Source organism: Euprymna scolopes, chromosome 16 (genome assembly GCF_053919585.1).
Source record: "Euprymna scolopes isolate OS-2025 chromosome 16, ASM5391958v1, whole genome shotgun sequence".
Lineage (NCBI taxonomy): Eukaryota > Metazoa > Mollusca > Cephalopoda > Sepiida > Sepiolidae > Euprymna > Euprymna scolopes.
Window position 1 is genome coordinate 21,443,271 of NC_136497.1, and position 72,089 is coordinate 21,515,359.

General features: G+C 35.2%; 3 protein-coding genes across 3 annotated transcripts; all 3 read left to right on the plus strand.

Moving 5' to 3' along the window:
• The first annotated feature begins 21,674 nt into the window (after positions 1–21,674).
• On the plus strand, positions 21,675–22,256 carry LOC145296310 (uncharacterized). The gene has a single exon (XM_080142510.1). The coding sequence runs from the start codon at positions 21,675–21,677 to the stop codon at positions 22,254–22,256; it is 582 nt and encodes a 193-aa protein (XP_079998636.1).
• Positions 22,257–42,217: 19,961 nt separating this feature from the next.
• Positions 42,218–48,327, plus strand: LOC145296311 (uncharacterized). The gene is made up of 3 exons (XM_080142511.1): positions 42,218–42,247; positions 45,234–45,461; positions 47,743–48,327. Exons 1-3 carry the CDS (start codon positions 42,218–42,220, stop codon positions 48,325–48,327), a joined length of 843 nt encoding a protein of 280 aa, XP_079998637.1.
• A 16,418-nt stretch (positions 48,328–64,745) lies between these two features.
• Positions 64,746–70,266, plus strand: LOC145296250 (uncharacterized). The gene is made up of 2 exons (XM_080142462.1): positions 64,746–64,914; positions 69,610–70,266. Exon 2 carries the CDS (start codon positions 69,628–69,630, stop codon positions 70,192–70,194), a length of 567 nt encoding a protein of 188 aa, XP_079998588.1. The 5' UTR covers positions 64,746–64,914; positions 69,610–69,627; the 3' UTR covers positions 70,195–70,266.
• Positions 70,267–72,089: the final 1,823 nt, after the last annotated feature.

The following is a 72,089-nucleotide window of genomic DNA, read 5'->3' on the forward strand; positions in this document are numbered from 1 at the left end:
CGATTTTTGTCCATCTACCACTACTCTTATGAGCCTATCGGGGAGAAATGATTTAATGATTGAGAAAACATTTCCAGTTATACCGTAGCTGGAAATCTTGTGAAGTAGACCCTTATGCCATACCTTGTCGAAGGCCTTTGATATGTCAAGAGCAATTGCCCTAGAAAGGAAGCCTTTGTCAAGAGATTCACTAATCCTGTGGGATATAACCGTCAGCACATCTGCGGTAGATCTTGCAGAGCGGAAACCATATTGTGTGTCACTAAGAAGGTTATCCCTGCTGAGGTGGTTGACTATTTCTCTATTTAATATGGATTCCAGCAACTTACTCATAACACACAGGAGACTTATAGGTCTGTATTGAGAGGGAGATGACTTATCACCTGAATTCTTAAATACAGGGCAAACTGATGAGGTCTTCCAGGGAGTCGGAAAGCACTTCTCCTTAAGGCAGCGCTTAAATAGTTTCGTAAGTATGGGAGCAAGTTCTGGTTGAAGCTTTTTTAACACTATAATTGGGATGCCATCAGGGCCAGTTGCTTTACTGGAATCTATGTTCTTGATTAGCTTGGCGACCTCATGCACGGATATTTGTATGTTACCTAGCTTGTTCTGTGTTATAGGAGGAAATATGAGGAGTTGATGGCCTTCGTCGCATAGGGTAGAATTAGCTGCAAGGTTCTTTGCAAATAGTTTGGCCTTGTCTGACGCTGATGAGATGACCTCTGGTCCATTGATAATGGTTGGGATAGAATGCACACTTCTGTTCAGGATCCTATTTGTTATTTGCCAAAACTGGTGGGATCCAAGCCGCTGATCAGCTACCTTAGATTTAACAGACTGGGCATATAGCTATCTTGCATTTTTATTACTCTTTTACAGTGGTTGCTGGCAGTCCTGAAAGCAGCTATAGTCTCAGTGCATCTATTACGTTGGTAGCTATGGAAAAAGTGATTTCTGTGCGCGATAGCAACAGCACATTCTGGAGAGAACCATGGCTGGCTGTTAGGTTTTTGTTGGAATTTTTTAGATGGTATGAATTGGTCTATGCCTACAATTAACCATTCGGTCGGATCTGATACTATAGAGGACACTTCCTTTTTAAACATGGAGTGCAGAGGTAAATCAGATATGAATGTACGGAAGCTATCCCAGTCAGCCATAGAGTATCAGTATACAGTACGGTGGAGGGGTACGTCTGGGGGCTTCTTACATTTCGTTTTTATCTTAATTGATACGACGGAGTGGTCGGAGGATCCTAGAGGAGAATGAACGGAACATGAACATAGCTCAGGGGAAGTTGAGAGAAAAAGGTTTAAGAGGCTTGCATATTGACCGGGTGTATCGGGCACACGGGTGGGTTCGCGAACAATCTGAGTGAGGTCATAAGCAATGGCAAAATCATGACAAAACCTCCCCTCATCATCTGTCTTATTTGAATGGGTCAGCCATTGCACGTTATGGACGTTGAAGTCACCACAGATGTGGATGTTAGCCGAGGGATGTGAAGACAATATGTGGTCTATTTTCTCAGATATGCTCTTAAAGATAGTAACTCCGCTGTTGTGGGGGCTATAGGGGGCAAATATAAATGCAGTGGTGTTAGTGCAATCCTGAAGCACATATAGGGTAAATTAGGATCTTCTCTAGAGATATCCCTGCCACATGGGAAGCCATCCTTAATGTAGGCACATATTCCATGCCCATGGCGATCTTGGGTGTCAGATTTAGCTGTTAAATTAGAGTATCCGTTGATTATGAACTGATCTAGGGAAGTGGTCGGCCCTATTCCAGTTTCACTTAGAAATAATATGTCCGGTTTCGTCTCCTGTAATTGGGTTTCAACCTCTGGAAGGTTGGAACGTAGACCCCTGATGTTGGAAAAGGAGACCTGGTAGTTGGAATATGGGGTTCTAGGTTAATCGAGTTTTTATTCTGGAGATATTTCATGTTGAGGTTTTGGGATTTGTGGAATAGGTCGGCATACTTGGTTAGAGCAGTACAGAGAGGGAAAGTAAGAGAGAAAAAGACAGGAATTTTTTTTTTTTGTAGCACACGAAAAGGTAAAGCCGTAACAATTACCCACTAGTATGGCATCGAGAGGCCCCACCAGAGACTGATGCATGGTCCAGATACACTCACCAAATGGCAATACAGCAGTCCCAGTACTTTGCGCCTGCTGATAGGACAGCCTCCTTAGTGGTTAATCCAAGGTTCGGGTCCCTGACTATCAGGCGGATAACGTCAGCCCAGACAAAACGTTTACCTCCAGCACCCTTACTACTGACATGGCCACAAGGACAGACAGAGACAGAAAAATTTCCGACATCTCAGACTACTGGTCACCAAGTGCTATCGACCTTTAAGCAGCTTTTTCTTAACCCTTTGTCAGAAAAATCACTCATTGAATGAGGACTGAATGACAAAATAGGAGAAGCGAAAGTTACTGGAGCTGCTGATAACACATCCACTGTATTATCTACTCTCCATTTAAAAAAAAATAATAAACAAATAAATAAATTTAAAAAAAGAGGGGGGGAATGGGTACAAGTGACTTATTTGCATCTAAGTAGTAAGTCCGGTGCTAAGTTAACAATTCAGGACACTTGATGATAATCTCCCCTCCCATATTAACACATCCACTGCATTATTTACTCTCCATGTACTTTCATGGTACTAATAAAGAAGTTTGTATAATTTTAATTTTTCCGACTACACTTCTTATCTTGAATATTGTTCTCACAATGTTTCGACCTATGTACTCTCCGACCTTCTTAATGTGCGTCTTGTAGAACTCTGTAATCTGTATGGAATTTCGAATTTTATTTAACCCACGGAGGGGGCTTGTTCTCGTTCTTTCAGTCATGACTGAGTGGAGTCTTAAGTAATTCTTAAATATATTCTTACTGTTGTCTGTACTGAGGATCGAACCATTGACGATCACTTAGAACTGATTGTGATTTAGCATTCCATCTACTGAATCGCAGATTCTTATATGGACAATTCTAGCATGAACGAACATCCAAGATGAGAACAGTAGTCTGAATAATTAAATCAATACGTCCTTATTATTATCAATCCTCATCTCAAAAGTTCCGAACTATGTTAGGAATTGTAAATTATTTGTGACAACAATCGCATTACTTTAAGTTACTGAAAATTTCCAAAACTATTTTTTTTTCTATTTAACATAACTATGTTCTTCCAAGGGAGATCCAAAGAAATATACCAGCTTTGCCTTATCTAAAACAATTATAAAGAGGAAGTTTATTCTTATATATAATGAGTTTTTTAGGATCGGATACATTGAAAGGATTCTTATGTATGAATGGCATCAACATAGATATCGGCAGATCGAAAGTACTTGAAATTTTAAACATTGTAAAACAAAGACTGATATCAGGAAAATTGATCGGATTTCTACCAAGAATTGTCCACATTACTTAATAATATATGCATAGACTAAGAAATGTTAATATAGATGCATACACACACGCACACACATACACACACGTATATATACATATATATATGTGTGTGTGTGTGTGTGTGTGTGTGTGTGTGTGTGTGTGTGTGTGTGTGTGTGTGTGTTTATAGATTAAGTTCAAGTGTGTTCTAACATTAACTAAACCAATATTTTCAAGGGTGCTCAATACTTGCAACAAGATTATAATAAAATTATATAATTTTAAATATATATTATAATTATAAATAAATAAAAGTACATAATTATATAGACAATGTTTATATAATTTGCACAGAGATTACGGATAAATAAATTATATGATTATAAATATAAATTAAAATTATATATAAATAAAATTATATTATCGTACAGAAAATGTTTATATAATTGTATTTATTTATTTAATTATATATATGTATGTGTACGTATGTTTATATCTATATTGATCTCATGATAAAATAAAGTTAGATGTAACTTTTATTTCTTATCTTTTATTTAATGTATTTAATTGCTCCTCTTAATGATGTTGAGCTTTCTCTCCCATTATAAACTCGCGCTATACAGATATATTCTCATAACTTCATTGTAATATATATAAATGTGTGTGTGTGTGTGTGTGTGTGTGTGGAATAACTTCATTGTAATATATATATATATATATATATATATATATATCAAAATATAATATTTTCATTGCACAAATTCCTCTCTGGACAAAAGTATCGTAGGTTTGAAATAACAGATGCCGCATACAAATTCAATACATCTACCCTGATAGTCACTATTTTATGTAGCTTAACGACAACCATTTCTGCCACATTCACTTGTGATAATAAATGCTACATTATATCCGCCACATCTGCAGAAGAAAAAGTTCCTATTTATCTCTACCAATGTTTAGTGTTCTCACCGATACCAATTGCCACCGGGTCTAATTCTAATTTTCAGCTATAGTGTGATTACACCCTCATTGACTGGCTAAGACATACATAGAGATAACATATTCTTTCCGATTTTGGAATCCTAGATAATAACGGCTCCCTAGTCATTTTCCACTCTTTCTGATTGGCTGAAATCTGCCATTCTCATATTCCATAATGAAACTAATTCCTAAATAAACGACCAATTCTAAAAGTTCACAAAAATTGCGTCTCCCAATGAGACACTAGCTTAAAAATAGAAATACAAACATATTAACCGCACATAAACAGGCAGTTAAATACTGCTAACCTTATTTGCTGGAAAAAAACGTGAACAAATGAAAAACTTTATAAACACAACGTCTTCTTAGTCTTTGTTTGCATATCCGGAACACCTAAAAAATGTAAACACAGCCATCATTTGGTACTTTAACATGTACAAAATATCAACACAGCACTATCCCCCCAAATAAAATCGCTCTGAAAAAAAAAACATGTTTTTCTTGCTTTTTTCCTTTTTTTTTTTATTACTCCGCTTGACGATCAGATTTTTTACACCAATTACCTACGCTACAGATTTAACGTAAATTTCACTGCATACGGAAACACTTATTTGTTATATACTTATGTTTTCACCAATTTTGAATTATGAGGAGTATTTTATGTATTTTACTTTTCCGGACTCGAGATTGCACACACGTTAACTTGGGGAGGTAAATTTGTACATTAGGTCCACCTCCACACTTTTTGTTTAGAATGACGACTTTAACAGATCTTCGACTATGCTGATTAAGAAAGTCTCATTCAAATTTTGCGGAGACAAGTGCTTATAGAGATATAAAGACCTGCATTATGCGCTGTAATTCATTGGCCGCCAGGTTTGTACGCACGCACGATAAAAAAATCTACTTCTCTTCCACACCCAATGTCTTTAGCATTTGCGGGATGGAATGCTGACAACGATTATCACGGTTAAATTTGAAAGAATCCTTCCACCACCACTCCCAAAAAGGGAGTTGTCTACTCTGAAAGTCGTTCTTTACATGGGGGATGTTAGGGGGTGTCTATTTCGAACGCTGTTCTTAAGATGGGGAGGTTGGTAGTGTCTATTCCGAAAGTCGTTTTTAACATGGGGAGTTTGGGGTATCTATTCCAAACGTTGTTCTTCTTAACATGACACTACTCAAAGAAGTGAAGTGAAAAAAATCGTAATTTTTTTATTTTACACGTTAAAAAGACGACATAAAACTGGAATTTGATTTAATATTATTGTTTGAAGAGTTAAAAAGAAGAGGAAATCTTGAATAACAAACGGAAACCGGTAGGACTGCTTCCACTGATTTGTCCATATACAGTGAGAATCCCTAACTTCGTGATTTTTATTAAATTATACTGACTTATGCATTCCCTTAATTGCTTTTTTTAGATTCAAACAATACATGCAGAGTATCGCCCCAAACCAGCACTAATCGCCAGTAAAATCCAGATTATTTAATTTGAGCCAAATCAAACTGGTTGACTCTGGCTTGAAACTGGAATAACTTGGACAAAGACGAGTGTTGAGTGCATAATGGCATGTTAATGACGTAGGAACCCATATCCCTCGTCTACCCCTAAATATATAGAAACGCATATGGGAAATTTTTAGTCGGTCAGTTAGAGTTAGAATTTAGTTCGAGTCCGACAGACACACTCGTCAGAAAATGAAGATTTCCTGTCGAAGCTACGAGAGGTAGCGATGTATGGTAGATGAATCGATAGAGAAATTCCCACTCTCCTTCTAAGGATAGGCAGAGAACAATGAGTCGTCCTAATTGTCCAAAGAAATGAGACTTGCGTTATTGTTATGAGTTTTTGTTCCAGGGGATCAAACGCGGTCAAGAGATTCCGAAGCAATATATAAAAAGGTACGTTCTGCTTTTATTTTATAAAGTCTCCAAAAAGGGCTGATATTTTGTAATGTGTAGATTTGATTCAATATAAGCAAACACTATATCCCCCTACGCAACAAGGTGCCTTTACACTTTTACGTGATGATGTCAGAATGGTTAAGCATACATGCAAAAAAAAAACAATGATCTAGAAGCTCATTTCACAAAACGCCGCCTCCATACTGAAGTATGTTGGCTATCTCGGAGTAAGGTTCTTAACTGAGTTTTTACATTGAGAACATCTTTGTTTTTTTTAGGGGGGTTGTTTGCTTGTTTTTTTTATTGAGGAAGCAAACCTCATGACAGTAAATGTCAGGATGTGCTCTGTCTGGAAAAATCGTATTACATGACTTCAATCATCAATTATCTGAACATGCTAAACCTTAGACAACAAGGCAAATGTGAGGATATTTTTACAAGTATAAGAAAAATAAATACACTCAAAATGAAGGTGAAAATGAAAAAACTATGCAGAAAATTTTGAATTATTTAACTTAAGTGACTTGACTGAAGTGCAATATCTGAGTCACCCCGCATCACACCTCCACCGCCAACCACCATCAAATGAATTGTAAATAAAGTCGTATTATTTATGTTTCAATCGTTCTTTAGTTGTGGTTGTAAAAACCACGAAACAGTGTATATAATTTCGTATGCATTATGGAAAAGTGCAACCAGCGATTATATAAACATTTAACAATATAACCGACGCTGTTTTACACGAAATTAGACGATCACCCAAAACCAATGCACGATATTTCAGAGTACTAAGATCTAACTGAGCAGACAATATGCAAATTTGTACAAATGATTTCATGAGAAATGAGTAAAATGTAAATTGGTCCATGTTATGCAAGCAAGAGAAACAGACACAAGAGGTACATATGTCACACTTATCCATGAGACATCTTACTTTATAATGCAGGAAAACTTTTACTTCTATTTCTCAGACATTGAGAATAACCAGCTTCAACATATGTATACTAAATCCCTTCACAGATGAAAGAACTATTCGCAAGACATTTAGTCATCCCATGGATTTATGTTGGATAGGTGACGGGCGACACCGGAAAATATTAGATGTATGTGCATACACAATGACAGTGAACTGAACAATTCCAGATATCGCTTGCTAGGTCGATTATGTTAATCATAAACAAAAGAGTCGACCTACATTTTTGATCAAGTTTTAATTGCATAAAATGCAAAGCAAAATAAAGAATCGACATTCCGACCGAGAAATGGGGGTGTGCTGGAAAATTACCTAAAACGCAAACGATGGGACAATGAAACATTCCAATTCATGAAATCTAAATAAAAAAGACTGGTAAAAAATACATGAAAGAGTCGAAAGCTGGCGAGCAAGTGATTGACATATTTGAGTCGCCCCGCTCCACAACCCCATCGCCAACTGCCATCAAGTTGACTGAATTGTAAATAAATTCTAAATTATTTACGTTTAAATCGTTCTTCTGTTGAGATTTAAAAAACCACGAAAATTTCGCACGTATTTTGGAAAAGGGAAACCAATGATACATTCGACAATATGACGACATCGTTTTACACGAAACTAGACGATCACCGAAACCCAATAGAAAGACCTATAACAATTGTTATATGAACAACAATTTATGATATTCCAGAGTACAAGACAATGACCATATTTGTACAAATGCCTACATCATATTTGTGTGAGAAAGAGTTCTCTAATTTAATAAAAACAGAGAAATGCAATCTGAACGTGGACCCTCATGTGAATTGCGCTTAACACAAGGGACGTGCAGCGGGGGTGGGGCTAGGGATGCCCAAGCATCTGCTCCTTTTACTCCTGTTTTAAAAGTGCTCTTTTCAGAGAAATGTATCATAGGCACATGCCTCACTGAGACGGTGTTCATTACTATATTTTTGCCGGGATTTTTTTTCACTTGAGCACCTGCCACCTCGATTTAACTTAATATCAGGCAAAGTGAAACAGCAGCAACTGATTTTTTAAGGATAAGTTTTTTAATCATTTATTGATCTTGTCCGAAATATAGTATGCAGTTTTACTTTAGTGAAGGAAAATGCTTCTAAACGGCATGCTTAATGTTATCTGTATATTTTTAACCTCTTAGTTTGTGATATATATATATACATATATATATAATGTATACACATAACCTTTTTATAGCGAAACTAAAATTTCAAGGTTATCACTTTGTCACTGTAGCGAATAAGCTAAGTAGAATGATCATGCTAAGACGCTGAAAATAATTATACTTAAACCTAGAAAAGCTTAAATTACTTACGCATGCGCAGAATTTTTGAAACTTTATTTCGCAAACTGGATAGACGGTTTCATCGACCAAACAAGTAAATGTCATGTTTAATGTATATTTTTCACCTCTTAATTTGTGATTATGAATTTAAATAAATAAATAAATATGTATATATTATTATTATTATTATTATTATTATTATTATTATTATTATTATTATTATTATTATTATTATTATTATTATTATTATTATTATTTGTATTCACATAAAATTTTATGTATTTATTTTCAGTATTTCATTCGACCAGAGTTCGATACATAAGTAGAGCTAGGTACAGTGGAAAATATTACGAAAGGCAAGCGCATGTAGAAACTTAGGCGACCCGTGTAGATAATGTTTGAATGAGAAATTTGCTATCTTAAACATTAAAGAACTCCAAAATTTATTAAACTACACGTGAAATGACAAAAGGATGTATACACAAAATGAATTTTGTTTTAGGAACACGATAATAATTTTCATAATAATAATTAATTAACAAATACATAAAGAAATGCACTAGCATAAAATGAAATGTGAGTGAAAAACATCCAGATTAAAACTATGTTTGTTTCCAACACAGATAAAAGTGAAAGCGAATCCTTGCCAAAAAAGGCAAAGAAATAGATGAATTACAAGTCAGATTACTCTTGCCTGTAACGCCCGCGTCCATAAGCTACATAAATGGGTGTGGTGTGTATAATAAAGAATATGATTAGTTGACTAGCAACCCAGGTATCATGGGAATATATAAAAACACGTAGCAACGATTCTATGTTTTAGATTGACGAATACTCACGAGGATGAAACGCAGAAAATTCTGTGTAGCACAATTGCCATATATATTTTCAAAACTCAATATCTTTACCTATCTATCTATCTATCTATCTTTATATATATATATATATATATATATATATATATATATATATATATATATATATATATATATATATATATGCACGTGCAAATAAACTGTTTCAATCGCTTTATTGCAGATACGCAAAATATCATTATTTCATTAAATATGCGTCACAAGAAAATTAAAATTGTATTATCAAATGACTACTTTAAGGTTAGTACTTTCCCAAAATTTTATTTAAATTCATGCGATAATCACGAAATTATGGCATTTTATTTATTATCAAGAAATTTATACTATCCTTCGCTTATATATATACATATATATATATATATACATATATATATATATATATATATATATATATATATATATATATATATATATATATATAGATGGATAGATATATAGATAGATGCCTTATATATTTATATATACACTTTATATATATTTATATATATATTGTTTTTAAAATATATTTGTTTTTTTAATATCATTTTTAAAATTAGATATACAGTGATGATCATATTTATTGGCACGGTAAAATAAAAGTTAAATTTTGTCTAATAAATTCTAAAAAAGGGATTAAATTAAAGAAAATAACAAAGTATATTATGTATTTTTAACTGGCCTTTCCGATGCAGCAATCGGATTTTAGAAAAAATAAATAACAAAGGAACAACAAACATAATTGCAAAAAACCCTTGTTCAAAATTATTGGCACGATTTATTTAATAATCAATTGTATAGCCTTTGGCCTTGATTACCTTCCTCAGTCGCTTTTCATAGTTTACAACCAAGTTGTTGCACTCTTCAGTAGTAATTTTAGCCCACTCTTCCTGACAATAATCCTCCAATTGAATAAGATTCTTAGGCTTGCTTTGCATTACCCTCAATTTTAATGTTCTCCATAAATTTTCAATTGGATTAAGGTCTGGGCTTTGTGATGGCCACTCCAAAACATTAATATGATTGTCCTCAAGCCATTTCTTAGTCAGTTTAGCCGAATGCTTTGGGTCATTATCTTGCATGAACCACCAACGACGACCAAGTGAGAGCTGTTTAGCAGAGTCTTTCAGGTTTTCATCCAATATTTTAACATAATCTTCCTTTTTTATGCTACCTGTGACCTTAACAAGTCGCCCTGGTCCAGAGGCAGCAAAGGATCCCCAAAACATCAAACTGCCTCCACCGTGCTTCACTGTGGGTATGGTGTTCTTAGGCAGGAAAGCTTCGCCAGATTTTCTGTAAATATAAGACACTTTATTATGGCCAAATAACTCTATTTTCGTTTCGTCAGTCCATAGAACACGTTTCCAGAATGCAACATCTTTATCAATATGACGTTTTGCAAAGGCTAGCCTTGCTTTCAGGTTCATAGGCTTCAATAAGGGAGTCTTTCTCGGACGACATGCTTTTAAACCAGCTCTCTTCAAAACTCTATCAACTGTATGTCGAGATACATTCACTCCAGAGGTGCTCTGTTCATCAACAATCTCCCCAACAGAGATCCTTGGGTTTTGTTTTACTTGTCGAACAATTTTCCGTTCATCTCTTGGGGAAAGAATCCTTTTTCTCCCTCTACCCTCTAAACTCATAACGTGGCCTTGCGATTTGAACTTGTTTATTATGGCTCTAACAGTGGATTTGGGAAGGTTTAGCTTCTTTGAAATCTTATCATAGCCCTCCCCATTGGTATGGCATGCTACAACAAGCTTCCTGACGTCTTCGCTGTGTTCCTTAGTTTTAACCATGGCGATTGAAAATTATAATTTAGTCACTTATAATAGTTTAAATAAACCGCTATCTAAAAATTATCTGAAAAAAATTATTCACTGAATTAGCGTTAAACAAGCATAATATGGCTATAAAAACGTTCAGAAAGCACGTAAACCGGAAATTGATTGATATTATACTGATACTAAAAGAAAAACAAAGCCGTGCCAATAATTTTGAACAAGGGTTTTTTGCAATTATGTTTGTTGTTCCTTTGTTATTTATTTTTTCTAAAATCCGATTGCTGCATCGGAAAGGCCAGTTAAAAATACATAATATACTTTGTTATTTTCTTTAATTTAATCCCTTTTTTAGAATTTATTAGACAAAATTTAACTTTTATTTTACCGTGCCAATAAATATGATCATCACTGTATATATATTCTTGAAATAAAATTGAAATTTGAGAAATATTTCTCAATAAGCTTCTAATTATTATATTTTAATGAAAATTTGAAATATTTGAAATTTAAAATATTGAACTTATACTATGCCTCCTAAGACCTTTTAAAGTACCTTTAAAAAAAATTAAATTTGAGGAAGACCTATATCTATTGTTAAAATATCACAAATATTAGAGATATGGGAATTTTTACCCCTATTTCATTCAACTAAATATCGTCTACGCGTTGACCCTTCACGCCTAACAACTGTGTATAAAATTCATAATGATCAGTTTAAAAATGTAGGAATAAATTTTATAGAGAATAAATATATGAACATATAACGCTACCTAACTTCATAAAGATACTAGACTACCCGTGGCCTGATAATCAGTATATGTTATATCTATCAATGGAATAGTTAGTATTATTTTACTTTAAGGCCCGTCTTACGTTTGTAGAAAACAAAATATTTTTTCGTAGATTTCGGTGCGCTAAAAACGAATCTGCAAACCGTTTTTATCGCAAAAAAATAGTTTTCATGATATGAAGAAATTACTTTTTCGAAAAGTGGGTGATCATTTTTCCATCTAAATTTACCTTAAAAAGCATTCACTTTCTGGCCACCTGAGAGAGGGGGCGTTATTTTGTTCTATACAAACATGAGACGGGCCTTAAAGTAAAATTTTACCGAATAGTTAGGATATGGAATTATGTATAAGCATGATATTCGGGAAAAAATAGTTTTTAAATAACGTAAATCAAGCAAGTATTTTTTACGTAAGAAAAACATTTTTGCGAAAGGATATTTAAATGAATAAAATGTGTATTTTTTTATATAACTTATTGATAAGAACCAACAAAATGAACATATCCGTTTTTTATAGACTAGCGGGGGGGGCGCATAGTTTTGCCCGATTGTAAAAAAAAATGCTTAAAATATGATATTTTAGTTTGTCCAGATTCCGTGTAAATTATTTTAGAATCGTGGTTTCAAAAGTAAAACAAAGTATTTGAGTGCCATTAACTAGAACGGAAACTGAAAGCAAAACTGTAGCATTAAAAGATGGTGACGTTACCACTGTACCAACGTGACACGCATGTGAACTGATTAAAAATTAAAAATTAAAAATTAACTAAAATGAATGTACAAAATGTTTAACGATTTTTGAAATTTTTACCCATTTTTGACCCTTAAAAACTATTTAAACCTGCTAAAGACCCATAAAAAAACGATCCATAAAAAATCCAATCATTTGAGGCCCCTAGCGCCGCTCTGCGATTTTTAGTTTTGGAAGAGATAAATTTGGAAATTTGGAAAATATGAAGACAGACAGACAGACAGACACACACACATACACATATATAGCCTTTTATATATTAGAGTATAAATTGCTTTTAATAGTAACTTTTATATACTTTAATCTTATTGTTTTTATAGGAAAAAGATTACGAAAAGAATATTTCTAAATACCAGAAAATTTCTATATAAATAAACTTAACAGGACGTTATTTAATGAACTCTTTCAATATGGAATATATAGTTTTATGTTGCGTGTTCTTTCGAGACTTTTATTAATCGGTTATCATATCAGAACCGATAATTGTATCGGAATGTGTAAAAGTATCGGAATCGTCCCATCACTTATATATACATGTGAGAGAGATAGAGAGAAAGAGAGAGGGAATTGTGTAGGTCCAGCGAGAGAACAGTGCATATTTAAAGAAGTAGACCTATAAACAATTATTAATTATTATAATTTTTAATTATTTTATATTTTGCATATTTTTTTATTATTATTTTTTTAAATATACAGGGTGTTTCAAAAGTCTTCGGAACATAGCGATTTTTAATAACTCAAAAACTATTAGGAGTTGAAAAATGAAATTGGTACCGTTGGAAAGGTTAAAGTTTCAAGTTTTGTGGGGAATCTTCAAAGTTGCTCAATATGAGCACCATTCGTCACATGGCAGACATCTAGTCGATAGTCCATTTCCTGCCAAACGCGTTCCAGCATCTTGACGTCAATGGTTCCCACAACTGCCGTTACTCAAGCCTTTAGTTCGTCAATATCTCTTGGAAGGGGCGGCACATAGACTTGTTGCTTGACAAAACCCCAAAGGAAAAAGTCACACGGGGTAAGATCTGGAGACCTAGGAGGCCAGGGCATGAGAACGTCATCACCTCGCCCAGATCTCCCAATCCCTCTACCAGGCAGCCTTGTGTTAAGAAACTGCCTTACTCTAAGACTCCAGTGTGGTGGTGCACCATCTTGTTGAAAAATGAAGTCATCAGATTCTGCTTCTTCCAACTGAGCCATTAACCAGTCTTCCAGCATGTTGAGATAGGATTCACCAGTGATGTTCCCAAGACTTTTGAAACACCCTGTATAACTATTAGTATTAAAATTGTTATGACGTGTGTTTCGCAAAAGTTTAACTTTAAATATATTTTTGGAGAAAAATGTGGATTCAATTTTTTTAGCGTATTATTTGGTGAATATATATATATATATATATATATATATATAAGTAAAATTGTCTCTTTGTGTGTGTGTCTGTCTGTGTGCATTTTCCTACTAAATAACTCTGTCAATTTTCGGTCTACAGACACGAAATTTGACATAGAGGCTATTGAGATTTGGGAAAATCTTTTTACTCGGTCTTCGGCCAGAAGTTTTGCTGTCAATGGGTCAAAGTTCAACGATTTGACCTTTGAAAACTCTACCAAAGTCCTTCGCCAATTTTCGGTCTAAACACTTGAAATTCTAGATATAGGTTACTTGGACATGGATCTAACTTTACAATTTGAGTTGAATCCAAAACAATAAATGCTAAGAGGTCATAATTGCGGTCAAAATTAAACAAAAATTGACCTCTGCGGTCTCTACCAAATTACTCTGACAATTTCTGCTCTAAACATTTGAAATTTTACATAAAGTGTATTCAGATATAGGGCAAGCTTTTTTATCGTTTTTTGGCCGAAAATCTTGCTTCCAATTTCAAAAGAGTTGACCTTTGTGATCTCTAGCAAACTATTAACCCAATTTTAAATTTTACATAAAGGCTATTCAGACATGCATCAAGCTTTTTAATCAGTTTTTGGGCGAAATTTTCGCTGAAAGAGTTTACCTTTGCAGGCTCTACCAAATTCCTCTGCCAATTGTGGATCTAAACCCTTGAAATTTTAGATGTAGGTTACTTGGACATGTGTCAAAGATTTTAATTTGATTTGAGCCCAAAACAATAAATATTAAGGGATCAAAATTTGGGTCAAAGTTAAAAATAATTTGACCTCCATCTCTACCAACGTTTCTCAATTAAGGAAGTCTATTATATAGAAAGGCATTACTATACATACGAAGACTTTTTAATATATACATATGCATGTATATACATATAACTACTTCATTTAATCACATAAAATTAATATACGAAAGTATAGATTTATGCGTAAACTTTAAGTATTTACTTTAAAAGTGCTCAATACGTAGGTAGAGCTAGTTAGTAATTTATAAAATATATATGGCGATTAAGCTACACTGAATATTCGGCGTTTCATCCACTCTAGGATTCGTCAGGCTTATGCGCATAAGCCTGACGAATCCTAGAGTGGATGAAACGCCGAATATTCAGTGTAGCTTAATCGCCATATATATATATATATATATATATATATATATATATATATATATATATATATATATATATATACGTTTTATTTTTTATTACCGTATCTTTCTGTTAAGTTACATTATTGTTTCGGCTACACGGCCGTTTTTTTGGCCGTCTGTAGCGTCCTCAGACTTGGGATGAAAGAGTGGAAGAGTGCATTTGCACGCCAGGGCGGGCATGTATGTGTACCTGTGACCGTTTCTTTTAAGTATATATGTGTGTACGTGCGCATGTGTGTACCCGTGGCCGTGACCGCTAGCTGACCCTCTCCAAACAATTAACAACAAAATAAAAACTAAAAATAAATAAACCAAATCATAACCCCCCCGCCTCCAAACATAAGCGAACACCCAACAGCTCAAGACATACTTACCAAGAAATCACCTCACCAACGAGACGCTAAAAACTTTAACACTAAGACACGAATTTTAAAGTAACCCCCCTGATCCCACTTCCACATATTCCCCTCCCCCTCATGTATCCCTATGCCCTCAGCCACACCAGAAATTAACCTCCCAGACCCTCCCCCACAAGTTCCTTAAACCCCAAAACTAAAACATTATCAACATACCAAACGCCCCCACCTTCCCTCCTTGTTCCCTTCCTATCTTCCTCTTCCGCCCTCCTCGCAACCCCCCCCCCTGACCTCATTCACTCTTCCACTCTTTCATCCCAAAATAGCGAAAAGTCTGAGGACGCTACAGACGGCAAAAAAAAACGGCCGTGTAGCCGAAACAATAATGTAACTTAACAGAAAGATACGGTAATAAAAAATAAAACGCATATTTGCTCTACAACAGTATTGAGCACTTTCTTCAGTTTTTATTAATTACCACCTCCACTATATATATATATATATATATATATATATATATATATATATATATATATATATATATATATATATATAATGATGGAACGATTACAATATTTTTTCCGGATTACGATACAATTACAGACTCCGTACTAAATTCTCGATTCTGAGGCAATTACCGATTCTGATTGTTCATGAATCTCTAAATATTTAACAATAGAGTTATTATTTATTCCCGATCGCCATAAAAACACGTTAAATTTGCAGATATTTTATGAAAATACATTTGTGAGGTTTTAGTTTTAGCGTTGATTTAAACTCAATTAATATTTATTATTTTAATATCACTATCAATACTGAGAGATGTTACTTTAAAAAAATCGAATAAGAAAGACAATTAAAAGAATCGTGTTGGCATTGGAAAATAGGCACAAATTTTTCCGATTTCGATACCCTCAAAAGTTCCGATTTTTCCAATTCCGATTAATTGTCTCAACACTAGCATCATGGAAACCCGACGTTGCACGGGATTAAATAAGGATCAATGAATGTTTCGCACTTCCAATACTTTTATGATCATCGAATTCGGTGAAATTGCCCATTTGTTAATCAAATTGATTGATTGCGCTGGTCCAACTGGGAGGAAGCTGCACAATGCTTCCTGCAGTTAGTTAGTCTACAATACACTGTAGTCTACATTGCACCATTGCACTGTAGAGAACCTACTATTGATTTATAAAAATAGTGTTATATAATGGCTTGAATTAAAGTTTAATAGTCAAGTATCATGGTCCACTTGTGCTGTAAACAGAAACACTCATTTCGAACGCATCCCTGTCTTATCAAATAACTAACTGTTGATTTTATACTTTGGGCTCTTCTGCTTGTACGGTGATAAAACTTCTCAAATGCACTTGTGATGTTTGGTCGAAATCGGACTGTTTTTTTCTTTAATCGGATATATTCGATTGTTGATTTTCAATACTTATCAAAAGCATTCTGATACAAAATATATGCAAGAACATTTTTAAACACACGAAGTACATTTATGTGAAATTTCAAAAATATCGGGCCAGCTGTTTTGGAGTCCATGGGGAACGAACTTTTGCACACACAAACACACATACAGAAAAATTGCTTTTTATATATTAGTAGAAAGCGAGAGGGAGGGAGGGGGAGAGAGGGAGAAATACAATAAACGGAATTATCAATGTCATTACCGACCCAAAATGCATATAAACTCGTATGTATCTTTTATATGATTGTGCATATTCTGAAGAAAATTATAATGTCCAAAATGTGTGTTTTATATGTATGCATTTGTTTCTACGGTTAAGTATTCATTAACAAAATCGCTTTCACTGCAATAAATTCAGTAACCTGCACAGCTATCCATTCTCCAAATATTAAAGCAGTCTGAACGCTTGACATCGTGATACAATAAATAAAGGGTAGTCATTTTTATTTTGCAAAATCGACAATGTCTGCTGATTCTGAAGTGGCCCTACAAGCAAAGCGAAAAGTGAAAAACAACGCCTGCCTATACTTAATACCCGGCTATTTTTTCACTTTGACCTCTTGACATTCCTAATTACATCAGACCAAACTGAATGATCATGTGATCTCTAAATTTATGGACCCAGGCAAAAACCTACGTTTTTTCTTGTATTTACTTTTATTTATTTATTTAAAAAGCAAATGGTTAGGAAAAACCAGAGTCATCATGTTTTATTCTGTCATCTTCGTTGGTTGTTTTCTTTGTGTACAGAGCATTCGGCTTATAAATGGGAGCATCTTTTCAGATTGGCAGCAGACGCACCACAGTCCTTCATTAACCACATCTCGTTCTCAGGTCGACAGGTAAGAATTTCACTGACTTTTACGGCATTTCAAATTGTTGCCTCCTCTTACAGGTGACAACAGGTGAATTTTTTTTTTTTTTTTTTTTTTTACAAAGAAGTTACCATTTATAAAGTTCAGAAGATCACTCGAAGGTAAGGTTAATAAGTGTACGATAGTTAATAGGACAATATCGTAGTAATAATTAGTAGTGGAAATTTGGTAAATTGGATTACTTAAGGGGATGGCTTATAAAGAACTTGTTTACGTTGGACTTGAATACGACCATATTGTAGTCAGTAGGAAGCAGGCAAATGGAAAACAGTTCCATAGGTGTGCTGTTCTAAGAAAAAAGCTTTTTTCATGGAATCTACGATCAGGTTTTGGAGCAAATAAAGAGTGGGGGAAATTATTGTTAATGTTTTCAGCTAGACAAATGTTTTTGTGAAAGTTTGGCATGGGAGGCATAGATTGGAGCTAAGACGAGCACTTAACATAGAAATAACGGTAGATTAAATGATGGCTTTATTTTTAAACAATTAGATTTGTTACAAATAAATCAATATAAAACAGTAGATGTATGTATGTATGTTTCTGTCTGTGTGCAAATATTTAACCAATCACCTCTTAAACTACTGGTCACATAATTTAACAGGAAATAGTTATCATACACCGCGGATGGTTTATAACGAGTAAAATATTTGTTTGGGTGGATGAATAATGCTAACAGAAATATGTCGGCAAGTTAGAAATGTAAAATGCCCATTTCAACTTGCAGACATATTTCTATTTCTTTTGCGCATGCGCATATTCATTCATAGCTTTGAGCGGTTTAATTTTGAATCCTTCTGTTGATAGCTAAAACGACCACAAAGTATGGTTGCATAATGTAGCCAGACTTTGTGGACACCCTATATATATATATATATATAATTTTAGTGATTCAATGAATTTAAAAAAATTTTGAAGTGAAATGTTTGAGTTTATTTATTTTTCTAAGTAAGACAAAGAATAAATTAGAAATTTTATCTCCTTATCCTATAGGGTTTCAATATCTACCATCTCTTCAGAGGAGAAAATATTAGCAAATAGCTATAATGGTACACACCCTTTTTGCTAAATCAGTGAGACATGGAAAATCATAATATAAAATTGATTAATTACAAGTCATAGAGTAATGGAAGTTAAAGAAAAAAATATAAAAATTTACATCCAAAATGGACGGTAAAACCCGAAGTGACTGTCCTTGAAAGCAGTGTGGTAAAATGATCCAAACTGTATTTTGGGTAATTCACTTCACAGAGTAAATGTCCAAGTTGGCCATATTTCTGGAGTAATTCTTCTTTATGGGTGAGAAAGTTTTTTAATGGGTCTGGTGGAACTTTTTATTAATAAACCTATAGTATTACTGGAGTGAAGCGTTATGCATGAGGATAGACAGCAAAAAAGGAATAGTGAAGAGTTTGTATATCGATCAATTCTTATTTAGATGGGATAATACTTATAGAATATTACTGCCAGTAATATTTTGTAAATCTCATAATCACAGGTTTCCATACCAGCTGATTGTTGGATAATTTTATTCTCAAGTATATAAATATATATATATATATATACGCATTCAAATGGACACTAGTAAATCTATGTATAATTCATATAACTGTTCACAAGATTCTTTAACAAATAGTAAACAGATGAGCGTGAAACAGAAATTCAACCTATAGGGTCCTAATATACGGTATAAGTACAATATGATTTTAGTTTTTCAATCATAGTTGAAAAGAATTTTTTCATGTTAACAGTTTTTTGGAGAGGATTGAATATTTTGTAATAAACTGTCACGAAGTGTGTTATTATAGCACAGCAATATAAATTGCCTAGTTAGAATCAAAGGTTTATATGTCAACTTAAATGCTGTGTTGGTTTACCTTTTAAATTTTTACAATATGTTTACATATTAGATATCAACTTTATTATTAGAACACCTTATAAATGAACAAAACTAACAAATAACATGCATTTATTTAACCCTGAAAAGTTATAAATGAAGATCGCTTTTGCAAAGAAATGGCGATACTAACCCATTAAGTCCCTAAATTTTTCACTCCTGGCATAAAGGTTTTCTTGGTTTGTTAGCTATGATATGTCTGGAAATGTCCTTAATTTTTCTCTTGTTTGTTCATGGACAGAAGTCTGACGCATATCCTATAAACGCTTGCGTGCCTCAATAACCCATTCTGGACCCAATATTGTTCCTGATTTTCATCAATTCTTTTTCAAAGCACATCATCCGTCGACATTTATGGAGATGACACAGCCATCTATGGCAACACTTCGAATAGCATTTACGATCATGATATTTTCTAATCATCTCTCTCTCTTCCTGAAGCATATTGTGCAATGGGAAAGGGTGTTTCTTTCTTTTAATAAGTTTAAAACCAAGAAACGCTTTCTTACATCTAATATATATAATATTAAATCGATCATATTCTCAAAGTTACATCGATATAACAATAAATTGGACAATATTTTTTTCTGCTAAGCCAGACATTTATGTAGATTATCGCTCTGTGTTCTTTGGAAACAAAAATTAAAAATCGAATATATTTCATCAATTACATTATTGGATATGGAGCCGAGACGACGCCGATAAAAGCTGAGATGTGCACACACGCGCATTCCAGATAGATTTTTGCTCTACATTATGTCCCATAAAAATGACCAGAATTGTAATTATCACCGAAAACAAAGAAAGGTTTATATTCCAAACCGGAAGATTAGAATTGCGCAACGCAAAATACAAAAAAGTACAATGTAATATTTTAATATTACATTTCAGGAATGTGGGTTGATGTCCATGCAAGACAGTTGATATAAACAAAAGGGGAGAGAGAGATAGAAGACAGCATACTGACAGTATTGACATTTTCTCTGCCGTCGCCGTCACGCACACAAACCAACCTTACAGCTAAACATCTCTCTCTTTGTCGATGGGCAAAAATTTAATTGTAAATAAACTTATATGTTGATAAATTCATCCCTGTGTTGATTTTGAAATTTAACAAGCATTTGAAAAGTGCAATCTAGAAAATTATATATACATTCAATAACGCAACTACATGATATATCCTAACTGATATTTTCTTTAGTGAAACACATCTTTCGTTTCCGGCCTGAAGCATGTTATGAAATAGGGAAAGGGTTTCTAGTTACTTTCAATAAGTTTCAAGCCAAGAAATGCATTCTTGCATCTAATATATATATTAAATCAGTCATATTTTCAAAGTTAATCGATATTTAATTCTGCCTAGCCAGACATTTACGTAGATTATCAAAACAAAACTTAAAAATCAAATATATTTAATCAATTGCATGATATATTCTAATCGACATTTTCTTCAGTGAAACACACTTCCTAACTTACCCTGTTTATTTGCTAATAAAATTGTTGTGTTTGTTACAAATTTGAAAATGTTTAATGGAGTCAAAATGTGCTGTGTGTTTAAATATTTTTAATTTTTACTTACATTACTACTTAGATTTGAGATGATTCCTTCTTTCGTAATTATAGACATTATTCCTGACTATAAGTACTAATAATGTTTAAAACACATATTCTAAGCTAACACTACTGTTTGATAATCTATAAAAAATAAATGTAAATCTATGTAGACTTACGCACAATTTTTTTTATATTTCAGAAATTCAAAATGAAATCCTTCAGCTTTGCTATTTTCCTTGCCTTTGCGATGGTTGGGGTCCATAGTCAGTTTTATGGATCAGCTCCTTTCCACAATGCAGTTCATAGAGAAGTAGGTGGTGCGGCTGCCCATCACGACGCCTATGGAGCCCATGCCGAATCTGCTGCTCACGGTCTTCTCGATGCTCATCATGCTGAACACCATGACAGAGAACACGACCTCGCTGACGGTTATGGACTGCATGAACATGACGAGGAACATCACGGACTGGCCGATGGCCTACATCAAGAATATGCTGCCCACGCTGCGCACGGACAACACGCTGTGCATGACGGTGCCCGACATTATCATGCTGCTCTTGCTGCCTCTAATGCTGGTTATGGCTTAGCCGGACACGCTGGTTTTGGAAATGGTCTATACGGACATGGGTTCACTGGACATGGTTTCGCTGGACATGGTTTCGCTGGACATGGTTTTGCTGGACATGGTTTCGCTGGACATGGTTTTGCTGGACATGGTCTAGGAGCTCCTGGTTTCCATGGTGGTTTTGGTCATGGCCATTTGGGTCATGGATTTTATGGACATTTCTAATGATTCATTGATTAAATTACTCTAATTTTTTCGATTGTTCTGAGCTCAATAAATTCGATGATTTAAATATATTACTTTTATTTATCTCCTTTTTGTATATTTGTGCGTGTATATGTGTGAGGCACGGTTTTTTATATATTTGTATTAATGAATTAGCATTTGCCAAGGCTAAAAATCAAGCGAGAATAATGTTGTAACTGATTGTTTGATTGTTGACTCTATGACAAAAAATATTACGAGAAGATTGAAAATGATTATGTTAATGATCAAAGCTATTTGTTGATCTTGGATATCAAAATGATGCGGTATTCAGGAGAACAATCCCGTTGTAATTTGTTCTATAGGTGAGAGATTTTGGGATACTTTGCTGATAAATATAACTTGAAAGAAAAACTGAAATCGTTGAAGATTAACTCGATTTTAGTTTAATGATATTCCTCTGATTATTTATCATAAGAAAATTATGAATCACAATTTATTAGATTTATTTAAATATTTGCTATAAGGAATCGTGGTTATAAGTATAGATATATACATTATAAACAATAAGAATGCGTGCTTTATGCCAAATTGATGGTTGAATATAATTAAATTTATGCTAAATTTTGCATTAAATATTCATCCCTATTTATCCCTATTCTTAGTTCGCTGCACATTATCATAACAAAGACTAAATTTCAGTCAGATTGGTCAGGATATTTCAGAGAAAAGTGGAACAAACTAAGAGAAATAATATATATAAATATAACTACTTCGTTTAATCACATAAATTAATATACGAAAGTATAAATTTATGTGTAAACTAAGTATTTACTTCAACAGTGCTCAATACATAGGTAGAGCTAGGTAGTAAGTTATAAGATATCTATGGCAATTAAGCTACACAGAATATCCCGCGTTTCATCCACGCTAGGATTCATCAGGCTTATGCGAGAATTTTGTGATGTCTCGCGTTTTTATATACGCACATTCTATTGAGATTTTAGTTAGCCAATCAGCTTTCTAGTTTCCATTGCACCCTTCCTAATCAGCCAATGAGCAGGCACTTACAGGACTAAGGCCCAGTTGACCTCCGATTGACCCGTTCTTTTGTGCATGCTATTATTTTGTATGTCTATCCTAGAGTAAATTTTATCCTGTGAACACAGTTGTTCGCTATTTCTCTCCTACAGTTTAACATATGTTGAGGTTCTTTAAAGTATAGGATAGCAAATTTTTCATGAAGGCATAATCTACATGGGTCGTCTAAGTCTCTATATGTGTTTGCTTGTCTTACTATTTTCCATTCGACTACCGTCCGCTTTCCTTGAGTTTCCATTATTTGTTTGCTAGAGTTGTCTTCATTCGGTGTTTTTTTATTATTGAATGTATTTTGTGATCATAATATTAAGTTTTGAAATCTAAGGAAGTCATATCTACGTAATATTTTTTGTTATTCGGGTTTTCTTTCGCAAATATTGTGGCCTGATAAACTATGTTTTTGGTTAGACATTTATTTTGAAGTGGGCAAAGTGTGCGGTATCTACAGTTGCATTTATCTTGTTCGTTATTGGTATCTTTATTTTTATTTCTAGTATGGTTGTCGTTGTCCGGAGTTGGTTTATTATTATTATTATTATTATTATTATTATTATTATTATTATTATTATTATTATTATTATTGCTACTAGGCACATATGTGTCCTTTGTGTTAGTTTTATTTTTGTCATGGTGTCCACTTTTTTATTTTTTATGTTGTTGTTGTTTTCATCGCTTTTATTTAATATTTTGTTATTATGTGCTTTAATTATCATCTCCAAATTTTCGCAGCAGCTGTAGAATAAATTTAGGCTATTTTTATTGGAAATTTTGTGTAAGGGGAAGTGCTTTTCGATAAGATCTAGAAATTTCTTGCCAAGTTTTGTTTTTAACATTAGATTGTATGGCGCCGTATACCAGATTATATTTCTTTTTCTTCTATATTTAATTTTATTATAGTTATTGGTGTTTTGTTGCTTATATCTGATATCAATATTTTTGTATCCACTATTTTTTAGGGCTGTTTTATAGATATTGGTTGATTTGTTAAATACATTTTCATTGCTTGAGTTATTGCTGAGTCTACTTACTATCGAGTTAGGAATCTGTTTTATAGTTGATGGTGGGTGATTTACGTATATTAGATTAGCATTATCTTTTAAGTGGGGTTTATATGTGTTTTTATTTAAATTTAACGTTATGTTCAGGAAGTTTGTTATTTTTATGTTAGCTAGTACGTCTACTTTTAGGCCTAATTTTTTCATTTCCTTGTGTACGATTTTCTTAAAGTTATCTCCTTTGACTTTGTTGGAGTCTTTTATTATAGCTAGTCCATCATCTCTATATAGGCCGATATCCGTAGTATCAAATATGCTTGTGAGGGTATATAGAATGAATAATCCCACAAGATCTGATGCCCCTGCAGAATCCCTGGCACCCATCGCCAAATCAAACGAATTTATCATTTTAGTTTTTATCCATTGGTTATTGTTATTTACGAGAACTGATTTTCTACATTTTTTTAATGATGTTTATTTCTTCCGATGATATATCAGTCTATGTCTCGGCAAATTCTAGGGCAATGTTGAAAAGTTCTTCGTATATCGAGGGATAGCAAATACCTTACTTCTGACATTGTATATAAATGTGACGTTCTTCAAAGTAGTAGAACTAGCACTATATAGGGTTGGTGGTGTCTCAAGTTAAGGACAGATTCCGCAACCATATAGCGTCTTTTAAAATAAAAAATGAGGAAACTAATAAGAAATCAACATCTTTAGCTAAATGAGTAAGAGAACTACGAAGAACTAAGATAGATACAAATTAAAATGGCTAATATTAAGAAGTGCAAAAAAAAAATAACAAATCTGGGCGCTGCAACCTTTGCACCCTCGAAGCTTATCATATCGTAGTATATAAGGAAATTTTATTAAATAAACGGCAAGAACCCTTACACTACTGTTGGCATAGAAATAAATATTTATTACCCCGCTTAAAACCTGACTGGGTAAATTTAAGTTTAAATAATAATCAATATTTAATAGCGTTCAGGAAAAAAATAAATTAATTAAAAACTAAAAAATACATAAATAAAAAATCAAATAAATAAAAATGAATAAATGTATAAATAAAAGTGACAAGGAGTAAATGTCAAGGCTCTTATAGAATCATGCCAATATAAAGTTATGCCCCCCCCCTATATTCAAGCAACTGGCAGAAATTCATAATATTATAAATGATTATTTTGCTTAGCACATATTGAACAATTTTAAAATATAAATTGAATCATAAATAAAGACCTGACTTTCACAGCTAAATGCTTGGTGTACCGTGCCATCGTCCTCTAGTCACTCTTATACGGTGCAGAAATTTGGCCAGTGTACAAACTGGTAGCCCGCAAGCTCAACACCTATATGATGAGACACCTCCGGCAGATTTTAAATGTCAAGTGGTATGACTTTGTCAGCAACAGGAAGATCCTATCACAAGCCAACCTCCCAAGCATGTATGACCTGCTCATCTGGAAAAAACTCAGATGGGCCGGGCATGTAAACAGAATGGAGAACTCCCGACTACCAAAACAGATACTGTTTTCACAACTGGAGGATGGGGTACGGGGCATAGGCAGACCTGAGCTCAGGTTTCGTGACACAGTCAAACGAAATCTAAAGGGCAGGTTGATCCCAACTGGAAGCTGGCAGACCCTCAGTCGTGACCGTGACAAGTGGAGAATGATGGTTCACAGGAAGTCGTCTTCGGACACGAAGGACAGCACATGATGATGATGATGATGATGATGATGATGATGATGATGATGATGATGATGATTAGCACATATTGAACAATTTTAAAATATAAATTGAATCATAATCTAACTGAACTCACAAATACATTAGAAAGTCTAAAGTAAATAAGTTCTTGATGAGCCGTTCCATATAAGTTATCAAATTTACCAAATTTTCATTACTAATGATTACTATATTGTCCAATTGCTACTGTACACTCTTTAACCCTTATCCTTGAGTGGCCTCTGGGCCTTGATAATGTGGTGATGCTTATGTAAAAAAAAAAACATAAGGAAATAATTTATAAGAAGTTTCCATCAATTTGACTAGTATTTAATTACACGTATATATATATATGTTTGTTTGTTTGTTTGTTTGTTTGTTTGTTTGTTTGTTTGTATAGTTATGTGTCCACAACATGTGGGAGAAAGTAAGCTGGATGTTGTGGACACATTTGTGTACTTAGGTAACACAGTCTTTAGAGATGATGAGGGACTGGTTGCGCTGAGTGGGTCAGGTTGTTCAAATGGGGGATGTGAGGCTGGCTAAACAGCTGTTTTACGGCGAGCGTAAGACTGGGAAACGTCTTCAACATCGACTAAAGAAGCGCTTCAAGGATTGCAAAAAGATTATCTAAAAGCTTTCAAGATTCCTGTTCAGACCTGGGAGACCCTGGCAAAATGCCGACCCGAATGGAGGAGGCTAGTTAGAGGGAAATCTGAAATTTTTACGAGGGAAAGAATCGATCATGCTGAACTCAAGAGAAACCTTCGGAAAGGCAATGTGTCGGTTTTGACATTGAATTGAACAGTTGGAAATGTGAGGCTTATAATTGTGTGCTCCTCTCAAAAGAAGCTTACATTAACCACAAGAAACACATGCCATGAACAGAGTGAGCAAAAAAGGGCGGATCCAGAAGTAAAGCAAGTTCTAACACAAAACTTTGTCTACCATATATGTGGTAGACTGTGCAAGTCAAATGCTGGCATGAAAAGTGATCTTCGGGCCCATGGACGGGGTTTGGGTATCGCTGACGATTAACCTGAAAACTATGATGAGATTGGTGGGGAGCATTGGGATAGCTAACGTCTGTATATAAAAGTGAAAACGTCTGTGTGTGTCTGTGTACATTTCCCTACCAAATAACTCTGTCAATTTTCAGTCTACAGACTCGAGATTTGACATAAGGAGTATTGAGATTTGGGAAAATCTTTTTAATTGGTCTTCAGTCAGAAATTTGTCTGTCAAGGGGTCAAAGTTCAACGCTTTGACCTTTGAAAACTCTACCAAACTAATCCGCCAAATTTTGGTCTAAAAACTTGAAAATTTAAATGTAAGTTACTTGGACATAGATCGAACTTCCAATTTGATTTGAACTTTAAAAAACGTTAAGGGGTCGAAATTGGGGGCAAAGTTAATAGAAATTTGACAAATTTGAAATTTTACATAACGCGTATTCAGATATGCGGCAAGCATTTTAATCAGTTTTGGGCGAAAATGTGGCTGCCAAAGGTCAAAGTTGAAAGAGTTGACTTTTGCAGATTCGATCAAATTCCTCTGCAATTTTGTGTCTAAACACTTGAAATTTTTGATGTCGGTAACTTGAATATGGGTGAAACTTTGTATTTTGATTTGAGATGGAAATAATAAATATTAAGGGGTCTCCATGAAATTACTCAGACAAATTTACTCTAAACATTTGAAATCTTACATAAAATGTATTCACATGTACGGCAAGTTATGAATAGTACATATAGCCCGAGCAAAGCCAGGCTGAACTGCTATATATATATATATATATATATATATATATATATATATATATATATATATTACAACAGAAAAATATGGTTAAGTTTAAACATGGAAAAGTAAAGGACTAGTTGTTAAAACTGGAAAAGAAAAGGACAAGATATTCTAGTAAAAAATATAATAAATTTATAACTTAAAATATTGCAGTATTAAGAATTGATTATATAATATTATAAATTGAATTTTTTAAAAATTCTTTATGCTGCAATAATGATTGGTAAATAGTAATTGGGATTTTTACAGAACACTTTCAGTTAAAAAGAAAAAAAGCTGAAAACAATCAAAAATATTATTTTCATGTATGTATATGCAAAAAGGTTTTATAATGATGAATACAGGGGCTTATTCTATGAGTGTGTTACCAGAACAAAAGATGCACGGTTATACAGAATACGAACCCTGCTACAGGGACCCGAAAATATTTTCGGACACTTTGAAAAAAGAGCTTCAAGGTGGTTACTAGTGCCCAAAACCTTTCAGATTGTAAGTAGTTGAGGAGTAAAAATCCACAACTAGTGTACTCATTTTTTTAGTTTGCCTTTGATAATTTTAGTTTTATGTGATTTTTGCGAAAACTTGCGCGACACTATTTTTCGGACATAACAAATATCCTATTTTATTAAAAGCTATTTTCATGTATATGTTGCTGTATACAAATTTTTTGCTTGTACACTTAGCTGTCATAATTAGAATCAATTATCTGTTCTATTCTATTGGCAAAACAATTAAGTTTAATGAAGTAAAATGCATTCAAAAGAAGTCGTTTGTTTGGCACGGAAGAAGCGGAGAGATGGTCTCAGCATCAGAAGGATCGCTATGGATTTGAAGCTGTCGAAATCAACGTTCGAATACATGCTGAAGACAAACTCCGAGCGAAAAAAGAAGAGAGGACGGAAAAAATCAATTGGCAAGAGGACTGAAAAGAGAATGAAGAGGACTGTGACACGGCTTTTGACATCTCGAGAAAAAGTTACAGCAAGAAAAGTGAAGGAGGAATGTGAATTGGATGTAAACGTCCGAGCAGTACAAAGAACAATGCATATGGTTGGTTTGAAGTATGCAAAGGCTACGAAAAAGTTACACTAACAAAGAAACACAAAGGAGAGTGCTAAAAGGTGGTAAACAAAGCATATTGACTTTAGGAAGGTTATATTTACTGATGAGAAGGGTTTCAAGTTTGATGGGCCCGATGGATGGTGTACTTGGTCGCGAAGGGATGAGCCTGTTGTATTGAAATAACGACAGATGGAAGGAGGAGTTATGGTTTGGGGTATGATCTTTGCTAATGAAAATATATGGTTGGAGTGGCTGAAAGGAGGGCAGAACAGCGAAAGCTACATACAGTTACTGGACGAGAAAGTCCTACCAAGGATAAGAAGAGAGATGGGGAATGATTTCGTTCTACAACAAGACATTTGCAGCATCCATGTATCAAGACTCATGAAAAAATGGATGGCAAAATGAATATGACTACTTTGGAATGTCCTGAAAAAAAGCCCAGATCTAAATTTAATGGAAAATGTTTGGGAAATGCTTGCGCAACTTTTCTATGAAATAACGAAAGAGGCTCAACTATGGGAACGGATACAAGATGGCAAAAACAACGAATAGAAACGCGTAGAGATGTTATTGTGCATATGTTCGATCATTATGAAGAAAGATGGATAAAAATTATTGAGAAGAAAGGTGATATTACGAGGGGAGTGCAATAAGTAACGCCCCTTACTCACTTCTCATAGCAGTAGAGCCACGAAACTTGGCACAGTTATTAGTCTTTGTCTACATAGGAACCACCCTGGGATTTGGTCTCTGGATCATAGTGATGGACCCAGGTTTCATCCTGTGTAATCAGTCTTTTGAAAAACTTTCACTCATCTTCTTGGCACATCTCCAAATTCATCCTCGAGCACTCGACGCGTTCTCGCTTCTGGAATGGTGTGAGCAACCTGGGAATCCATCTGGCAGACACCTTATTCATATGCAAATGGTCGTGAATGATAGTTTCCACAGACCCTGTATTAATCTTGACATCTTTGGCTATTTGGCGAATAGTAATGCGCCGATCTTCCAAAATAGCAGCCTCAACTTGACAGACAGATGCCTCATCAATGGCAGAAGGGGGAGACCAGGTCTGGGAGCTGTTTCCACAGACTTCCGGCCATGTTTGAATTCACGATGCCAGCGTTTTAGAAGGTCATATGATGAGGCATTATCACCATAAGTTTCTTTCATTTCATCAAAAGTGTCATGTGGTGTGCGTCCTTTCAAATACAAAAGCTGAATCACTGCTCGATATTCAACAGGCTCCATTTCACATCTAACTCAGTTCAAGCACCTGTAAAAAAACACAATTAGTTCAGAGCTGTAATTTGCCACAATACCCGCAGAGATATAAATCATTACACACGAAAAATTTACGCTAGATCAAACAACTGGAAGTGGGTCAGGGGCATTACTTATTGCACGCCCCTCGTACAGACTATTAGCAGTTTTTCAACGATGTCCGAAAAATAATGTCGCGTGTGTTTTGTAAAAAATGATGAAAATTGCATATTTTTCCTTACCTAATCTATTTTCTTCCATTTTTATTACAGGCATAGTCTTTATATGTTTATGCTATTCTATTGAGGAATATTGTCACTCTGTGGTGAAAGTCGAATACTAAAGTGTCCGAAAAATGTTGTCGGGCCCCTGTAACACAATATATCATTAGTTGCTTAAAAGGATTATTGAAGTAGTGTTTTGTATTGTAAAGGATATCAAATTCTAATTAAAAAAACGAAAATAGCCAAATATGTATTTGAAGATTAAAACTCAATAAATCTTCCTTTTAAATGAGACTAGTTGACCGCCCGGCGTTGCCCGGTCGTACAATATGCTTACACATGATATTTTAATTTATGCAGAGTGCGTATTATTATAGAAGCAATTCTTTATTGATTATAATATATTACGAGAAATAATTTTCTTGATGAACTAATTCTCAAAAAATAATAAATAATAATAATGATAATGTCGTTCATCAAATTCAGTTTGTGTTCGTTTACAATATCACGTCAGTTGATATTTGGGCTTGACGATGAATGCACTGGAAAAGTCACTTTTGAATTATGTTTTGCTTAAAAATATGCAAACGAAGAAATTATTTGCGACGATTTTAAATGGTGCATCTTCTTTTATCGTAAATTGAACTCATTAATAAGAAAAATTAAAATAAAATGGGTAGGCACACCCAGGCTTATATCGGGTATCATTCGTTCTGTAGTCGAATGTTCTACAAATATGTTATATTTTCAGATTAAAATAAATCTGGGTTTTTTTTTAAGAATAAATGATTTGCTCGCCAGTGTAATGTAAAATATTCCCCTGTAAAAATTAGCATTTTCTAGCTATGAGAGAAAGGCTATTTTAAAGATCGGATTTTTTCGATGTTCGAGATTGTCGGGTGAATTTCTGTACAAAATATACCTAAAAACACTGCCAGACACATAAATAAGCTTTGTGTGAAATTTGCAAAAGATAGGCTCAGCCATTTCGAAACCTGCGAGGAGGGAACACACACACACACACACACACACACACACACAATGGCTTTTATATAATAGTAGGTGTGTTTAATTTGGCATTCAAGAATAAGTAATAAGGAACAGAAAAAGAAGGAAAAGAGATAAACAAAAACAAAAAAGGCGAAAAGAAGAAAAACAAACACAAAAAAGAAAAGAAAGAATCAGACGCTAAATAGAAAAATATAAACGTAACGATATGAATTTACAAATAATTTGAAATATTTAAAATATTAGAAAGTTTAAAAAATTGTGGAAAAGTTTAAAAAATAAATATAAACATGAAGAAATCAACGCGATGCAAAATATATGCAATAAAAATAAGTAAAGTTAAATTTAAATATATAGGATTTGGATGTAAAATATTGAAAGGTAAAACTCAAGTTTGTTCATAATATATAATAATTTTTTGAATTAATTTATTAATTAAGATAGGATAAAAATATTAAATTATAAAACAAGACAAATTTGCCCCCACGACGTGAGCACCCTCGACAAACCCGACAGGCTGCTAAATCCCACCCCTACACTCTAGAGATCCCTAGATGTAAAAGATCTTTCTACTCCAATAGTTTCTTCCCCAGAACCGCTAGACTCTGGAATTCCATTCCAGATCCCTGCTTCCCCAACAGTAATGACGTGCAGAAGTTCAAGTGTAACGTGAACCGACATCTTGCTGCCCAAATCCCTACATAGTACCCCAGTAGTTGTTGCCCCTGATAGTAGCCCCCTACACCAAAGTGGCAATTTGCCTTGTTCGGGGTGAAAATGTAATTAAAAAAAAAGCTGCAATAGAAAAATATTACGAATTACATTAATTGCTATCTTCAAAGTTTTACATGTAAATACATATAACTAGTATGTTATATTAAATATCAAATTAGTTAAGTTTAGAATCATTTACATCATATACATAAGTAAATGAAACAGTTTTATTTATCTAAGAGAGCTATCAGGACTAAAAGATAAAAAAAATAATGATGGAAACTTATATCTGTTCTAATATTTTATTAATCACTAGCAAGATCTTTGCCTTGACGTTGCCCGAGGGAAAAATAAAATATTGTGGTGAAATTATGTTAAGACCAAATCCAGAGATAAAAAATGCTATAGAACTATAGAATATATGCTGTCTCGTACATGACTATCTGCAAAAAAAACTACTCGTGCGTTCATTGCACCAGCCGTGGTCGTCTACTCGTTGTGCTGGTCCAAGTTTATTTGATCCAGTCAGCGCTGTAACAAAGGAACTTTCCTCAAAGCAATAACCACAACTTCTGCCCTGAAATTAGTAACTCCTCGACTTATTCTCTGATTCTCATACTTCATGCATTCTTCGCATGCCTGGCAAGACGCTATCTGAAAATCTTTTCCCTATTTTAAAATTTCTCAGCTGTTCAAATATCTTCTGCAAACCTGCAGAAACATTTGCAATTATATTTTTTATAATTCTAAGATCGTAGAATTTCTTGAACGTTTAAAAACTTGTATAAACGCTCATAGAAACCTTTTTCCGTGGATTTCTTCTTCTTCTTCTTCTTCTTCTTCTTCTTCTTCTTCTTCTTCTTCTTCTTGTATCGTCCATGCCGTATATGTAATCATGGTTAATTTTTTCTATAGGCTTCGGTCTATTGTTGCTTCGATTCCTCTGAAGACATTACATGATTTTAAACTTGGCAGAATACATAGGGGTGCCTTGCCATTACCTTCTCCAGCACAGTGGCATCTGACTCGCCTGTTTGCACTCATCCGTTGTCTTTAGATCATCCACATAGCTGCAGTCGAATAACGTAACTCTTAATACCATAGAACCGTTGATCTGCCAAAGATTCACCCTCCTCCATGGCCATCCAACGTCCTGCTGGCAACATTATCAGAGTTACCTACTCCTAGATGCATGTGTTTACTTAGACTAAGGGTGCATCTCTCCCAGTGAATTGATGCGCCTCCAGATACAAACCTGTAAATTTTGTATGACTCGACACGATACATACAACGCCTAGCCTAGCCATTGGTTTACTATTGTAATATTTTTCAAACACATATCTCTAAAACAATATAAACATGATAGCCAAGGGGTGTGTTTTTAATTTTTCCTGGCTACACATGTGCAAGCACACTGTCCATGAATTGCATAAAGTCACAGTTTCCTTTACTACTTTTCCTAAATCTCAATCTACAACCATTATTTAGCTAGATGGAGCCCTTGATTCGTTGAGCGATAAATTTGCCCTATCAACTTAGGTATTATGCGTCTGAAAGTTCCATTAGGATCAAAGGTATTTCAAGAGACCTCACACACAACAGGGGACTATTAAGGTCAAAGTATTTTTTTGTTGGTTGGGAGTTACCACTTACCAAGGGGCGAAGGTCACTTGAGAATAAGGGTTAATTTTTTTTTTTACAAGGGAATCACCGCTTATCAAGGCCAATAGGTCACTCGAGGATAAGGGTTAATGAGTGTATAGTGGTCAAAAGGACAATATAGTAATCTTTAGAAGTGTAAATTTGGTAAATTAGATTACTTAAGGGGAACAGCTCAGCAAGAACTTGTTTACGTTGGACTTGAAAGTAACCATATTGTAGTCAGCTGGAAAGCAGTTAAACCGAAGAGAGTTCCAAAGGTGTGCAGTTCTAAGAAAGAATCTTTGTTCATGGAGTCTACGTTTGGGTTTAGGCACAGATAAAGAGTGAAGGAAATTATTGATAGTGTTTACAGCCAGATTAGTGTTTCTCGTGAATGTTTGGCGAGGGGAGACCATAGATTGGAGCTCAGACGAGCACTTGCCATGAAAATAATGATAAAACAGAGACAGGCCCGCAACGTCTCTCTGCGAGAAAGAGGTTGCAGGGAAGAGAAGAGGGCATCTCCCACTAGGCTACGAAGTCTATTCTGAACTCTGTCAAGGCAGGATAAAGTCTTTCTAGTAGCTCTTGCCCAGATATGACAGCAATACGCCATCCTTGGGTGTACCTGGCTCTTATATAGGTAGAGAATTGCATCAGCAGGTAGATATCTACTGCATCGAGAGAAAAATACCACCATTTTCCAGCGACCTTGGCAACGAATTTGATGTACGTGTTCCATTTTAGATCAGGAGTAAAGGTCAAGTCCAGAAGGTTGTCAAAATATAGAGCCTCTCCAAGACGAGAGCCATTCATTTCAATTGATGCGATGATGATGTAAAGAAAGAAGCTTGGTTTTAGATGCATTAAAATTAACCAGCCACCTCTTTTCCCATTGTACCACATGCTCAAGATCAGAAGAGGGAGAATCAGAGAGAGCTTGGTCGTTTATGGCCTTTGATATATTGCCATAGATGATAGTGTCGTCAGCAAAAATGTCTACGAATGATCTATGGATCGGATTTGGAACATCATTAATATAGATTAAGAAGGTAGTTGGACCCAAGATGGATCCCTAAGGGATTTCTGTATTAATACTATGAGCTTCTAATTTCTGCTAATCAACCACTACTCTTATGAACCTATCAAAGATAAATGATTTAATCATTGAGAAGACATTTCCGGCTATACCATAGCTGGAGATCTTGTGAAGTAAACCTTTATGCCATACCCTATCAAAGGCCTTTGATATGTAACGAGCAATTGTTCTAGAAAAAAGCCCCCGCGAGAGTCTCGCAATCCTAGGAGAAATAACCGTAAGCACATCCGCTGTAGATCTAGCAAAACGGAAACCATATCGCATGTCACTAAGAAGGTTATTTTGCTGAGGTGGTTGACTACTTCTCTATTTAACATAGATTCAAGTAACTTATTCGTGGCGCACATGAGACTTATCGGCCTGTACTGAGATCGATCACTTGAATTCTTTAATAAAGGGCATACTGATGAGGTTTTCCAGGGTGTTGGGAAGCAATTCTCCTTAAGACAATGCTTAAACAGCTTTGTAAGTATGGGAGCTAGTTCTGGATGAAGCTTTTTGAGCATTATAATTGGAATACCGTAAGGGACAGTTGCTTTACTGAAATCAAGGTTTTTGATTAGCTTAGCAACATCACCCACGGATATTTGTATGTCACATAGCGTGTTTTCTGATACAAGAGGAATACAAAGGTGGCGGCTTTGGTCGCATAGAATAGAATTAGCTGCAAAGTTCTTGGCAAAGAGTTCAGCTTTGTCAGATGCTGATGAGATTACCTCAGGTGCATTGATGATAGTTGGGATAGAGCACACGCTCTGTTCAGGATTCTGTTTGCTATTTGCCAAAACTGGTGGGAACCAAGCCACTGCTCAGCTACTTTGGACTTGACGGACTGAGCATACAACTCTCTTGCGTTCTTTATTACTCTTTTACAGTGATTACTGAGTCCTGAAAGCGGTTTTAGTCTCAGTACATCTGTTACGTTGGAATCAATGGAAAAAGTGATTTCTGTGCGCAATGGCTGCAGCACATTCCGAAAAGACTGTTAGGTTTTGGTTAGAATTTTTTCGAGGATATAAAACGGTCTATACATACAATTAACCATTCCATCAGGTCTGATACTAAAGAGGACACATCCCTTTTAAACATGGAATGCAGAGGTAGATCTGATATAAATAAACGGAAGCTATTCAGTCAACCATATCGAGTATCGATATACTGGACGATGGAGAGGTACGCTAAGGACTTACTACATTTCGTTTTTATCTAAACTGATACAAAAGAGCGGTCGGAAGATCCCAGTGGAGACAGAACAGAAGATGAAGATAGTTCAGGTCAAGGTGTGAGGAAAAGATCTAGGAGACTTGCATACTGACCGTCAGTTTCGGGCACACAGGTGGGTTCGTGAATAATCCGAGTGAGGTCATAAAGCAATGGAGAAATCGTGACAGAACCTTCCCTCATCATCTGTTTTGTTTAAGTGGACTAACCATTCCACATTGTGAACATTGAAATCTCCACAGACGTGAATGTTAGCCGAGAGATGAGCAGATAGAATGTGGTCAATTTTCTCAGATATGCACTTAAAAATAGTAACTCCGCTATTGTGGGGCGATCGATGGCAAATATAAACGCAGTCGTGTGAGCAAGTGCAACCCGGAAGTATATATAGGGTAATTTAGGATCTTCTCTGGAGATGTCCCTACTATATGGAAAGCCATCTTTAATGTAGGCACATATTCCATGTCCATGGCGATCTTGGGGGCCAGATTTGAATGTTGTTAGAGTATCCTTTAGTTCCAAACTCTTCTGGGGGGATAGTCGAAATAATGAATATAAGGTTGTAGCGTAATAATAGTAAAATGGGTAGAATTTGATTATTTATGAGAAACGGCTCATCAAGAATTTGTTTACATTGGATTTTAAGGCTACTGTGCTGTATTAAACCGGAAAGCACGATAATGAAACAATGTTCCACATGCGATTAGTACTTGGAAAGAAGCTTTGTTGATGGAAGCTATGTTTAGGCACAGTTTGCGAGTAGGGGAAATCGTATGTAGTGGTTGTAGCTTATCGTGTTTTTGCGGAAGTTTGACACGGAGGAACAATAAATTTGAGTTGTGCACCACAATAATGTGCCGTGTAACACATATTTACATTGGGCATTATTTTTTTAGTCACGAAATTTAATCGACTGTGTTTCAAGACATAAGCAACTGGTAAAAATTCATGCACGAAAAAAGTGATTACCAACGCGTACTGCAAATAGACTACAGTGGTGTGTCCATTCACCTCAATTACAGATATGCAATGGACTATCTTCGTCGAAATTAATTATAGTGACGGATTATCTATACTTATTCGATAATACGATGAAACCATTGAAAACACGGTGGTTGCCTCCTTACAAACAAACTTAGAATTTGAAAAGATACACAGTGTAATGCCACTAGGGAACATTCGAAGAAATTAAAGAAAAGGCTCTATATGATGATGAGGTTGAGTTCATTTATTTTCTGTAAAAGTAAAAATTACAAATATTAGTAAAAAAAAAAAAATAAACAATTAGGCGCAAGTTCAACTCAAAAATGGGGAGGGGGAGTCTGTAGTCATCCTTGTACCTTTTTACTTGTCTAAGGAGTATCGCTATCTAAAGTTCTCACTCGCAACAATCACTCCGGTTTTTAATGATGTCATAATAATGCCAGCTTAATTTCTCGTTCAACACTGTTGTTTGATAAACGGGTCCTCTGTCGTTACTAATGAGGTGAGAACGAAATTCGCAATGAGATTCTCGAATCTTTCTGTCGCTATTGATGTGGAACTAGTCAGGCATTCTGATTTCGGCGTGCGTTTCTCTAATCCTTCTGTTACCACTAATGTGGATCCAAGGTTGGGACTACAGAAGAAAAATGCGCAACACGGATTAAGGGTAAGAAAGATATATTAACCAAAAGGTTACAAGGATAGGATAAAAGGTAAGCGGAGTCTACTATTCGGTTGTGTCCATTACGGATAGCCGTCTGTTCTGCTTACTACTAGTACTCCTGCTGATTCTAAGGTATTACGATACTGCTCCCTGAGGTGGTTATTTCACATCGTAATATAATACTGGAAGAGTCCATTATACAGGTAAGTTTCAATCCCACAATAGATGATTAAAAAAAAACATTGACACCTCATGAAATAGTATTAAATATGTGATGAAGTGTGATGTTTCTGATTTTTTTGGATGAGGATTGATAATTTGTATTATTTCGATTATTTGGACGACTGTTATCACCTTGAATATTATTTTCGTTCGATGTAACCTCCGATCTTCTTCAGGGGTATTCTGTCGAACTTTGGAATTTCGAAAGGATCCCTTTATTTAATCCACGGGTGTAGTATGCTCTCGTTCTGTCAATTCTAAGTAATGCGCAATTGTATTTTACTTTTCTCTCACTTCATTATGCTATATGTGATTAGCCTTCGGGCTCTCATGTCCCTTTTTTCATAAGGATTCTCGTATCCCTCAAACGCCTGCATTTTTTACTTATTGTGTCGAGACTTATCCTCTGCTCGAAACCATTACATGTGGTATGCTTTAAAAGCACACAATATCGCAGGTTCCCATCTCTATTTTTCTAATTAGCGGCACCTCTAGTGCTTATCATCTCCCTACCAAGTTACTCTTCTTGGGAAAAATGTTATGAGCATCATAAAATTGTCAAAAAATAATTTATTTATTTCGGCTTATCACGTCTGAAAACTCTAAAATTACCCGTTTATGTAATTTATCTTGTCTCCTCTTTAAAATTCTAACTAATTTCTAAGCCAACCATTCGTCTTAATTTGTTTCCAATTTTACTTATTTTCCTATTACTTGTTTCTTTTGATTTTAATGTATATTTAATTAAAACTTCGAATTCCTGATGTAAAATACAATAACACATACATTTAAGACAATTTACAATATTTGTTCCAACATAAAATTTTCAAAACAAAATACATCATAAATACATTTAACTGGATTTACACAAAACTATGATCAACAGTTATAACTTTTTTCATTGAAGAGAAAAATTTTTTTCTTTCGTAACAAACAACAACAAAAGTCTTTAAAAAATAACTGGAACATACAGAGAAAAAACATATTTTTAAGTATCTATAAAGAGTAAATATTTAAATTGTCCCTTTTTCAAAAACAAACAAATAAAACACACAAAAAGTCGAAAAGTTCAACTATGAACACAAAATTGATTTTCATTTCTGCATCTTTTTTTTGTTAATAAGCGTATTTCATTCTACTTTATAATAACAACAGATTTTAAAAGTACCTTCAACTTTGACACAAAATTATTACAAATGATTAACAGATTAAATTCAACAATTCGTCCAAACGATTTCATATTGACACAAATTTTCTAACTGACACTCCATACAAATTTCAAAACAATAATGGATGACCCCAATCTCTCCATTTATGTGTATGTGTGCATATTTTTAAACAAAACAATCCATTTCAATGAGTTATGCACGGTTACTTGGGTTTTTTTTTTACAACTGTTTATTTTTTTTTTCATTTATTACTACGGTTTTCTTTTGCGGCATATCGGCCTTTTTTTTTTAATTTTCTTGTATACTTTTGTTCCATTGTGTGTATGTGTGTGTTCATTTTTTGTTTTGTTTTAATACTGCGTATCTATGAGTGCTTCTTTTTTTTTCCTTCTTAATTATTGTTTTATTTCGTTTTGCATTTTTTCCTTTGTTTTTTTCTTATTTTTTGTGTTATGTGATCGTCTAGTTGTAATGGACTACCACGTTGTGTATGCGTGGTAACGCCAAGTTGGATTTGTTTTTAATTTATTCCTGTTGAATAAAAGAAGTCCGGCATCCAAATTACAAATATGTGTTACGTATCGGTTTTATTTTAGAAGGTACCAAATATGAGAGTATGTTGCATTGCTCTTATTTAGTGTTCTTGTTAGTAAGAGAGTCTTTGTAAGAGAGTCTTAGAGATTCATGTTTATGGAGATAGCATATTGGAGACATAAACAGTGTATATATAAAGAGAGAGACAGTTCTGTATATATATAATAGACAGCCAACATGTTACTTCAAGAGCACTAAGCCTGTAATTCAACTAGAAGAGATTTTTGAATATCTTGATAGATAGACCGAGAGATAGTGCGTTTGACATTTACGTTGACAATTGTACAAAGTTCATATTAATACAATTTCACTTTATCTTTGTTTTGGTGATGATGATTTTTACAAAGTTCTTATAATATAAATGGACAATTTTTTTTTAATTCAATTTTCACCCCAAACAATGCACAGTGCCACTTTGAAGCAGGGGGCTACTATCAGGGACTTAATTAGCGGGGTCATTATGAAGGGAGATGAGTAGAAAGATGTTTGTTGACATTACACTTGAACTTCTGCATATCGTTGCAGTTGGAAAAGCAGAATCCCGGAAGGGAGTTCCAAAGACCCGCAGTTCTGGGGAAGAAACTATTGGAGTAAAAGGCTTTCTTGCACCTAGGGATCTCTACTGTAAAGGGATGAGACTTAGTAGCTTGTCGGGTTTGTCGGGGGTAGTTACGTCGGGGAGGTACAAGTGTTTGCAGTTCGTCAGAGCATTCACCATTGAAGTATTTGTAGAACAGGCAGAGGGATGCAACATCTCGTCGATGGGACAGAGGCTGAAGCCTAGATGACAGTTCAGGACCTATCAGGTTGGCGACTCTCTTTTGAACGCTGTCCAGGAGCGAGAGACAAGAAGCAGATGCACCAGCCCAGATGTGACAACAGTACTCCATACATGGGCGAATGGTTGCCTTATAGAGGTATAGGATACTGTCAGGCGTAAGTAGTTTTCTAGACTACATTTTCTGTTGAATAACAACACGAAGACGCAGATACAAAACCACATGATGATACGTTTATTTCTTCTTCGACCGGTTGGACATGATTTTGTATTTCAGGGATTCAAAGTTGTTAGATGGTTATCTCTAAACCCTCCCGCTTCCAGAAGGTGACTCTAACGGAGAATCGGTCTGATATCCTCTGCTTCTCTGATCTCACTGATCTGATTCTCTCCTAACTAACTTCGAACTCTTTCCTATATTGAGAAATCACACGTATGTCTGGTCAACGTGACCACAACACGTGTTCCAACATGCGCGATTTGCACGTTTTGAAACCATTTCTGACGAAATTTCCCATTCTCTTTGTTGTTTTACAAAGGAATTTAACCTATTGTCTAATTCTGTAACCGATATTTTATTATGCATTCTTTCTAAGAATTGTGAATAGTTTTTCCATCCAAACTGTATTTATTAAACATTTTAACAGAATCAACAATTTAACTGGACATGCCATTTAAACCTATTGTTCTTTAAAACTCATCCACAGGGTTCAATCCCTGTTTTATCTGATAGCATTTTCATTTAACTAATTCTTTTTTTATTTTTAACTGACATGAAAAGGGAACGGCCCTTTTTATGTAACACAAGTGAGGGCCACATCATGCTACCTCACATTTTAGAAGCCGTCTTGAATGTCAACACCAAAGTGTACCTGGATGTGCTAAAGAGTGTGGTGATCCCCTGGTGTAATCATGTAGCCGCTGACAGACCCTGGGTGTGACAGCAGGACTCGGCCCACAAGTCCAAAGAGAACTAGGTTTGGCTTTAGAAAGAGTGCTAAGACTTTGTACCCTTCTCTCACTGGCCTTTCTCCTCTCCAACTTGAACCCGCTGGACTACTTCGTTTGGTCATGTCGTGAACATCACCAACATGACCTCCCACAACATCAAAGCCAGCCTTATCGCTGCTATCCGCAGAGTATTCGCCAAGCTCCCGCCGGCGATTGTGGAAAATTGCTGCTCCCAGTTCCAGACCCGTATTCAGGTGGTGATTGAGGTTGAAGGCAGCTACATTGAATACATGTCAGCTCTACTACGTAACTAAGTGACCTGAATTGATCTTTTTCGATAAAAGTTATAAAATAAAGCTGTAGTCTTGTTTTCTTCAGGGCGACAATTTTATCATTCCATTCAGTATTATTGTTATCGTTAGATCGTATTAGCTGAGCATGTTGTTGTTGGGATATCTACCTCCAAGTGAAGTGAGCCAAGTAAATCTAAAAAAAATGTTTTTTTTGTTGTTTTTTTTTTTTTGTCGTTTCACCCAAAATACGGCAGGGAGCCAATTAGTCGTGAGTGGTTTCTATTTGGGATCAGATTTGCATATTTATGGAGTTGGGCAGGAGATGTCTGTTCACATTATACTTGAATTTCTGCATGTCAGTACAGTCAGGGAAGCACGGGCTTGAAAGGGAATTTCAATGTGCAGCAGTCCAAGGGAAAAAGGTTTTTCGAGAAGTCTTTACAGCATCTAGAGATCTCTACAATGTATGGCTGGGATTTTGCTGCTTGTCGGGTTTGTCGATGGTATTGTCGTCAAAGGTGTACTAGTGCTCGGAGTTTGTCAGAGCACTTGCTATTGGAATACTTGTAAAACAGGCACAAGGATGCCACGTTTCGGCGATGGGACAGAGGTTAGAGTTCAGTTGATAGTTGGCGACTCTTTTTTTTTAACCCTGTCTAGGTGCGAGAGGCTAGTGGCAGATGCACCAGCCCAAATGTCGCAACAAATACTCCATGCATGGGCGAACCGTGACGTTGTAGAAATACAGGATACTTTCAGGTGTGAGTAGCCTTTTAGCACCATAGAGAGAGCCCACCTTCCTAGCAACAGTCTTGGCAATTGCCTCAATGTATTTGTTCCAATTTATGTTGTTTGTGAATGTTAACCCGAGTACTTTCGGGTAGTGTATCATTAGCAATGGCGATCAGTGTTTGAGAACGATTTTTGTAATTATTAAAAAGCTTAATTTTGACAGGTATTGAAAGTTATCAACTAGTTACGGTCCCATTCCACTACAAACTCTAGAGTTTTATCAATTTCCTTGGATATGTGTTCATTAGTTCTACCCTTGTGTCTGTTATAGGGTATGGTGTCATCAGCAAATAACCCCATTTCAGAGAAAATTTTATCAGTGAGGTTATTTATGAATATCAGGAAAAGTAAAAGTCCAAGGATTGACCCTGTTGCACATCCACATTTATATCATGTTGTTTTGATGTACGACTATCGAGGACAACCTGAATTTTTCTATTATCTGAGAAGATTTGATTATGTTAAGTATACGTCCAACAATACCATACGAATTGATTTTCATAAAACCATCGTGCCAAACCCTGTCAAATGCCTTAGATACGCTTAGGGCTACTGACCTAGCTTCTCTTGTCTTATCCAGTGCTTGGTATATACGTTCAGAGATTACAGTTAGGATATCTGCAGTAGAGCGGGCTTGTCTAAATCCATACTGTCGGTCAGATAAAAGTTATTTCTCTGAGGTAGCGGACTAGTGCTTGATTAATTAAGGACAAAGATTTTGGCGAAGAGAGGGAGAAGGCTAATGAGACGATAATTGAGTGGGTCAGTTCTTTTGCCAGAATTCTTGTAATTAATCTTTGGTGCTATACGACATAATGTCTTTTTATAACTCAGCTAGTTCTGAGATGTATAGAAAAGGGCTTGCAAAGTGATTTGCGTAAAGGACTACATACCCACACTTCGATACTGAAATATGGCAGCAATACAAAATAAATATATTAGTGACTGAATACAAATCTTACAATGTTTCGAATTATTTTTATAATGATGATTCATCTCATGATTTTATTATTCCTATTTATTTATATATTTATATTGCAAATTCGATTTTCGTTTTATATCAAACGCGTGAAATTGTTTCTGAATGTAAAGGTTATTTTAGTTTGGACAACGATGAAAGAAATAATGGCGTAATGGTTTACTTTTCATTCAAGCATAAATTGAGAAAATGAAACTTTGAATTTACAGAAGAAGTATTCAAGTATTATTTGCTTTTAGATATCATCCGAATATTAAAGCAGTCTGAACACTTGACATCTCAACAGTAAATAAAGAGTAGCCATTTTTAGTTTCGCAAAGTCGACAATGTTTGTGTCGACTATTTTTGAAGTGGACTTACAAGCAAAGCTAACACCCAACACCAACGTTCGTCTATCCTTAATCCCCGGACATTCTTTTTTTTTTTTTTTTTTTTTGCAATCTGACCTCTTGACACTCCTGAGTTGATCTGGCCATTTTGAGTGATCAGGTGATCTCTAAATTTATAAACCCAGTCGAAACGTACATTTTTTTTATATTTACTTATATTCAATTATAACGCAATCATTAAAAAAAAGTACCAAAGTCATCATTTTTTACGCTGTGATATTTGTTGGTGCCGTCAATACTTCCGGGACATTCAGCTTATAAATGCAACAATCTTTCTAGATTGATAGCAGATACACGACAATTCACCATAAACCACATCTCGAACTCAGGTCAACAGGTAAGAAGTTGTCGCTTTCTTTTAACTTTGACGACATTTCAAATTGTTTTCCTCAATTCATAAATAACAAGGAAATTTTAAATCATTTGTTAATTAATTCGTTTATTTGTTTGTTCTGTTATCGACATTGATTCTTCCAAGTACTTACAAGAGGAACCAGATGATGCTTTCCAAGATCTATAAATAAAAGTGGTGCAGCGGAATCGACTAGATTCGGGTTCGAACTTGGCACACTTATATCGTTACATCGTGCCGTTACCCACTTCACAACAGCCATCTTCCAATCGATTATTTTCATCTATTAACCAAACAACATCACTAGTTTTCCATTTAGTTGTTGTGTTGTCACATACGTCCTAAGATGGAGTATTGTTACCAGGAGGAGTTGCTAAGAGGAGTATCTAAGAGTATCGTTTCATGATTTGAAAGAGTAAAAAACCGGCTTCGAAATTTCGATCCCTATTTCCGCTTTCTCAAGAATATACGCTGTGAGTTTATCTCTGCTCTATCGTTATTTTCATGGCAGATGCTCGACTAAGCTTCTATCTATTGTTTACCCCCATCTGCAAAACATTCCTAGCCTAAAATTAATGAAAATTCCATAAGCAAAGTTTCTTGAACACAATACCGCAGGGCTGCTTTTTTTAGCCGTCGTTTTAACTAATTAAACCCTACCCAAATTCCACTATCATCGATCATCACTGTGTTGTTTTACCGGTTGCCTGACACTAATTAACCCTTATCCTTGAGTGGTTTCCAGACCGTGATAAGTGGTGACCCCCCTATTAAAATCATCTGGAAAATAGATGAGCCACTGGTACTTGTCTCCCCCATGTTGTATGAAATAGAAGTTAGCTTTTAAGTATTTATTCACAAGGACTTCTATTATTTTTCAGAATTAAATCATTTAAAGGTTGATATTACTTAATTTCGTATGAAACGCGTAAGGTTTTTGAATTTTTTTTTTTTTCATTTCGATAGCAAATCATGCTCAGTCTATATGATATGGATAAAATGCGTTCAATTCTTTTTATATTCCAACATCAAATCGGGTGCAAGTTTGATGTGATGTATCGCGTCGATGGTTATGGTATCGATTATGCCAAGTTCGAATCCTATCGGATCTATTGTGATCAAATTATGCACTACTACGCTCGTAAAAAAAAGTGTGAATTTGCAGTTTCCCTTCCTTCAGCTATGGACACAATAGCAAGTTATATTCAATTTATCTTTCACAATAAGTCAGGTATTGCGTCTTAAAACACCTTAAAGATGTTGGTGTGCCGTATACTAATCTGACAATATTTTGCTAACTCCCTTGATCCTCTGTGGCTCACAGTTGCTTACTTTCTCAAGATGAAGCCGGAATATTTCTGCTTTTTTCTATGAATGTCTTGGTTCGATGCTGTAACTATGGTGATTCTCGAGTGATCTTCGCGTTCTCTTCATCCGTAATTTATAATCATCGTTGCAATATAATAGCGTCTTTTATAAAACCTTAAACATATAACAAGGGTTGATCATTATTTATGAACAGAAATAGTATTATTACAGGGGACGCCCCATCGGGATCAGTCTTTTTTTGTTTTTCGTTGTTTTTTTTTGTGTTGAGCATCATTCATACATTTCGTATGAATCAGATGATTGTTGTTGACATTCGTTTCTCCGATATCTTTCTAGTAAGAATTCTTTCCGAAAACACATCGGGTAATTACAGGAAGGGCAGTTGTAAGTGATACTCTTCCGGAGATAAAGTTTCAATCTTCAGTGCAGGCAATACTCAGAATACAATTACGAATTACTTGGGACTTTTACTCAGTCTTGGCTAATGGAAAGAGAACATGCTACCCCCTGTAAAGTAAATGTTCCGTTATAAATTCTGTGCAGCTTCGTTAGTTCGACAGAAAGATTTCAGAGTTTGACAAGATACACCTGAATGAAGATCGGAGGTTATATCAGCCGAAACGTTGTGAAAATAACACTCAAGATTAGAACAAACGTCTGAATAACGATACTTTACATAATACGTATGGTTTTTCTATCTTATTGAAGCGAGAATGTAATTAATTTCATATATATTGCACAATTTAATTAATTTCATATTTTATGCATAATTTAATTTCATATTTATGTACAATTTAATTAATTTCATATCTATGCAAAATTTAATTAATTTCATATTTATGGACAAGTTAATGAATTTCATATTTATGCATAATTTAATAAATTTCATATTTTATGCACAATTTAATTAATCTCATATTTTATGCACAATTTAATTAATATCATATCTATGCACAATTTAATAAATCTCATATTTATGCACAGTTTAATTAATTTCATATTTTATGCACAATTTAATTAATTTCATATTTTATGCACAATTTAATTAATTTCATATTTTATGCACAATTTAATTAATATCATATCTATGCAAAATTTAATTAATTTCATATTTTATGCACAAGTTAATAAATTCCATATTTTATGCACAATTTAATTAATTTCATATTTTGTGCACAATGTAATTAATTTCATATTTATGCACAATTTAATTAATTTCATATTTTATGAACGAATTAATTAATTTCATATTTTATGAACGAATTCATTAATTTCATATTTTATGCACAAATTAATTAATTTCATATTTTATGCACAATTTAATTAATCTCATATTTTATGCACAATTTGATTAATCTCATATTTTATGCAAAATTTAATTAATCTCATATTTTGTGCACAATTTAATTAATCTCATATTTTGTGCACAATTTAATTAATCTCATATTTTGTGCACAATTTAATTAATCTCAGATTTTGTGCAAAATTTAATTAATCTCATATTTTATGCCCAATTTAATTAATCTCATATTTTATGCACAATTATCACTGAGTCAAGTTTAGAGATATTTTTTTAGATATAATAGGTTATATTGCCGGGAAAAGGCTTTATAATCAGCTAATTATGAATAAATGTCAGGATATTAGTAAGAAATCAAATTATTAGCCTTTGAACAATCAAAATCGAGATTATGCGTATATAAGGACCCAATCTTTCTGTGCTTGATGAGCAATGAGTTTTAATGTTTCTACAGAGAAAAATCTATTAAAATCATAAAATCCATTAAAAATCCATTAAAACTATTGTTGAATCCATTTGCATGACTTTGAAATCTAAGCACAAATTAAAGTGGACATAACATCCGTGGGGTCTTAAGTAGTCTGTTTTCACAGTATGAAATCTAGATTTTAATATGGATTAATTATTTGCATCCGTATTCTGAGTGATGAAATCTAAAAGCAGATATTTTTCCATTACTAGTCTGTCGCTTGTAAAGGCAACGCATTGCATATTCACAAAAAAAATATAAATAATGTATCATCATTTCAATTTCTAAACAACGATCTATATCTTATTATGTTTATGGAGGTGTTTATAAATTGTAGCAAGGTTTATTTCTTTAACTGATATTGTTTTATATTTCAGGAATTCGTGAAATACAAAATGAAATTCACCAGTTTTGCTATTTTCCTCGCTCTTGCCGTAGTCGGAGTCCACAGTCAGTTTTATGGTGCGGCACCTTTCCACAGTGCAGTTCATGGGGTAGAAGGTGGAGCGGTTGCCCATCATGACGCCTATGGTGCCCATGCCGAGTCTGCTGCTCACGGCCTCCTCGATGCTCATCATGCTGAGCACCATGACAGAGAACACGACCTCGCTAATGGTTATGGATTGCATGAACATGACGAAGAACACCACGGACTAGCCGATGGCCTACATCAAGAATATGCTGCCCACGCTGCCCGCGGAGAACACGCTGTGCATGACGGTGCCCGACATTATCATGCTGCCCTGGCTGCTTCCAATGCTGGACATGGCGGATATGGGTATCTGCCTTATGGTTATGGTTTAGCCGGACATGGACTGTACGGACATGGTTTCGCTGGACATGGATTGGTTGGGCATGGCGTGCTTGGACATGGATTCGCCGGACATGGTCTAGGAGCTGCTGGTTTTCACGGTGGTTTTGGTCATGGTCATATGGGTCATGGTTTTTATGGACATTTTTAATGAATCACAGATTAATAAAATCACTTTCATTTTTGCTATTGTCCTGGACTTAATAAATTCGACGATTTAAATACATTACTTACTTTTTTGTTTTTGTTTTTATTTTTGTACACGTAATTTTATGATATTCTTTCATTTTAAAATGTTTATTATTTCTAAAATTATGAAGATAAAGAACACATGTTACATAAAGTTTACAAAAATGAAAATAAAAATCTTTTTTATGTAAATTCTTCTTAATGAAATATTATTTTAGTCTGGTCGGTGAACATCGAATTTAATTATCCGGTTAGAGAAATAACATAAAAATAAAGTTGAAAACCGTGTGTATAAATACATACATGGCTGACAACAAAGTTCAAAACAATTTAAGACAGTTTATTAAGAAGTATTCGATTCTGCTACTTTAATCGTCGTCTTGTTGTATTGTTTGGAGTACATATCATGTATACATATCTTTTAATGGTTAGATTGTATGAGCGTGTGTATATACGTTTATGTACACGTGTCACAGTCATCTACATGACGTATGTATATACGTGTGTTCGTATATGATCGTCTAGCATTTTGATCGTCTAACCTAGAATTCGCTGTGTATGTATGTACATTTAATTACAGTTTATGACGGGGCAAAAATAAATACTTTTACAACACAAAGGACGAATAACACTGATTTCGGTTTGACCGTCTGACTAATTTGGCTTTGTTTGACGGAAAGCTGCAATGGAATTTTTTTCCAAAAATAACAGAAAATCAGAGGAATATTTTCAGCAACTTCCTATTCTAGAGTGTGTTTTTTCCTTTTGGAAAGTTGCAACGCTGATTCTGACTATCGCTATTTCTGACCACCCCCTCTCTACTCGGACTCATCACGATCTGAAGACCGTCTATATCCTTCTGTCGACTTCGACGGATTAAACTAATCTCCACGTATCTTAAAACGACTATTTTCCTTCTAAATATCGTCATTAGTATACGTTACTAAGATAATAATCTGACCTTTTCACATGTCATTATAAGTTGTCGATTAAATTGTTATGATAACATTTTTTTAAGTTACGTTCCTGAATATTGTAAATGATTATTTATTCTAAATATTTTTATTATTTTAAAACATATTTTAGCTGACAAAACATTTTGGCTTGGATAATCATAATAATCGCCGACTAGCACACCTTTCAGTATTGCCCAGACAATATCTAACAGTCATCATGGATTCCTGCTTTAAAATCTGGGGAAGTACCGTTCAGATTACTCTTTCTTTTTTAATTCCTAGAATAGGAACTCATTATTAATAATGACAGTACACAATCAATTTAATAGACCATATGTCTTCCCTCAGCCATTCTGCATACAAAGAACAACCGTCTCAAACACTAGTAGCTCTCATAAATTTACAAAACGGACTATCATATTATTAACAGAAAGCAATTGTAACATCGTAAGAACGCAGCTCTAATTAAAATCTTGGACTTCTAATGGGATTTTTGCTTTTTACTTCATTAATCTGATGTGGAAATTTCCGTTTGTAGGATTATTTTAATATATCCATATGCAATATTGTTACAATGCAAGTCAACGGGCGTGACCCAATCAGAATAATAACCGTCTTTTGTGATGACAACGCACTATGGTTTTCATACATTCTCTTTGAGTTTCTGTTCCAAAAATAGCAATGCCTTTTCGACGATGCATGTGTTCCAAACAAATGCATCGTCGAAAAGGCACTGACTTTAGTATTACATAAAAGTCTTGTACTTCGTTGAGGAAATTTCTCGTTTTGAAAAAATCCTCGTGCGGACTTTTACTCTATATCTAAATTTTAAGACATATCCAATTTGTTGCTAAGGTTGCTGGAAGAATTATTGTATAATACATCGCTCCAAAAAATATATGACTTCTGATGACATTTTCCATGACTTTTGGAAGAGTTAGATCCGTCTTAAGATGGATTACTGCTGCCACATCTGAGAGAGTTTCGGTCAGAGCCCAATTTATTGTCTTGGTAGAGTATAAAATCGACTTCACAATCTAGTAGAAGATAATTTCTTCTTTTTTCTGTAAACCCTTTCTCACAAAAGAGACATTACTAGTCTTTCCCTACTTTATCGGCAGTTCGAAAAACGTCCCACCTGTGGAATATAATATCAATGAAATGTTTCTCTACATGCTACAACATTCACCGACAAACCCAGCAAGCAGCACAATCTCAACCCTTCACTAGAGATCCCTGGATGCCGCAAAACTTTTTACTCAAAATGTTATTTTTCTTAGACCGCATGCCTTTCGAATTCCCTCTCTACTTCCCGTTTCCCCTGTAAATGCAAGTCAATTGAATTTGCAAGAAACTGTCTTGCCGCACTACCAGTCTCGCCAGCAAAAAAATGTGATGGTCCCAGCCTTAGTTTATACAACACAAAATAGTCGTCAAGGGTCAAGGAAGATAAGAAGGCCCCGAAGAGATAGAGCACTAACCAGACGTACAATGGAAGAGTGCGGATGATAATATGACTTTGAGGAGGGTTTATTCATATGTATATTTCCACATTCTCAAAGCATTGTCATGATTTCTTAAATCTCATCATTCCTATATATGAGGTGGAGAGTGTTTGTGGGAATCTATAGATAAAAATAATAAAACTCTAAACCGGATGTTGACTCGTCAGCTGTTACATACAAATGTATAAAAGCGTCTCTGCACATCGACTCCATGCATCCTTCCCGTCAGAAAAAGAAAAACAGTCAAAACTTAATCTAGCTAATTGTAAGCTAAAATAAAGGATAAATAGAGAGCGTGTTGTGGAAGCCAGCGATATTTATTTGCTCCCCCGTCGAGCAAATTAGGCACAAGGCCGATTTTTAATGTGAGGAGTGAAGGGGAGGGGGAAGGGAAAAGAAGACCAGCTCCCGAGAGGTGGGAAATGGGAACTGGATAGTGATTTGCCAGCTGGCCCAAGTAGGGTTGCCCCTACATGGACCAGAAGATTGCCACAAGGGCAATGGTCTTTACTTGCAGCATCTGACGGTCAGATACTACACTTTGATCTTGGCCCGAAGGCCACAAAGGTGCCCCGCGAGGGGGGGGGCGATTGTGTTGTGGAAGCCGGTGTTGAGATATAAATAGCCATGGTTTTGTGAACCAAGGGTGAGAAGAATGAAAGGGGGCCAAGAGAACACAAGAGCGACAAAAGAATCCGCTTTCGAAGTTAAAGCCGACAACATCTTTCTGCTAAGGACTAATTCAAGAGCACCGAAAACTTAACAGGTATTCCCTCCACAAAAGGAATGAGTAAGTACTCTTATAAACATTCACCTTTCAGTTCTTTCCTTTCTCTTTCTTTCCGAGCACATTATACGGTTGACAAGAAAGCTTTTACGGTTTTTAACTTTTAAATTCAGATGAACATACTTCGGCCCAAATAAAAAATTATTGATCGAAATGAGCACCATCAGAATCAATACACTTTTGCCAACACAAAACAAGTGTATTTATGACTAACGTAAACATCTTGCGTTCTGGTGATGATAGATTTTTTTAAGCAATTCTGACACAGAACGTGGTCGAAATGCTTGAAAAAGTGGTAGTTGGTAGGTGAAAGGTCCGGAGAGTATAGCACATGAGGCAGAGTTTTGTAGCTCAATTCATTCATTTTCTGAAGGGTCGGTATAGCAATGTGCGGTCGGCATTGTCAGTGCCTTTTCTGTTGACGGTGTTGTTGTCGAAGTTTCTGGTGCATTTCATCCCTTTACTGACAGTACTTCGCCGTAATGGTTTTGTCTGCATTCTAAAAACTGTAATGGATAAGACCGGTCACAGATCACCAAACAGTCAGCAAAACCTTCTTTTCGTGAAACTTTGGCTTCGAAATGTGTCATTGAGCTTCGTCGGCGCCTAACCATTTAGCTGAGCGTCGCCGGTTGTCGTAAAGAACTCATTTTTCATCGTAAGTCACAACCCGGTCGAGAAACTGGTCGTTCTGGTTGCGTAAAATAAGGAAAGATGACTCTCCATAACGACGTTTCTTTTGGTTGTCGTTCATTTCGTGAGGCACTCATTTATCAAGTTTTTTGTCTTTTCAAACTCTCTCAAGTGGTTGCAAATCGTCGTACACGTTACGTCTAATTCAGAAGCAAGTTCTCGACCAGGTGTGCGTGGATTGACTTTGACTAAGGCTCTTAATTGATCGTTGTCAACATACGAAGGCCGACAACTACGCTTATCATCTTCAAGACTCTTGTTGCTTCCACGAAATTTTTGTGCGTTCAGTAGTGGTTCCTGGGCCAAACAATTCGTTGATATCGCGAGCTGTTTCAGCAGATTTCGGCCTAGCTTGAATTGAAATAAGAAAATTGTGCGAATTTGCTTTTTCCCATCTTGTATTCAACGTTCTGAAAAGAAGGCACAATTGTTTTAAAATGGTTGTAATTTAAACGATTAAATAGAGCGAAAGAAAGCTATTTAAAATGTAAAGTAAACGTATTATATCGAAAACTTCTTTAAAAATACATCAAAATTTAAAATGTCCGCAAGAACTTCTCAGTCTAATACTTCCGACACATAAAATTGAATCTTTTAACACTTAAATTTAAACCAAAAGTCTATTGTGTATAAAAGCTATTTCAAACTTTCAAACATTAAATATTCATTGTCTGTTGCATAGTTTAACACATAACACTGCCCATATGTTTCAGCGGACACCATTTAAACCTATTCATTCTTCAAAAAAAGAAAAATACCACACGTTATAAGTTTTTATAAAGACGTTTCATTTGCCCATTTTTTAAATGTCGCTTTCAGTTTATCATCCGTTTTTTTTTTTGTTTTGTTTTTTGGTTTTGTTTTTCATCTTTTCAATATAATAATTGCATGAAATGATCACTTTGGGTATAATGAATGATCGATAAATCACCACTCCCCCCCCAACAAAAATGTACTCCTCCATTGATTTTTTAAAAAAATCAACAAAATTCGAAATTCAACGAATATTAATAATATATTTAGTGGTTCTTTATTAACGCTCATGGAATATAATGAATTCATTATTTTATTCGAAAACTTAATGAAAACATCTCAATTTCATAGTATTAACTGACCAATGGCGTAGGCAGAAAATAATCAAACCACGTAACCTAAACTAATAAATAAATAAAATTTGATTGTTTTTATAAAAACCGGCAACCAGCGGAATTATACAAAAAAAAAATAAATAAAATAAAATAAAAATAGCTGTCACGTGATGTGGTCTGTACTACGTCTGCTACACCTCGACGGTTAAAATCCCTTTTGCCCTCAAAAATAGGATCATCCGCAGGGAGCCGATGAAATGTAATTTAAACAGTTGGAAAAAAAATCAGCACTTCGTTAAAAGGATGACAACGTTCCATTTCCCTTACCCTCTTGGGCGTTGGGTGACTACTAATAATTTTCAACTCTCTCTCTCTCTCTCTCTCTCTCTCTCTCTCTCTCTCTCTCTCTCTCTCTCTCTCTCTCTCTCTCTCTCTTACACACACATATACATGCTTACACACCCTGACAAACAGCAACACACACACATACACACACGTACCTACATGTCCTAAAGTGCTTAAGGGTTACAACATCAATTCTCAACTCACGCCCGCACACACACACGCACACACACACACACATACGCATACACACATACACAGACAGATGAACGATTATGTGCCCTGACAGAAAGCGCAAATCACAACGCACATTCACACAGCTGTACGCTTACACATGCTAACGCAAGACGGTGCATACTCACACAAACGCATATACCGTCGCACGCATATACATATTAAAACTACAGACATACAGATGCATGTTATTACAGTTTTTTCTTTTTTCTTTTTTTTTTACATTTTTATTTCATAACCCATTAAACATTGTAAGGTGTGTGGTGGGAGTAGGTCAGATTTTCTTTTTTTCGACTTTCATATTTTCCAATTTTTTTATTTTCTTCTACACATTTCCCTAATGTTTTAATAACAATTTAATTGTCAGCGTGGATCTCAAGACATGGCATCTTAATAAGCTATGGTTTTCGTGCAAAAAAACAACAAAAAAACATATTTATTAAAACGAAATCTCAGAATACTAAAAAAAGAAAATATAAATATATATAAATATATGTATGCATATATATAAATTACCTTTGTGTGGAATTTGCAAAAGATAGAAACAGCCGTTTCGGAACCTGTGAGGAAGGAACTCAACACACACAAAGTGACTTTTGTATAACAGCAGAAATTCCCATCTTTTCGAACCAAGGAAAAGTAGCACAGAGCAAATTATCGTCAGATAATGGAGAAATTGATCGAATCGTGTGCGAAAAGACGTCAAGGCAAGGAAAAAGAAAAAGATTATAAAAAAGAAGACCGTGTGCGCAGATCGATGATCACGTTAGAAACACGTGAGTGACGTCACAGTCGATACGAGGTCACGCGTGGCCGGAGAAGGAGGAATAAAGGTCCTGTATTAAAACCTGAAACGACGAGTTGGATTTCTTTACTCTTCCTTTCTTCTGTTCCTTGCAAAGAAGTCTACAACGTGATGACTTCCTAAATATTAACGATTACACGTATGTAAACGTGAGTAACGTTACAAAATGAACTGTGTGTATTCGACTTCTGTAATTAAAACTGACTTAGGCGCATTACGCCGAATCCGAATCCTCAAGTTTGTAAAGTGATTCCTTTCAGCGCTTCTATTCTGCGCCATTACAGCATCAATTATTTGAAAAACAGATCAAGATAGCTCTGTTTTTGGTGGCTATATTTTATCTAATCTGAGCTATGCAATTATTTCTAGATAATCTTGTGAATTAGTTTGTCTGTTAACACGTTCAAGACTAAATGCATGGCCATTGATAAAAACAAGCATTTATCAACATGAACAACCAACAAATCGAACAAGCTACAGTCTTCATTTCATGACGCGCAAACAGTTGCAACATAATTGGTTCAGATTGGGCTGTCTTCACAAGAAACCAAGCCGCTCTCACTTCTAAACGCATACCATACAAAATCAAAGCGTAAATCTATAACACATATGTCCTTCTTTTTTATTATTATTTTTTTTTACTTACGTTCACTTCTAACAAGACATATTGCCACTTGGATGTAAGGGGTTACTATTTGGGACTATGCCTAGCAAAATTAACAAGATGTTGGCTTACATTACATTTAAACTTCTGCATATCAGTACTATCAGGGAAGCAGATAGCAAGAAGGAAATTTCACAATATAGTTGTTCGCGGGAAGAAACTATTAGAGTAGAAAGCTTTCTGGCATTTAGGGACCTCAACAGTGAAGGGGTGTGATTTTGTTGCTAAGCGAGTTTGTTGGGGGTTTGTACATCGAGGGGGTACAGGTGCAACGAGTTCATCAGAGCACATCCCATTAAAATACTTGTAAAACAGAGATACAACATTGCGGCGATGAGACAGGGGTTGGAGCTTCGTGGACAATATGGGACTTATTAGATTGAAGTCTCTTTGCAGTCATATGCGGATTTGAATTTGTGAACTGGATAGTAAAACTATGTCAAATTGTAGAAACCTTCCAAAACCACACCATGCGCATCCCAATGATATACTTTGTTAACAAATGTGAAGTTTTGAGATTATTATATTAGTGTTAGAGTGTAAAGCGATTCAAAATATGCTTTGAAGTCATGTTACAAGTGTAACAGAACGCAGACGCGTCTTGGCAGCTGTATGCAAATGACCGAGCCGTGTGCGAAATTACGTCACGCCAAAGAAAAAGAAAAAATATATAAAAAAAGAAAAAAGTGTGCCCTGACCCATGATAACGTCAGAGAAGGGAGCGGTATTCGAAAGAGATTCGAGAGCGCTGTATTCGAAAGGTATTCGAAATCACGTCAGAGAAGAACAGAGGTAGACGTGTTACGCACGGTAACCGAGGGCATCAGGAAAGTACCTGTAAACAAATTCTGTAAATAAATGTCGGTTGTTTCACTAATGTGAGTCGAACAATTCCTCTCTTATGTTCCTTGTGAGGGAGCCTACAACGTATTGGGTCCCTACATGTCAAAACGTAGGTAAAACGGGGGTAACGTTACACAAGGAAGCTGATCAAAACGTAGATAAAAGAAAAGATGGATAGACGACATCTATTAATGGACAGGCATGAACATGAAACAAGCAAACACCTTTGCTCAAGACTGTAAAGCTTGGAGGACATTCATGTTAGTGCGTATTCTGTGGATAGCGGAGAAAACGTTTCACTATAAACTGCCATGGAGTTTTATTATATCAAAAGTTTTTGGAACCATGGAATCGGATAATGTCTGAATCGTGACACATGGGACTTCATTAGCTATAGTAGTGATTGCTTTTTATGGTCGTTTTTGATATCGGCATAAACGCCTCGATAATAGCCCAAAAGTTTCCAACCGGTTTTAAACCAGGGGAAAATTACATCACAGATCATCAGCCGTTTATCTTGTCCTAACTAGCTAAGTGTACAAGTCGAGTAAGAGACAGCATTATCATTCATACAAAGATCCAAAAACGTATATCATCTATCCAAAGCGTCAAGTTTTTTTTCATGAGATTGCAATAATAATGATGCTTTCTGATAACATGGCGTTTCCAATTTGCCACTGATCACTCAAAAAATGGTGACGCAATATCAGCCATATTATGTAAATTTCAAATTATCTGCAGACAAACGTTGCTATGAACTTATAATATTCTAAACAATATCCCATTTATGTACATTTTAGATTATTAGCCGATAAACGTAATTAAGAGAGTACATTGTTTATTTTGTAGATAATTTTTTTAAAACTTCCAATATTAGAGATACTTATAATTACGAGTTTTCCTTTAAAAATAAGTTTCAAATAATTGGATATTTATTTTACATGTTTATTTGTTATTTAGGAAAAAAATAATGTAAATTGGTTGTTTTCATTGAAAAGTCATGACCTTACTCTCGTGTGTGGACGAGATTTGATATGCGCATGCGTAACACTCTAAGCCAATAAAAAGGAGAACGAGTAAGAGAATCGAAATGGAAACGTAATGAACTCAAGTGTTGCATCTGGTGAAGAAAAGACGTCATATTTATATATATATTCACTCAGTCAAAACAGAATAATTGTAATAAAGCTTTTCTGTAAAAAAAAAATTTTTTTCAAAAAACTGATTCACATCAAATTAAGAAATTTGTACGTTTATTACGAAACTATTGTTGTTACATACTTTGCATGTTTATTACGAAACTATTGTTGTTACATATTTTGCATGTAAAATGAAGGAAAACTTTCAACATAAGGAATATGCATTATTACGATTTTCCTTTAAAAATAACTTCAAAACAATTGGATGTTTACAGAAATATTTTCTAATGTTTATTTTACTAAAGTTTCGCTGATTTCATTTTTTACTTTGTTTGCTTGTTTAATGGTAACTATATTCGACCACATTCCGACACTATTATTTTTATATCACATGAACTCCATTGCTTATCTCTTTTATTTAAAAAAAAGTCATTTTGGAAATAATCTTGCATTCAGTTGACTAAAAGATTTTTTTATAATTTATCTCATAGGCATTTAATTCTTATAATATACCTTGGAACTGTTTATGTTAATTATAAGAAATATTTTTCTATTGAAAATTTTACTAAGGAGTAATTTTGGTAATCATACCACAGAAAATGGGTCAAGGAGAATGAAAAGCCGAGGAGGGAAAGCACTAATCAGACCTCTACTGAATGAGTGCAATGAGTATTAGGATAATTGGGAAAAATTTCTCCCACATTGTAAACCGATCTTTCGTCTAAATCTGCCCCCGATCCAAATATTTGCCGATTTATATAAAGTATTTTTGTTAACGATTTTTACATTGTTAACTATTCTGCACTTTTACCAGATACTGTTTTTTTTTGTTTTTTTTCTATTCTGGCGCATTTTGGGGGAGCAAAGTTATAATCCAGTGCTTGCTCTTGAAGAAATGTGTTTTTCATACATTTAAAGTCAACATGTGTTATCTCCAGAGTTTCAAAAGCAAGATAAAAAAGTAAAAATAAAAACATTGTGAAAGGTTTGAAATCGAAAAGATATAGTTTTAAGAATGAATTTTCCGTAAGAAAAGAGAGAAAATATGAAGAGGACAAAGTAAAAAAAGGTAATTATGACTTTGAGGTTTCGATTTCTACTCATACCGTTTCCTCAAGCACGTCAGCCGCATCTGGTAAAATCACTTTACGGCATTAACAGATTTTATGACTCGGCTTTTTTTTCCTGTTTTAGCGAAAGGCATTTATTACTATTACTTTCCAAACAATGTTTGTTTCTTGTTTTTGTTTTTTCTAATTGTTTATTTCGTCTGCCATGAGATTGACAAAACCCGGCCGTCTCGGCACCAGCTTAAAAGTGTCTCTCCGCCATCACGAGATTACACGTCCATTTCGCCCGGTTTTTCTTCTCCGAACTCACGCTTGCATTAGCCAGTCATTTCTTGACTTCGACTTTACACGTTCATATTCTCTGGCATGAACTTTTCTTCTTTTCACCGCGTAGTCCTTTTTTTACTTTTTCTTGCCACGCACATCTGCGCACACTTTATGTGCTTTATTTCGGCTACTGTTGTAAATATCTTCGCTAGCCAATCATCTTACAGCTCACACGCGCTCTATTATATTATGAATGTACAAGGTAATATCCATAGAATGTTATTTTTGTAATGTACGTTAACATCTTTGAAATGGAAATTAATGTTAGTGTTGGGGTTAGTGAACGGCATGTTCAGTGTTTTTTTTTTTACAGCAAAATCAAACACGCTTAATCAACATTCACATTCTTAGGTCAGATAATGGATATATACTTTTAACGCATCAATCTTTATTGCTCATGATAATGATTAAAAAAATAATATTACAAACGCAAACTTATTGTAATGTCATGAAGTAAAAATAAATGAAAAACTTATACAAAATTTTATTAATTGCTAGCTGACCCGACCTGACAGTGCCCAGGAGTATTTATACCTTCTTTCATTTTACGCAGATCTCAGGATATTACCATCGGATGAATAAAAAATAAAACTAATTTCTAACATTAAAGTTTCAACTCGAATATGAACTGATAATTGGGAATATTGAAAAACATCGAAGAAAATGAATTTCTTTTTTTTTTAAGTGTAGTTATAATAAGCACGTGCGGACAATATTGTTTATTCCAATTTAGAGAGTTCAGGTGAAACATAATTTTTGTGTTGTTGGTTTATAAACTTTAATTCTAGCCATGTTTTCCTTGTGTTAATAGTGTGAGAATAATACAAAACAACGGAAGTGACGTTTTCTAGTTCACACGGGAAAAAGGAACGGAGTAGAATTCGGAGCTGAACTGCTAGCGATAGAATTGTACTGTAGGGCCATACACTTAGCGCAAATAACGTAATAACGCAGAAAATATCTGAAGCAAAAAAAAAACAATAATTAAGAAATTAGTGAAGTGATGTTACCGGAAGAAGAAACACTTTTAAATGTGAGTTAAGCTAGTATCGGTAAGATTGCAATGTATTCTTAACCTGTGATGCTTAGCTGCAAGAAAAGTATTATACTATCAGGTCGCCTGGCGTTGCCCAGTTGCAAAATATGTTTAAATTGTATATTTTATTCGATTGAGAAGAAAGTTCTTGCAGATGTTTTATTTGATCTCATCCCAGCTGTGCTATTAAAAAAGTGCTCAGCCGAAATAGCTCCAGTTCTCTCCAAACTCTACAACAAATGCCTTAATGAATCATGCTTTCCGGGCTGTTGGAAAACCGCTTCTGTGGTACCAGTATTCAAGAATTCTGGAGAAAGAACGGATCCATCAAATTATCGCCCCATTAGCCTCCTCCCACTTTTCGCCAAAATATTTGAGACCATAATTAACCATGCTCTAGTCAGTCACCTTACAGATGCTAAACTTCTGACTGACAAACAATATGGATTTAGACAAGCCCGTTCCACAGCAGACATCCTCATTGTAATCTCTGGACGTATATACCATTCACTGGACAAAGCAGGAGAGGGCAAGGCGGTAGCTCTAGATATATCTAAGGCTTTTGGCAGGGTATGGCATGAGGGTCTCCTCAGGAGAATTAGATCATACGGTATCACTGGTAGAATACTTAACATAATTAAATCATTCTTAGATAAGAGAAAAATCCAGGTTATCCTCGACGGTCGTACATCTAAACAATACGATATAAATGCGAGAGTGCCTCAGGGGTCTATTCTTGGGCCTCTATTGTTCCTAATATTTATTAATGACGTCCCCGAAAAATTGCCTCTAAGATGGGTATATATGCTGATGACACCACACTCTATAACAGGCATGACAGGAAAACAAATGAACACATAACTAAACAAATGGAAAAACACTAGAGGATGGCCTCCAATCTGTAGTGGAATGGGGACAAAAATGGATGCTCACATTCAATGCTGCAAAGACTAAACTGGTTTCCTTCAATAATTAAAAGAAACCTTCTCTGCCTATCTGAGAGTACATCTTTCAAACTGCTTGGCCTAACGTTCACAGGAAACATGAGTTGGAACAATTACATTGAAGGCATTGCCAGGGCCGCTGCGAAGAAGGTAGGCTCTCTCTACCGTGCTAGAAAACTACTGACACCTGAAAGTATCCTGTACCTCTATAAGGCCATCATTCGCCCATGTATGGAGTATTGCTGTCACATCCGGGCTGGTGCATCTGCTGCTAGTCTCTCGCTCCTAGACAAGGTTCAAAAAAGAGTCGTCAATCTGATAGGCCCTAAACTGGCATCTAAGCTTCAGCCTCTGTCTCATCGACGAAACGTTGCATCCCTCTGTTTGTTGTACTAAGTATTTTAATGGTGAATGCTCTGACGAACTGCCGACACTTGTGCCCCCACGACGTAGACATCCTCGACAAACTCGACATGCAGCTAAATCCCACCCCACGCAGTAGAGATCCCTAGATGTAAAAGATCTTTCTACTCCAATAATTTCTTCCCCAGAACTGCTAGACTTTGGAATTCCATTCCAGGTTCCTGCTTCCCTAACTATACTGACATGCAGAAGTTCAAGTGTAACGTGAACCGACATCTTGCTGCCCAAATCCCAACATAGTACCCCAGTAGTTGCTGCCCCTAATAGTAGCCCCCTAAACCAAAGTGGCAATGTGCCTTGTTTGGGGTGAAAATGTAATTTAAAAAAATGATGTATTTTGAAATAAGTTTTCGTTATAATACCTTAACTTTATATATAATTTTAAAGAGCGTTTTTCGTTCTATCTAATCGTCTAAATTACAATCGTTTTAGAGCATTTATGTTTTCTTTTTAGAACGTTGATTACAAGATCGAAAAACCGAACAATTTTCTTCAATCCAAGCTAGGCCGACAAGCTTCTGAAACAGCTCGCAATATTAAGAGCGTTTAGCCCAAAAACCACTACTGAACACACAGCATAATGGTAGTTTAAGAACGTTCGTGGCGGCGACGAGAATCTTGAAGAGTATGTGCGTAGCGGTCGACCATCGGATATTGACAACGATAAATTAAGAGCCCTAGTCGAAGCCAATCCACGCGTACCTGTTCGAGAACTTGCTCCTGGATTTGGCGTAACGTATACGATTATTTCCGTCCACTTGAAAGAGATTGGGAAGACAACAAAAAACTTGATAAATGAGTGCGTCGCGAATTGAACGAAAACCAAAAGAAACGCCGTTATGGAGAGTCATCTTTCCTTATTTTGCGCAACAAGAACGACCCGTTTCTCGACCGGGTTATGAATTGCGATGGAAACCGACGACGCTCAGCTCAGTGGTTAGACGCCGACGAAGCTCCACAACATTTCCCGAAGTCAAAGTTGCATCAAAAGAATGTCATGCTGACTGTTTGGTGGTCTGCGATTGGTTTCATCCATTGCAGTTTTTAGAATGCAGGCGAAAGCATTACTGCGGAGAATTACTGTCAACAAGTGTATCAAATGCACCAGAAAGTTTGACAACAATACTCGCCATTAATCAACAAAAAAGGCCCAATTCTCCTCCGCGACAATATGACCGACCGCATGTTGCTAAACTGACTCTGCAAAAGTTAAACGAATTGAGCTACGAAACTTTGCCTCATCCGTCATACTCTCCAGACCTTTCACCTACCGACTACAACTTTTTCAAGCATCTAGACGACTTTTTTTTGGGGGGGGGGTCACCATTTATCCAGGCTTAAATGCCACTCGAGGATAAAGCTTAATATATATATATATATATATATAATAAATGGTGTAAATTGAGTAGAATTTGATTTATTTATGAGGAAAACTTAACAGGAACTTGTTTATATTAGAATTAAAAGCTAACTTGTTGTATTTAGCCGGTAAGCGTGCCAGTCTAAAGGGCAGTTCTTTGTTCTTGGAATCTGCGTTTACATTTAGCAATAGATAGAGAGTGGGGAAAATCATATATAGTAGTTTTAGCTAGTCGAGTGTTTTTTGTGAAAGTTTGTCTTGGGGGGGGCTATAGATTGGATTTCAGACGAGCACTTACCCTGAAAATAACAGCATTTTCATGAAAAAAACACTGGAACAACACTGACAAAATGACACTTTAACGCAATGAAAAGTAGTCTGTGTGCAGCTTATATAATAGAGTTAATTTATTTTCCCCTCAAAAAATTCAAAATATAACCATCAAACACCTGCCAAAAAAAGTGAATACACCCCTAAGAAATTGCATCATTAAATATCCAAATTGAGTACTGTTTGTCATTTTCCCGCCAAAATGTCATTTGATTCATTAGTGTTACTAGGCACATGTGTGCATAGGGAGTAGGTGTGTTCAAATTTGTAGTATATTTGTCTCACATTCTCTCATACTTATTACTGAAAGTCCCAACATGGCACAACATGGCACCACATGGCAAAGAACTCTCTAGGGATCTTAAAAACGTACTATTGCGCTACATGAAGACGTCCAATGCTACAAGAAGATTAAACACCCTGAAACTGAGCTGCAGCATAGTGGCTAATGTCATCCAGCATTTTAAAAGACCACGGTCCACTCAGAACACGCCTAGGGCAGGTCGTCCAAAGAAGCTGATGTATGTACTGAGTGTCACATCCAAATGTTTTCTTTGAAATATCAGTGTCAGAGTGCTGTTAGAATTGCTGTAGAGATTGAATTGATGTGGGGACTCAGTTTCTTAGTGCTCAGATCATACGCTAGCATCAAATTGGTGTGCATGCTTGTCACCCCAGGAGGCCTCTTCTGAAGACGATACAGAAGAAAGCTCGTAAAGTTTGCTGAAAACATTCCAACAAAACACATGGATTATTTGGACGACCTTGTCCTATGGTCTGATGAGATGAAGATTATTTTTTTCGTTCCGATAGTTCCAAAGCAGCAAAGCAGCAAAGCATGATCCTTTCCCTCCAAAGCTTGAGTCTCAGGGCAATGTTCCATTATGACAATGACCCCAAACACACTTCCAACACAACCACTGCTTTACAGAAAAGATCGAGGGTAAAGGTAGTTGACTGGTCAAAAATGTCTCCAGACTTGAACCCATTAGAACACTTTTGGGGGATCTTCAAGAGAAAGGTGGAGGAAGGTGGAGGAAGGTGGAGGAAGGTGGAGGTGCAAAAGTCTCAAATATACGCCAGCTTCGAGACGTGATCATGGGTGGGGGGAAGAACATTCCAATGGCTGCCTGTGAATCTCTAGTAAACTCCACATCCAGGGGAGTAAATTCAGTTCTGGATATTGATGGTGGCCACACAAAATATTAACGGTTGACATCGTGTATGTTAATATTAACAACTTCCCCTTAGGAGAGTATTCATTTTTGTTGGCAGGAGTTTAGCTTTTAATAATTATATTTTGAATTATTTTGAGGGGAAAATAAATTAACTCTTTTACATAAACTAAACACAGACTACTTTTCATTGTGTCAAATGTCATTTTGTCAGTGTTGTCCTATAAAAAGATATACTTAAATATCTTCAGAAATGTCTAGGGTTTTCTGACTTTTTTGATACACTGTATGTATGTATGTATGTATATATATATATATATATGTGTGTGTGTGTGTGTGTGTGTGTGTGTGTGTGTGTGAGTGTTCTCTCCTTATTACGATAGTCAGAACACTTGATTGATATAACGAAAGTAAATAAATGATAGCCATTTTTAGTTTTACAAAATCGACAATGTTTTTGAAGTGGACTTACAACGAAAGTCAACATTCAAAACCAACGCCCGCCTATTCTTAATCCCCGACATTTTCTTATCTGACCTCTTGACACTCCAATTTCAACTGACCAATTTGAATGTTCATGTGATCTCTAAATTTATTATCCCAATCAAAGTCTAAGTTTTTTTCTTTTACTCACTTGTTTATTTAATTACAAAGTAAATGGTACAGAAATCTTAGTCATCATTTTATTTTCTGTTTTTACTATGTCCTCTTCATTATTTCCATTCCTTTCTTATCGTAGATTGAGCTTATAAATCAAGTCATCTTTAAGGATTGACAGCAGACGCACCACAGTCCGCCATTAGCCACATCTCGCACGCAGCTTGACAGGTAAGAAGTTATGAACGTTTGAATTTTAGAATAGTTTAAATCGTTGCCTTTTCACATAAAATTAGCAACAACGGAAATTGAAGTCATTTATTAATAAATGTTTTTATAACGATATATTGGAGTCATTTATAATAAATTAATGTTTTTGTAACGAAACATTGTAGTCATTTATCAATTAATATTTTTATAACGAAATATTGAAGTAATTTATTAATGTTTTTATAACAAAATATTGAATTCATATATTAAGCAATGTTTTTATAACGAAATATTGAAATCATTAATGAATTATGTTTTATAACGAAATATTACAGACATTTATTAATTATGTTTTCATAACGAAGTATTGAAGTCATTAATTAATTAAGTTTTTGTAACGAAATTTTAATGTCATTAATTCATGTTTTTATAACGAAATAGTGAAGGCATTTATTAATTAATGATTTTTTAACGAAATATTGAAATCATTAATTAACTATGTTTATAACGAAATATTAAAGTTATAAATTAATTGTGTTTTCATAACAAAATATTGAAGTCATTAAATAATGTTTTTATAACTAAATATTGAAGGCATTTATTAATCAATTATTTTATAACGACATATTTAAGTCATTAATTAACTAATATTTCTTATAATGAAATATTTAATAACATTTTTGTTTGCAATGTAACAAACGTGTCAGTTTTTAAAATGGCTAACCCACATTAAAACTTTGATCTTTTAAGCTCATTTGTGTATTAATAACGTTGAGAATAGCACGAGCTTTGACTGCCCAAAATCGACTTTTCAATCTAGTGAGATTAACTTTTCTATTCTCTACAGTTCAGATAATAAAAAATGAGAACGTCCCATCTGTAAGAAACAATAGTTAAGTCATTTTCTATTGTTATTGGTTTGTTTGTTTTTTAGTAGTATACATGATGATGATGGTTTTATTGGTATTCGTTTCCCTGGTATCTTTCTATTAAGAATTCTTTCTGGAAGGATATCGAGAACTTACAGAAGGGGCCACGTAACGGTTGCCAACATCCCTAAATGAAAATGATTCTGTGGAACGAACTGGGTTTGAACTTGGCACACCCAGGTAATCACTCTGCATCATTAACCACTAGACTATCCTCGCCTCTCGTTGTTGTTATTGGTGGTGAATTGTCACAAAAAATTACCAAATTCATACAGAATGAACTTCAAACTTGCTAATGAAATTCTTGGTTCATTTAATAATCATGGAATATTCTTATTAAGATACATGCGTCAGATATTAAGATCAATCGCGTATTCTCCATCTTTAATCAAGCGATAACTTAAATAATTTCATGTTTATGAAAAGTTATATTAATGCACGATCCCGTTGACACCGGTTCTCATCGGATCACCGAAGTTAAGCAACGTTGATCCTGACCAGTACCAGATGGGTGACCATTTGGGAAGGCGAGGCGCTGTATGTACCGCGAGGTAAAATACCAGATTGAGAAACTGGCACAATCAATCCTTCTCTCGGGGATAGATGGGACTCTCTTAAGCCGTGGTAGGCAACCCATCTAGTGATGGCGTCACGATAAAAAAAAAATGCCCTCGATAGCCCTGGCGAACCGTCAAGTATTCAGCTACAGACAAGATTTGAATTACACTACAAACTCGTGTAGTGAGTTCAATCTCGGCTACAGCCGCGCTGTATGTATGTATGTATGTATGTATGGATGTATGTATGTATGTATGTATGGATGGATGGATGGATGGATGGATGGATAGATGGATGACCCTCAGACGCCGTAGTTTATACGATGTTATTGACGGGAAATAATCATAACAATATCGTCTCGTAAGCAGCTGTGTTGTGTTGGCACGTTGATTATTGTAGAAGCAACTCTTTTTATTGCCAGCAGTAACTGTATTATTTGTTGTGGTCTTTCTTTATCTTCTTTTTTTTGTGAAAATTGTCGTATCCCTTCAATGTGTATACATGTATTATGTAAATTGTATTAGCAGCAGACATAGTTTTGCTTCATCGTAGTAATTAAGCTGCAAACATTTATTATCCATTTCAATTTTCTTTTTGACTAGTTTTATTACATCGCAGTGACGCAGTAGTACACAATATTTATTTACATATTAGTGCAACACTAAGTATTATGTCGATTCCACTAATCTAATGAAAGCCGATCTCTGAAACACGTTAGTTACGTTCGCAGTTAAATAAACAAGGAAACGTCTCTGACTTACTTACCATATACAATTTCCCCAACTTCTTGTTCTCACCGTGATTCCCTTGAGCACATTAACTAAATCTCTAACCTTAATTTATAGTGTGAAAATCATCTACATAATCTAATTTCGAAATAGAACTTTTATTTAAAGAGGTATGCATCTCACACATAATATTGCTACAACCTTACGATCAGAAAGTATACAGAATTGGTAGGCTAGATCACGTGACATAGAAAGAATTTGCGGTGAATTCGGTTGGTGCTCATATTTTAGTAATGCTTGACGTAATTTAAGGTAAATAAATTGTGTCGATTAAAACATCACATACTCATTTTGGAGCTATTTTGCAGTAGCAATTCCTAGTTCAGACACTGTGATTCCAGTATTAAAGCGATTAAAAGTTGAGTTTAAGTAAAATACTTCACTGCTTCCTTCTTTCGCAAGATACGAGGTGCTTTCGATAAGTTTCCTAGTGAGGCAAGTTATTTCAATATTCCATAAGAATCTTTCACTTAGTGATACAAGCAGCAAGTGAAAGATTGTTTTAGCAATATGCGCCAATATCCAGGCTTTTCTTTACACGTGCATTTAAAATTATCGTAGACTCTTGAAAATTCTGAATGTTATTGCTTATGAGATGACTGACAAATTTTTATGAGTTCAAGTTCAAATGAACAGTTTCAGCAGGAATTGAATCCACTCTACTAAAGCCTGATTGTCAAAGCTGATGGATTTTAAAAATGCAATCTGGACGTGAGGACACTTTAAAAGAACGATATGTAATAAAATTCTGTTTTAAACTTGGAAAAAATGCCACAGAAACATATGTAATGCTTTAAACTGCTTTTGGGTCATCTTGCATGAATCTAGCATCAGTTTTTGAGAGGCATAAGAGATTCAAGGAAGGCAGGGTGTCTGTGAGGGATAATGAGAGGTGTGAGAGGAGTAAGAAAGTTAGAATACCAGAGTTGATTAGCCAAATAAAGAATTTCATGGATTGATAAGAACCGTCGTGTGTCTATAGAAACAATAAGTGCACTATTTGATGTCAGTGTGAAAAATGTGCACGCAATTATTCGCGAGGTACTGAAGGTGCAGAAGATTTACGCGAAGTTTGTCCCAAGAGTCCTCAGAGAAGATCACAAACTATTCGACCAAGATGGGTATTAAAACAGTTCCTCACTCTCCCGATAGTCCAGATCTTGCTCCCTGTGACTCTTGGTTATTCCCTAAGCTCAAGGATAACTTAAGAGGCCGTCGTTATGAGCCAATTGAGATGAAAGAGGTTGCGACAACCGTCATTGTGACAAGCCTACACAGGAGAACTTCCATGGGGCTTTCCAGAAGTTATTCGAACAGTACAACAGGTGCGTTGCAATCGGGAGAGATTACTTCGAGGGGGTACTAGAGCTTCATGTGTGTACTACCAATAAAAGTGGCCATACGAAAAAGTCTGGAATCTTATTTAAGGCACCTCGTACATTCTTCTTCCAAGAAAAGTATCACGAGAAGATTTTCACTTTGTCGGAAAAGATAGTCTTAAAAAGCAATCATTTACCTAACGCAAACAGTATACCTCGAGATTAATGTAACGGTACAATCTTTCAGGATTTTAGCGGAAATGAATTTCCCATTTTTACTTACAAAAAAGAAGCACAAATGTTTCCATCTGTTTTTATTAATTTTTGAAAAATCTTTTGTGTTGCGATGTATAATTTATATCACACTATAAAAGCTAAGTAGGCGACTTTTATCAAAAGCGACTCAAAGATTCCGTTTCCATTCGCTACTACACCTTGTTGTAAGCGAGGGCGCCACTTCATTCTCATGATTACACCACTTGCCCTTGATCCTCCTCATAATTCTGAGCGTTTAGTAAAATGGCATCAAGTCTCATTTTTTAAGTCTTTAATATGACTCAACCAAGGATTGAACACCGTATCCCGGCTCATTTACCAATATTCTTACTATTATATCAAATGGACCGGTAACATAAATGTTTTAGTTAATCAAGCTACAAAGCCGTTCATCAACACGCAGTGATTACTACATGAGAATTATATCATCAAATATTCCCCGATCTCAACAGAGATAAAATCCTAATTTACTTGTCTCCTCGTGAGAGAATAGTTAGATATAGTGTCGGATATCTGGCTTCCCAAAATCGGGTCATTTGCATGAGATAAAATAAACAAAAAATTGTCCCAATCAAGAAGGATTTCATCTCTTCTGAGTGAAGTCACAACAGATAATAGACTTTAATTCTAGCCTGTGTAGAAATCCAGTGTTTATCATAGACTTATCAACATTTTAATTTATAAGGCAAAAATCTGATGCTTTTGGAAAGTTACAAAAATCAACGTCATACTTTATATATAAAATATATTTTTTTTAAAAATACTCTTAACATGTATTTTTTAAACCGTACGACTGATTCTACTGTATATTCATTTTTAACTTCTTTTTCTTATCTTTTTTTTCAGAAATTCGTGAAATACAAAATGAAATCTTTGGGTTTTGCTATCATCCTCGCTCTTGCGATGGTTGGGGTCCACAGTCAGTTTTACGGAGCGGCTCCTTTCCACAATGCAATTCATAGGGAAGTAGGTGGCGCGGCTGCCCATCATGACGCCTATGGTGCCCATGCCGAGTCTGCTGCTCACGGTCTCCTCGATGCTCATCATGCTGAACACCATGACAGAGAACACGACCTCGCTGATGGTTATGGATTGCATGAACATGACGAGGAACATCACGGACTGGCCGATGGCCTACATCAAGAATATGCTGCCCACGCTGCTCGCGGAGAACACGCTGTGCATGACGGTGCCCGACATTATCATGCTGCCCTGGCTGCTTCCAATGCTGGACATGCTGGATACGGGTACCTGCCTTCTGGTTATGGTTTGGCCGGACATGGAGTCTACGGACATGGTTTCGCTGGGCATGGATTGCTTGGACATGGATTTGCCGGACATGGATTCGCTGGACATGGTCTGGGAGCTGCAGGCTTTCACGGCGGTTTTGGTCATGGCCATTTGGGTCATGGGTTATATGGCCATTTTTAATGAATCACGGCTAAATAAAATTACTCTAATTTCTTTCCCGGTTGTTCATGACTCAATAAATTCGATTATTTAAATATATTAACTTGTGTTTTTGTATTTATCTGCGTATGTGTATTTGTATTTGTGCTTGCATTTTGTTTCTATTTGTTTTTGGGTTTTTTGTTTATTTGTTTGGTTTTTTTGTTGTTTTTTTTAGTGTTGTATTTTACTCATGTTTTTTTAAGTTATATTGTTTGGATAATTATGATAAAAACAACTTTAGGGTACAATTTATCGAATGGCTTGTATATAAATTTCAATTCTTCTAATATGAAATATTATCTTTACCTGACCTAGTATTTAGTGTTCCATTCACCTTTGAGCCGACTTTCCCCGGAGCAGAATTTTTCTATACATTATTAAATACGCAAGTGGTACTCAGTCGATTGCATATTCTAGTCAGGAGAGATGATGGTTTTTAGCTTTTGCGATTTATTTTATACGGCGAGGTTTATTCTTTATTACCCAAGCAGCGCCTGGTGTCACTCATGTGGTCCTGACCAGGTTCAATGCCCTTTAACTTCGTCATGTAATGAAGGGTGGTATATTAGCATGATTACCCTGTATGCAGGTATCTTTGCTTGTGAAGAGTGATTTTAATTAGCCGGTTATAAGCCAATTATAAAACAAGAATTAAAAATGTGTGTAAGTTATACTTGGTAAAGAATCATTATTTTTGGTTGGTTGGGTGATTGATTGGTTGATTGGTTGGTTGGTTGGTTGGTTGGTTCGTTCGTTGTTTTTGTTTTACGGCATATCAACACTTTTCAGGTTATTTAATGTCGAATCCAGTGATTTTGAAGAACAATTTTGAATAGAATATATTTGTTTCGTTTTTTTCAAGTCCGTTTCTATTTACTCCATAGTTGGAACCCTAACAAGTACTATCACTCTGGGTCAAAATGGACCTGGGAGCAATGGCAATTAAGGGATGGCTCTACACTCCCCAAAGCCCGCATACTGGGGCCTCACCATCGGATATAGTTTAAGGTCATATCTAGCGCCCATTATTTTTGGTCAAAGTGTAAATTTTGTATATCAAAATTTGAGTTTAGAAAATTTAGATGCTTGATAACGTGTTGTTTCTTTTTTTTTCCAAAGAGATAACACTGTGCAACAAATTTCAGACTGAAAAAAGTACATGTCACATAAACTGGATTCGGTGTGAGGAAAGTAACCTGATACTACATCTAACTTTTATTTCTTCAGATTAGTCACTGTTTTCATGTACTATAAATCATACTTTATTATTATTGGTAATGAATGAAAAACAGAGTTTTCATACTAAACAACATTTGTTCTCTTGTGTTGAGTGTCCGACTTTTCTTTTTATATTCCACCAGTAGTTTGCCAACATTTTCTTTTAAAACGTTTCTCCATTGCTGAAATATTTTGATGAAATTCTTTGCCATGTTCATCATTCATATCACTAAGATTCTCCGCAAAATTCTCCAAAGTGATAATTAAAAAAAAATACTGTACCTAATTCGATAAAAAAAAAAGGCCAGAAATAGATTTTCCATGCCATTTTGCATATAAAAATGACCACAGGTGTTCTGTACTTTTTCAGATGTTGCACAGTGCAATGAATAATTGGTCGCATTTTATTAAGAAAATGACTTTAATAGTCAAGTTTGATTTAGAATCAGAAATGATGAAAGAGAAACAGAAAAACAAGTTTATTTATTATTTGAATAGTTTAGAAATCATTTTTCTGAATTTTGAAGATGAGGATTTGGATTATTTGGATTATTCAAACTACTTATTTTTTAGTGTTACTTTCACAATGTTTCGGCCAAGGTATTTGACTTTCTTCATGCCGCAAGGATCCGCGGCGTAACGGATAAAGTACTAGG

Coding starts and splice junctions, on each gene's coding strand:
- LOC145296310 (XM_080142510.1), top strand. CDS start 21,675: ATGAAATCCTTCAGCTTTGCTATTTTCCTTGCCTTTGCGATGGTTGGG.
- LOC145296311 (XM_080142511.1), top strand. CDS start 42,218: ATGTATGGCTGGGATTTTGCTGCTTGTCGG. Junction 42,248..45,233: donor GGGATTTTGCTGCTTGTCGG/GTTTGTCGATGG, acceptor TCATTTCGATAG/CAAATCATGCTCAGTCTATA. Junction 45,462..47,742: donor CTTCAGCTATGGACACAATA/GCAAGTTATATT, acceptor TTTATATTTCAG/GAATTCGTGAAATACAAAAT.
- LOC145296250 (XM_080142462.1), top strand. CDS start 69,628: ATGAAATCTTTGGGTTTTGCTATCATCCTCGCTCTTGCGATGGTTGGG.